Source organism: Parasteatoda tepidariorum, chromosome 9 (assembly GCF_982258835.1).
Source record: "Parasteatoda tepidariorum strain Cologne lab strain chromosome 9, Ptep-v5.0, whole genome shotgun sequence".
In the NCBI taxonomy this organism is placed as follows: Eukaryota; Metazoa; Arthropoda; class Arachnida; order Araneae; family Theridiidae; genus Parasteatoda; species Parasteatoda tepidariorum.
This window is the reverse complement of record NC_141763.1, coordinates 77,094,256-77,166,344: the sequence shown is the minus strand read 5'-3', so window position 1 is coordinate 77,166,344 and position 72,089 is coordinate 77,094,256. Positions and strand designations below refer to the sequence as shown.

The window sequence follows — 72,089 nt, the reverse complement described above, 5'->3', positions numbered from 1 at the left end:
TTTTGAAAGATAGGATTGCCAGTTTTATTTAAATTTATATCAAACGAATACTTTGTTTCTTCCTTTGATGTACAAGTCCTTGAAATAAAAGTTAAATTCTTATCTCAATGAGAATTTCACTGTTTCTTTAGAATTCAAAATTACAGTTTTAACTTAAAAGCATCCTTGTTATCGAAAAAAACCTACCAACGAAATTTAACAAGGGGGAATTTAAAAGATACACATTTTTCTCACATTATATGTGTGAAAAATTCCAAAAACTTTATTTATTTCTGTATTTAAATTAACAAAAAAGAGATACTTTTATATAGACTGATTTTATTGTTTACTGTTTTCAATCAGTCGAATAGTCTTTGGAAAATGGAAGTTTAAAGTTGCATATTATTTTTAGTAGAAGTCATATTTTCAAATTGCTGTTTCTCTGAGATGAAAGTAATCTAAGCGATAGAAAAATATACTCGAAACTCTGAACTGAGAATTATTAGAGGTCGTTTTATTGCAAACTTTGCTATTCAGCATCGAAAATTACGTAGATTAGCTAACTGCGAAAACTGTTATATTTCCATATTTAATCAGAATTCAACCATTACTAAACTAAAAAAACTGTTTTTTTAAAAATAAACTAAATATTTATTGAAAATTTCTTTTGGATGAAGTTATATTCGAAAAATTATTTATGCAAATAGTTCTGGAGCTATGGTAAAACTAATAAAGAGTTAAAATAACGTTAAGCGGTCCAGGCTTGTGACTTTTATGTTTATAAAACTAGTACGAGGGTTGTTATTTATATTTCTGGCCTGATAATGAAAAAACAAATATGCAAGATCGAAATTGATTTTATTGTTTTTTAAAATATTCTCCATGATGATCAATACACTTTTGCATGCGTTTGAACCAATTTTCAAAGCACTTTTTCCAGTCCGATTGAGGTAACTCCAAAACATGCGTTTTGAATGCATCAACCGCTTCTTCGGGGGTCGAAAATCGTTGTCCACGTAATTTATTTTTGATGTGTGGGAATAAGAAGAAGTCATTGGGTGCCAAATCAGGGCTGTACGGCGGATGACCCATCAGTTCGATCTTTCGCTCCGTCAGAAATGCCTCTGTTTGAGTCGATGTGTGAGAGCTCGCATTGTCATGATGAAGAATGATTCGCCTGTTCTTCTGTTTCTTTCGAATTTCTCCGATGACTTCTGGCAAACAAATGGTCGTGTACCATTCAGAATTGACCGTCCTGCGTTGCTCTAATGCCACTGTTGCCACATGACCGTTAATGCCGCAGAAACAAGCAATCATTTGTTTCGATGTGCTTCTTCCTCGAACAACTTTTGTTGGTTTTGCCTCGTCTTGGAAGACCCATACAGTTGATTGCTGTTTTGTTTCCGGCTCATATGCATAGATCCATGATTCGTCACCTGTGTAGATGTTATACACAGCCTTTGATGTACCTTGAACGTATTTTTCCAACATTTCCTTGCACCAATCGACACGAGCCTTTTTTTGAGCGTTTGTCAGATTATGCGGGATCCAACGCGAACAAATTTTTTTTACTCTCAAATGCTCATGCGATATTTTATTGATGCTAGTCATGCTAATGTCCAAAGACGCCTCTATCTCACGGTATGTCACATGACGATCTTGCTTTATCAGTTCACGCACAGCATCGATCTTTTCTGGCACAACAACGGATTTTGGACGACCTGCACGGCACTCGTCCTGGATCGAACATCGACCACGATTAAATTCGTTATACCAATTTTTTACAGTGCTGTAGGATGGCGCTTTATCGCTGAATAAGGAATTAAGTTCATCGAAGCACTCTTGTCTTGACAATCCACGTCGAAAGTTATGAAAAATAATGGCACGAAAATGTTCACGATTCAATTCCATTTTTTGAAAGAGAAGAACTTTTCAATTTACTGTCAACAACACAAATGAAGCTATAATGGTAAATCGTCTGCTGAATTTATGTTTAAAAATATCAAACTTTCGATTAAAATCGTCTGCGGTCGCCGAGCAACACTTACTATTGCCAAGGCCAGAAATATAAATAGCAACCCTCGTAGAGCCCCATTTTAAATTTACGTCTTCTTCTCATTTTCGAGGTTCCTAAATCTGAATAAATAAAAAACTATAAAAAGTTTTTATATTTACATCGCACATCACAATGGCTCGGGCATAGATGTAACAAACACCTATAAACTGAAGATATTTTTTTGGAAATCACGTATTTCTAATATTGATAAAAACTTACTATTTTAAAGCGTGTCTCTATCTCCTAATGAAGATTCATCAAAAGTAAATAAAATAAATTTTGAGTTATCTTTTAAACCATGGAAAAATTTAGGTAAATCCTGAATACCACAAGTGAATGATACTATAGTTTATCTTTCTTTTGGTGAGTTAAACCTCTAATTTATATTATTGTAAATTTAATTGTATGAAACTGCAGCGGAATGTATAAGAAAATTTTTTACAAAGTGCCATGAATGTGTTGTATGGTAATATTAGTGTTCATCCTATTAACATAGTATTGAAACTAGACACCTATATAGCTATAATAGGTAACTCATTACACAGAACATATAATGACAGTACCCGTAGTATTTAATACTTCACTTAATTAAGCATTAATAATAGTCAACAATAGCTTGGCGATTTTTTTACTGACTCAGAAATATGCAGCATATACAGATGTTAGTTTGCCGAAAATAAATGTAAAAATATAATAGTATCATTACTAATTATTTTCGAGAATTGCAATTAATCAATTTTGGTGATAGGTGCAAATTGAAATAAAAAAAGGTTTCGTAATAAAATGCTAAATTAATGAAGAAAGGGTACTTATTCGGCAAGAAGAATTTTAAAAAAAAATCGCCATATTATTATTGGCTCCAAAAATGCTTATTTCTGTCAATAGATTCCCACAATAGAGTCTACTGGCATTACGTTAGTTGGGGTTTTATAATCGAAATAAATAAGGTATAAGGTAAATTGAAATGAAGAAGGTAAATAAAGTATAAGTATAAATTGAAATTAAAAAAAATTTGTATTACAAAGCTAAATTGATGAAGAAAAGATACTTATCCGCATATGAGAACCGTAAAAATTGCCATCATTGTTATTGACGCCAATAATGCTTAGTTAATTTTAAAAATATGTAAAATTGAAGTTAAAAAATAAGTATTGTTTCAAAAAGCTAAATTAATGGGGAAAAGGAGTTATCTAAAAAAACCGTTAAAATTCGTTTTATTATTATTGGCGCCAGTGATGCTAATGAATTTTATTTATAGGTACTGTAGCCATAATGTTAATTGTTGTTTTTATAGGTACTAATTATAGAAACAATGGTACCAACATACATTCTACTGTGGAAATCAATTTAATAAGGCTGATCAGAAAAAAGAAGTACCGATGAAATTATTTGACTATCAGGAGTTGACCTCGAACATCCGCATTATGCCAAATGATACTGATTATAGTTATTTTTATTCTGATGTGATAAACTTCTAAATTTATATTTTGTTGATCTAATTATGTAAATTCCCCAAGTAAGGCAACAAATAACAATAAATAAAAAAATTGAATGTTTTTTATTTTAATTAATGGAGTCGGTGTCTTTCAACTTTTTGCAAGATTTCGCAGTTTTTATCAATTCCTAATTATTGATTATTAATTTTTTTTTTACCTCGAACGAAGAACGGACATTCAGCTAGTTTTAAATATATATGATATTTATAATTAAACCTAGTCTACTCAGTGATAAGTGTAGTGAAAGTATAATTTTAACATAGAAATCGCACCAAATTTGGTACGGAGACAAAAGGTACTAGGGTAGAAAAATTTCGACATAAAAACAGTTCCAAAACTCATCAATAGAATAAATTGTGACTTCAGTGGCGGAACTTATCGAAAAATTTTACACGGACTTGGCTTAAAATATTGGAATGCTCGCTAAAATATGAAAACTCAAAATAATATGCTCGTAAACTAACTATGACAGGCAAAAAAATGTCAAGACAAGCAGGAACTTAGTTGACTATGATATCACCATCACCATTCACCAATTTTAAGTTGTCAACCACTTTACCTAATAATAATTTTTATTCGAAATTTTAATCATGTTTTATATTTTATTCATTTGTCTTATTTTCATTTACTTAGCACTTTACCCTTCTATAACACTAGTCACGCTTCACATTCGTTTTTTACTACCAATGCATTTTTTTAGAATTAAACTTTTTTTGTGGAATCGTCTCTTTCACAATTCCAAGTTTGGATTATCCAATTCAAATTCTTCTATTCCTTTTCCAATTTTCTTTATCTGTTATAATGAATAGTATCAGAAGTAGGCTTATTTTAATTATCATTGTGCACACCTTTAGCATCTTTATAAAGAGTAAAGTCTAAAAGCTATGCACCATGTTGGGTTTAAATAATGTCAAATTTAGAAACAAATAAATCCCATCAAGGAATATTTCTGAGTTTTAGCAATATTTAAATAAAAACTGTTTATTTGTCTTATTAGACTATGATGTGTTTGATTTCCATTAAAAAGTACCGCTAATATTTAAAAATAAATAAATAAATAAGCGAATAAATGAAAATAGTTTTTACCTTTTTCTTTAATAATATATTTTAAAGCAGATATTTATTTATAATTCCTCAACAAGATGATATGATAACATATTGTTAGTATTATCTCATTTCAAACTCGCCATAAATCTAAAGAGACAATTACTCCAGGTGAAGTAGAATAGGTACGTAGGAGAAAAATTAATATCTTTGAAATCTGCAAATACAGTTCCCCTGACTTTTCATTTAGTGTAGAAGATTGAATACCAGTTAAATGTCGTGGCCATTTTAATTACCAGTTTCATCAATCATGAATGTTAACAAACAAAAAATTTCAATTTTGAATTTGCATGTTGTGTTCTGCGTCTTTTGGGACTCTTAATGCTTTTTACGAATTGCACTCGAAATCCTTTTTAGAAAAATAATTAAGATTGTCTATTTAATTTAAATTAATGAAAACGATATATATATATATGGGTCATTCTCACGAAAACTGTCATTTTTCAATTCATAAAATCCCAAAAAAGTAAAATGAATAAAAAGCTCTGAAACTTTTTATATTAATAGAAATATGTAATGGCATTATAAAGAAAGTATATATCCTATAAAATATACTTCATATTTAAATTAATTATTTTTTTAAATAATTAATTTATAATTAATTAAATTATAATAATTAATTAATTTATAATAATTATTAATTAATTTAATGAATAAATTAATTAATTTAATGAATAAATTAATTAATTTAATAAATTAATTTATTAATTTTTTAATTTATTTTTCTAATTAATTAATAAGTAAATTAATTATTTTCACTATTTAAAAAGTGTGGGAATAACACTAATAGTGAGGGAATGATATTTTATTTTAATACATGTTTTTATCTAAGTTACATCTACCTAAAGTTTGAAAATGATAACATACTAAGTATATCTAATATTTATTATAATTTACTCTTATATGTTTAATAGTTTTACAGGTTTGGGAAATAAAATTGGCTGGCACGATTGAACAAAAATAATATACTCATCTTGAATCATTCCCTCACTTCAGCGTCATTCCCTCACTTTATACACTAGTGAGGGAATGACGAATTCAATAAAATTTAAAAGTAACAGTTAGGCCTAATTAATTTCTGAAGTCAATCACATACAATTATATTCATACAAGAAAGCAACATATAATTATCCACTTTCTCGATGAAGTTGTATTTTATTTTACTCTAAAAAATGACATGAGAGAATGACAAATGTAAAAAATTTTACCTGGTTTGATTCATTCAAATTTATTCCACAGCAAGGCTTCTTTAAGTTGAAGATGGAAACAGACTGCAATTTTGTTCTATGATGCCAGTTGTTAACTTCTGAAGTTCTTATTAAAATATTTTTATTCTAAGAAGATTGCAGGTGATAAGAACATTGTTGTGAGGGAATGACGCGAAACACTGGGGACAAAGTTTAAAATAGTGCTGTGTTAATATTTTTATCAGAAATTAAATTTAAGATTGATTTTCTGAATTCTATATTTCAGTATTCTGAAATAAAAAACACGAATTTGCAAAAAAAAAATTTATTTCAGAAACAATTTTTTTCTTTTTTTAAATCAGCAGTGGGGACAAGTGAGGGAATGACATATTGGTATATTTTAATTACCTAAAATAAGGAAGATTTTACAGCGGCCTAGGCTTATAGGCCCATTCGCCGAATACAGTGGAACAACAATTTTTAATTTGACAGCAATTATATAGAAATAAAATGTTAAAAATTTTACAGTAACAGCGATGGCAACAAGCCTCGAAAACATTGAAACACATCAGAAAGAAGGTCAACGGACCCTTATAATTTAACATATCGTTCAACAATTTAACATAAAAACAAATTAAAACAATATTGATCGTGCTTGGTGTTGTACCGTTCAGGCCAACAGACCCTTATACTAATTACCTAAAATAAATAAAAAATAAAAATTGATAATTTTATTTTTATTCTTTTGTTAGCTTGCACTCTGAAGGACACTTTACCTGAATTTTTTTTTCGTAAGCTGTAAAACAAACATAAAATATACTGGGGACATGAAAATGACTGTTTTTAAGAGAATGACCCATATATACTTTAAAAAAATTCATTATAATGATTTTGTTTAATTTAGCTAAATATGGAAAACTGCTTAATGAATTTCCTTGTTAATATATATCGAAATAGAATGATTCCATTTAATAGTATGAGTACAAATAAGTATTGTCTTACCTCACACTCTCTAGAAATTCGCGAATGTAGTTGTTATTAATGGAAACGGAAGAGTGCAATTATTATTTTTGAATTTTGCGGTCACCGTTCCCAAAACATTTCTTTCAGTGTGGCTGATAGAAGATCAGTTAATTGTTATGATCATTTTAATTTATAATAATTAAGTAATTTAATTTTAATCAAGAATGTTCAGGTACACAGTAAGAAACTTTAATTAGCATTTGCGTCTGGTGGTCTTCTGAGTCTTTCGGGGGTTCTTAATATTTCATGAAACTTCAGTTAAAGTTGTTTTTAGAGATAAAATTGTTTCCTGGATTTGAACTACTAGAGAATTAATTGTTAAGGAACTCAGTTTTTCTGAATAATGTAATTTTTAATGCATGTAATGATAAAACTACATTTAGAAAACTGTGTTTAAAATGATTATTTCATAATTTTTTTATTATTACTACTTATCAAAATAGATAAAGATTCATCGCACATTAGCATAAAATACAAGTATTTCCTCATTTAAAATTCTCTCAGAATCTACAATTACGCCTAACTCTAAAATAGAGACGGAGGAATACAGATTTTGAAAGCAGCAAATAAACCGTTCACAAAACATATTATTTACTGTAGAATAAAGATCAGTGTGATGCTATTATAAGCATTACATATTTATCATAACATTTAAAAAAAATTTATTTCATAAATTTAATTATTTTAGTCATTCCTAATCCAATTTTAATTAAATTAAACCAACTATTTAAATTTTCTTACATTTTATAAAATGCAAATATAAACATTTTATTCCCTTCTTAACAATGAAACGACTAACTTTTTAACTCAAAACAAATCTATAACTCATTAATTCACTGTAGCGACTAAATTGAATTTCAAAATCTATTTTTTAACTTTTCATTCCTACATGCCACTTTATTTCTCTTACCACAAAATAGTTTCAGTTACAGGGTTGTATTAATTCTCACGATCTTTTTGGTGATTAAGCTGTAGCCATATTATTTAAAATTGAATATTGAAAATGGGGGTTGGCATAGTTTTTGGCTATTTTATTTTTTAGATAAATCGCCAACTACGGTTCTCTTCCTCTACTCTCTGTAATGTCAGTTCGGAACATTTTTCAATTACTTATACTTATTTAAAATTCTTGGCGTGAGAAGAGGGGGGCTTCGCTCTTCAGTCCGAAGATTATTAATTTACCAAAATATTTTATCATGTTTGAAAAGTCATCTCTTCATCTCTGTTATAGGCGATGCTGCTTATTATTTTATTGGCGTGTAAAATGGCCATTTTTGTTTAACTTTAATATTACTCGATAAAAAGTAAAATTTTTGTTTAAAATAGCGTATGCAGCAATGATTGTAGGACGCAAAATGTACCAGACATTATTACCAATGCCTTCATAAAACCGGAATAAATGCCCCATTGATCAAACTATCATAATCAGTTATCGCGTGGCCTATTTTAATTACCAGTTACATTAATTAAGAATGTTAGCAAACAAAGGAATACAAATAGACACTGCAATTTAACATTTTCAAATTGTCTTCTGGGCTTTCCGGGGGCTCTTAAAATTTTCTATGACATGCATTCAAAATTTCTTTTTGTAGATAAAATAGTTTCCTAGATTTTTAGTTTTGAAAAATTAATTATTAAAGGATTCAATTTCACTGAAAATAATTAAATCGATGAATAATGCTCTTTTAATTTCATATGATTAAGCTAAGTAGTTTTTTTTAAATAATGTGTTTTAAATGATTGTTTAATCGATTAATCTTTTTTTTTCATACATTTCAACACATTCCAAATACACCCACATAAAATACAAAATCAAAACGTAATCATTATCTCATTTAAAACTTCCTCAGAATCTGCAAATGCGCCTAACTCTTGAATATACGAGAAGGATTGAAATTAATATTTCTTAAATCAACAAATACCGTTCTCAAAACTTCTCTTTACTGTGGAAGATTGAAGATCAGTTAGATGGCCCGGTCATTTTAATTACTAGTTACATTAATCAAGAATGTTAAGAAAGGGACAAAATAAGACAATGCAATTTAACATTTTCAAATTGCCTTCTAGGAGGTTCTTGATACTTTCTATGATATACATTCTAAATTTCTTTTAAATTTCTTTTTCTTATAAAATTGTTTTCAAGATTTTCCGTATTAAAAAGTTAATCGTTAAGGAATTCAATTTCACTGAAAAGAATGAAATTGATATATAATGTACTTTTTTAATACATCTAATGATTAAGAGGATGCCATATCGAGGAAGAAAATTTTTTAGCAAACTCTTCTACATTACTAATTTAAAATTTAAGAGAAAGAAAAAGTAAGTTTAGGCAAACTTAGAGTTTGTCATGAAGTTTCAATTGCTGAAAAAATATTAAAATGCAAACAAATTATTAGAAGAAAACTTCTCTTTTGCGTAATACGAGGGTTGCTATTTATATTTCTGGCCTAATAATGAAAAAACAAATATGTATGATCGAAATTGGTTTTATTGCTTTTCAAAATATTCTCCATGATGATCAATACACTTTTGCATGCGTTTGAACCAATTTTCAAACTACTTTTCCCAGTCCGATTGAGGTAACTCCAAAACATGCGTTTTGAATGCATCAACCGCTTCTTCGGGGGTCGAAAATCGTTGTCCACGGAATTTATTTTTGATGTGTGGGAATAAGAAGAAGTCATGGGGTGCCAAATCAGGGCTGTACGGCGGATGACCCATCAGTTCGATTTTTCGTTCCGTCAGAAACGCCTTTGTTTGAGTCGATGTGTGAGAGCTCGCATTGCATGATGAAGAATGATTTGCCTGTTCTTCTGCTTTTTTCGAATTTCTCCGATGACTTCTGGCAAACAAATGGTCGTGTACCATTCAGAATTGACCGTTCTGCGTTGCTCTAACGCCACTGTTGCCACATGACCGTTAATGCCGAAGAAACAGGCAATCATTTGTTTCGATGTGCTTCTCCCTCGAACAACTTTTGTTGGTTTTACCTCGTCTTGGAAGACCCATACAGTTGATTGCTGTTTTGTTTTCGGCTCATATGCATAGATCCATGATTCGTCACCTATGTAGATGTTATACACAGCCTTTGATGTACCTTGAACGTATTTTTCCAACATTTCCTTGCACCAATCGACACGAGCCTTTTTTTTGAGCGTTTGTCAGATTATGCGGGATCCAACGCGAACAAATTTTTTTTACGCTCAAATGTTCATGCAATATTTTACTGATGCTAGTCATACTAATGTCCAAAGACGCCTCTATCTCACGGTATGTCACATGACGATCTTGCTTTATCAGTTCACACACAGCATCGATCTTTTCTGACACAACACTGGATTTTGGACGACCTGCACGGGATTCGTCCTGGATCGAACATCGACCACGATTAAATTCGTTGTACCAATTTTTTACTGTGCTGTAGGATGTCGCTTTATCGCTGAATAAAGAATTAAGTTCATCGAAGCACTCTTGTCTTGACAATCCACGTCGAAAGTTATGAAAAATAATGGCACGAAAATGTTCACGATTCAATTCAATTTCTTGAAAGAGAAGAACTTTTCAATTTACTGTCAACAACACAAATGAAGCTATAATGACAAATCGTCTGCTTAATTTATGTTCAAAAATATCAAACCTTCGATTAAAATCGTCTGCGGTCGCCTAGCAACACTTACTGTTGCCAAGGCCAGAAATATAAATAGCAACCCTCGTACTAATAGTTATCATCTCATGGTTTATTTTCTTTTGTCTATTTTAAAATTTTCTTTTCAGTATTTGAAAATTCATGGCTTGCTCTAGTTTCCTACACTTTCGACGAAAATTTTCTTCCGCGGTATAGCGTACTCTTAAGCTAATTTTTTTTTTAAATTTATTTAAAATGAATGTTTGATTGAATGTCTTTCATTAGTACATTTCAAAATAAATACATATTCCAAATAGATCCGCATAAAATACATGTTCAAAATGAAATTATTATTTCATTTAAAATTCCCTCAAAATCTACAATTGCACTTAACTTTCGAAAAGGTACGTAGGAGTACAATTAATATCTTTGAAATCTGCAAATACTGTTCCCCTGACTTCTCATTTAGTGTAGAAGATTGAAGATACCTCGGCCATTTTAATTAGCTGTTACATTAGTCAAGAATTTTAACAAACAAAGAGACACAATAAGTCACCTCAATTTAAGATTTTCCAATTGTCTTCCTAGCTTTCCGGGGGCTCTTAATACTTTCTACGAAATTTCTTTTTAAAGACAATATTATTTCCTAGATTCTCCTCATTAAAGAATTAATTGTTAAGGGATTCAACTTCGCTTAAAAGAATTATATTGATGAATATTATATTTTTTAATGCATCTAATAACTAAGCTAAATATTTTTCATAAAAATGTGTTTAAAAATTATTGTTCAATTTAATCAGTCTTTTATTAATAAATTTCAAAATAGATACCGATTCTAAGTACAACCGCATAAAATGCAAGTTCAAAATGCAATCATTATCTCATTTAAAACTCCCTCAGAATCTACAAATGCACCTAACTTTAGAATAGATGAAGAGGAGTACAATTAATATCTTTGAAATCAGCAAATACCGTTCCCAAAAGTACTCATTTACTGTGGAAGATTGAAGATCAGTTAGATGGCGTTGCCATTTTAATTACCAGTTGCATTAATCAAGAATGTTAACAAACAAAGAGACACAATAAGACACTTCAATTTAACATTTGCATATTGACTTTTGAGCTCTCTAGGAAGATTCTTTCTGTGAAGGTTCTTTTGACAATAAATTGCTCTCTAGCTTTGCAGAATTAGAGAATTAATATTTAGGGAATTTAATTTTACAGAAAAGACCGAAATCGATAAATAGTACTTTTTGCAAATAACTTAATTTTTAAGTTTGTCCCAGAAATGTGTATAAAAATGTCTTCCTGTGACTAAGCCATTATTATTAATTTTGCGATATACTTTATAATTTTTCTGAAAATAAAAAAAAATTACAATAAAATGATGAAAAAAGATTTCATTTTGAAGTTTATTTTAATAATAGATTTAAACAAATACGATGGAATCTTGACAAAACTAAAATAATTTTTCAATAGGATCTTTTGTGATAATTGGGTTAAATAGAAAACTATCAGTCATCAGAAACTCATTAAAATACGAAATGTAATAAATGGCAATTAAAATGAAAACATTGAAAAATATAATGGTCATTAAAGTTGTCTGGAATACAACTCAAGAACAAATTATTTCTTATACTGATTGCAGAAGTCCACTGTCTCAGATAAATGACTGGATGCCTTCATTTTTATAACACGAGCCACTAGCAGAGCATGAATAGGCCAACCTTCTATACCATTTCCTAATAAGGAGAGTAGTGTTCTACTTACGAGTATGTTTATTCAAAAATGGACTGTTCTTTTCTGCAATAAAATGTGCCCAAAAATATACCACCCTGAATAACTTTTTATTTAATAATCGGATCTTCACTTTCTAAGACACAATCTTAATTTGAGGAAGTGACCTCAAATATGCTAATTATTTAATGTTACTTTATTAATTATATTTTATGATAATATTTTAAATTACTAAATCAGACACAAAAACGTACTTTTTCATACGACAGTACTTAAAAATAAGACTTCTCAGTACTAGACGATTTCTCAGGTACTATTCGACCGAGTTTGTTCAAATTTCGTAGTTTGCAATGTAAAGTTGCATTTTTTTAAAAATGATGTAAAGAAATTGTATACCTTACAATTTGAAAAAAATTCGACTAATATTAAATAAATTGATTAAAAACAATTAATATTATAAAAGCTCATTTTTGCATGGAATTGTCTTTGAATAAACGAATTTTATATATGTGTGACAAAGATTTTCAATTGGTTCAAAAAGTTCACGCGATATGGCGAAATACGCAAGAAATAGAATTAACATTAAGGTTCAAAGCTTTGAACAGCTATCCTTACCAAACTGTTGTGACCATATTTCCCAGCTTGTGGCTACCCAAAATACGAAATCTGTTGAATAGTTACAATCTCATAAATCAAATTTTAAATATCTTACTTTTATGAAATTCAATTTCCGGCTACCTCCTATATTTCGGGAATCAGAAATCGGAATCCGTCAAAGAAAATGTAATAAAGAAAAGGTAACGGACTCAGAGAAAATACATTTATGTGATTGATTTCGTAACTTAAAATATCGTCTGCACTTATTAATTAGCCTATTTGAGGCCCACCTCTTCAAACCCTTACGATTGATTCCTTGATTGTGAAGACCTACTAATTACGTCAAAAATTATTCAGGATGGTCCGTTTATTTTTTTGCGCAATATATACATAAGTTTTTAACCAAAAGCGTTAAATAAATTACGAAAATATGTTTAAATTTGTAATCTTAACTTTAAAAAATCCACATTTCTTGACCGAATCATTAATGTAACTAATAATTTTGTAATACTTAACGCTTTTTTTAACAATAAATAATGCAAACATGTTAAAGAGCAGAATTTCATAGTTTTTAAAGTTTTCGAAGAAATAATAAAGTAGTATTTTAAAATCATACCATCATATTAAATCATATCGTACCATCATATCATTTCCATTATATTAAATATAAATAAAAAAAATATTTTTCTCCGAGTTAATCAATAATTTATTTTGTTATACATACTATTACTTTTAAGGGCTTGTTTTATTTTTTTTAAATGTTTTTTCATTATTTAATATCCAATTAGTCATAGGAAACGTTGAAATCATTGGAAAAAGAAATATTTTGTTATAAGTGCTGATATATTTAAGACTTTGTTTGCTTGTTTATTTTAAATAATTTTCAAATGCTCCTTTATTACTTAAATTTCAATTAACTACTGGGAACTACGAAATTACTTAAATTATATTACCAAATATGCACGAAATAATAAGATATCATCCATTTAATTAAGGACATTTTGTAAAGTTTGTTGGATTGTTTTGAAAAGGAGAATAATACATTCTAATGAGATGCAGATTAAATTTTATAAAGAAATTCAGAACATCAACCAACACCACTTTCACATGTGCCAAGAGATATAATTGACTCTTTGGTTGCCTCGGATATTTAGGAAATCTAATTGCCAAGTATCTGAATGCTAATTAAATTTATGTCGTGAAGTTTCATCTTATTGTTCTTTTAAAAAAATGTCAGACTTATTGTCTTTGAAAATTTTGAGACAAAGATTTATAGAAGATGATTGAATATGTATAGTTATCTCATTTACTTAACAAAAGGACGTCAAACTAGTGAAGATAATTGTAATTTAAGAGTTATTTTGTGGCATACTTTAAGGGTTATTTGTAATTATATTAATTAGTTACAATTAAAAGATTTTAATTACTCTTAAATGATTAGTTTAATGTTTTATTGAATAATAAAATTGCACTTAATATTTCTCTGTATCCTAACAATTTTAAAAAATTTAAATTTCGGAATTTTAATTGTATGCTTTTTAAATTCCATTTCAAAAGACTTTAAAATTTAATTTTCTTAAGAGATTTTATAAGCTGTATGTCATTCGCAAGATTTGTGATTAACACACTTTTTTATTTTTGCTCGTGTATCTTTGGAATTGATACAAAAGTTCTGATTTTTTTTCATAACATTAAAAAAATAATAAATAAATAAATAAACCTAGTCTATCAAGAAATAGTGACGTCGTACCTACAATTTTAAAGGCTTAATTTAGTTTCTCATTTAAAGTTTATTTGAATAGATTTTAATTTAGAGGCACAATATTAAAAACTCATTTCATATTTATAAAATGGGACTGTCAGAATATCCAATAATTCTTAATTATTGAAATTTAAAGGCGAAAATAATTCCATAAAAATTGAATATGAAGAAAAATGAAACAGTTTTTAACAATTATTATATAAAAAAAAATACAGTTTGTAGCGTTTAATTTAAACAACTTATTATACGAACTTTAAAGCATTCTTTTATAAATTTCAAAGATTTGACTTTAAAGCTTCGAACATACTTATCAAAAAAAGTCCTTTAAAAAGTGTTAAACATTTTGTATCTGAAATCTTGTTCGTTTAGATTTTAAATCAGTTAGAGTTGGTTGTTAAAAATAACGAGCACAATGGAGTTTTTTTAGCAAATTAGTAAATGCATTCAAGCATATTTCGTGAGGAAAACATAAAAATACACTGTAAAAATTCCCGAAAAATTACGGTATAAATTAATTTGCCAACATGCATCATACGTAGAATCCATTTTAGCGTGAAATCTATTTTTTACCGTAAAATATAATACCGTAATTTTTTCAATGATATTTATTTAATTAGAGTTATTCAATGTTTTAACGGTAATTATAATGACGGTGTATCAGATTTCGGTTCCATAACAAGTTCAAGTTAAATTAGATTTTACGGTAAAAAGTACCGGCAACCTGAAAGCAGATACATTTTATCGGAATTTGATCTGGAACTTTTTACAGTGTAAAGAGTAATAATATCTAACATTATTCATTTCCACAAAATAATTTTTTAAAACTGTTTATAGCTGAAAAAATTATAGTTAATGTTAAAAAGATTAAATATAAAAAAATTGATCATATAAAATTTGATTCATATAAAATTTGACTCATATAAAATTCGAATCTCATGCTACATGATGTAGCATGAAATTCGGTATAGTGTTCTACAAATAACGGTGATTCGTTGAATATTGAATGGAATTTAAAAAATAATTTTCATTGTTTTGCAGAAATGAATTATGTTAGATATTATTAAATAATTTATAGATAAAAAAATTAAGTTAATGCAAAAAAGATTAAATAGGAAAAAAAATGAACATTAAAAATAATTAAAAACATGATGTAGTATGAGATTCTGTTTAGTGTTCAGCAAATAACCGTGATTTGTTGAATATTGAGTGAATATGAAAGTAATTTTCAATAAATAGATTTTTACGAAAATTTAAGTAATAGACAATATCAGTTTCATCGTGACAGAAATTAAAATTAATTCTTCTTGACTTTCAAAGCAATCAAGTGAGAATCCCATCATTTTATGAATTTTACGAACAACTTAATAGGTTCCGGCTGGGTTGCCTCATAAACAAGTTTGTCAACTAAACTTAAATGAATATTATCGATATCTTTAAAATAGATACCTTGTTTTATGATAGAGTATAAAGTGGAAAACTGGTACAATCTCCGAAAAAAAAGTTCAACATTGAAATACATTGAACTGCAGCACTTTTCAAATTTATTGCAAGATTACGTATTAATTTAATTAAGCTGAACCGTAATATTGGATAATAGAGTTCAAGAAGTAAGCCATTATAGTTAAATTGAGCATGGCATTAAGACTGGAGAAAATTAGTGCAATATTAAGGTTCAATACATTCCAGAATTATAAAATTATTGAATATTATTGCGACGTGTCTCATAATATTTTAAATTATTTTGTATTTGTTAGAAACGATCGCAGTTTTATTAAAGCTACACGGTAAAAAAAAATCTGGTTAATTTATCGAACTGCATAGTAATGACGTTTCTGGTTGAAAAGGGAAAAGAAAAAAACATGCTTCTAGTAATAAAAACCAAAGGATATGGCATATAAGCCATTTATTTGGTAATTTTTCCATTCATATCGTAACAGTTAGCTGAAACTCTTGTTTTCAAACTCACTGTTTTTATTACCATTCATTTAGTAAAAAAATACAAAAACCGGAAGTAAAATTTAACCGAATATATTATTTTTTATACCATACTTCATACCTCATATATGTGATAAAATTATCATATTTGTCGTTGTTGCTTCTAATGCCACTTGCCAATACCAGCAAGCCCGCTTAGTTAAACCAAGCGAATTTAAGGCTGAGAGTGCGTTTCTTGTTTTTCAATGGTGCCATTTATGGCCAAGAATACGACTTCAGCCACGCACACGTCGCAGCCCGTTTAAAGGGCGAACCCATTCATTCATCCACAAATCGTAATTTTGACCTGGACTAGAGAACGATAACTATTACATTTACTAAATTTTGTCACTTATAACAAAAACCTATTTTATTGTTAATATTACCAAAATCCTTGACAAAGCGCTTCGGTAAAAATTACAGCACTTTTTGGTGTTCCTATAGAACCAAAAACATAGTAAATTTTCTGGTAGTTAGAGTCTAATATTTTGACATATTACTTTTTCTTTTCTTTAGAGTGCATAATTTTAAATCAAACTTTCTTCAACTTTTATTTAAATACAAAAACTTAATTCGTTTTTTAAAAAACAAGTAACCTTAATTTTCGAATCCACTAACTAAATTTAAATCTCAGTGCAGAATAAACTTTAAACAACTTGCTTGTACTTTAGACAAAAGTTTAAAGCTATAAACATGGATAAAGATTTGAGTATAGTAAAGTAATTGAAAGGAAATAACCCCTATTTCCAGATTCCTTTTTAGACTGAACGTTGAAAATATTTTCTTTAACCTCCAGTACTAAAGATTTCTTTTCTCAGTCGAATAAAAAGAAGGAAAATAACTTCGAAAATTGCTGAACATTATTCTCTATCAAGCTAATATTTATTTTTTCTCTTTTTAAAACCATCAACAGTAAATTTTCGTTTTCTATTCATGACCCCTATAAAAAGAAACGCTTGGCTTACTTTCTATTTCGATTTCTATTCAGTTTAAAATTGGATTTTGGTACGCTGAATACGCAGAAATAGCAACCTCGCACGGGTCCAATAACGTCAATATCTAGGGAAGGATTGTTAAGTAAATATTACAAACGGGTTACGTAAATTACTGTTTGCGAATTCGGAATTTATTTCTTTATAGAAGATACAAGACATATTTGATTACTTGAAATGAAATCAAGTAATTTCAAATCCAAAAAAAAAAAAGTTTGAAATGGAATTGTGTATCACATCGGAATAAATGAATATTTCAGATAAGTCTGCATCACAAATTTAGAAATTTGAATAAAATGTTTAAAAAAACCTTCACTTTCGTAATGCTTAGAAATTCTTCGCAGCTTATCATGATATAATGCAGAAGTTGCCAAATGGTGTTTCGTGGAACCCTAGAGTTCCATGGAAGAGTTAAAGGGTCTCTGAGATTTTTTTAAACAGTTCTATCATTTTTGAAATCTGTAATTATATTATATCCAGTCAATAAGACATAATTTACTTATTATTTCGATTGCCTTTATGCAATTACATATATATATATATATATATATATATATATATATATATATATATATATTACATCTTTATATATTTGCTCTTCCTTATCTGTGAAGCCTCCATAACGCTACACTTCAGCAGGACAATGCACGACCGCATGTTGACGCCCGCAATGTCCTGATCTTCCTTGACTCAGAACATGTTCGCCTGTTGCCCTGGCCAGCACGTTCTCCTGATCTCTCACCAATTGAAAACGTCTGGTCAAAGGGTGCCGAACGACTGGCACGCCACCACTGGTCAGTCACTACGGTCGATGAATTGTTGCATAATGTTGAAGCTGCATGGAATACTGTACCTGTCCACGCTATTCAATCTCTGTTCGACTCGATGCACAGGAGAATAACTGCTGTTATTGCTGCCAGGGGAGGCTGTTCTGAGTACTGATTCCTGAGGATCTATACATTGAAATATCCTGAAAATTAAATTATTTGTTCTTCCAACTATAATGCATGTACCCAACAAATATCATTCTTTTATTTACATTCCTTCCTGGTTAAGCAATTTTAATGACCAGTAGTGTGTATATAAATACATAAAAGTTTTTTAGCAACAACTGTGAAAACCATAATAAGAACGCTCCTTTATAAAAAATTACAATTGTAATATTTCATAATAATCATTGCGCTTTTCAAACCAGACAAAAAAAACTGAATTCTTTAATCAAGAAGTATGTTTCCTTATTTATCTTTTTTCAAACAGTAACAGTTATTTTAAAAGCCATATAGGAACAAATTTATAGCTAAACTAGATTCATTTCCAAGACTTTCAGCTGCCGAATATAAAAAATTATTTAAAATTATTAATGATAAAACGATGAAAAAATGTCATTCATCTCTTTAAATATAAAAAAAAAATCTAAAATTCAAAATAAAATAGTCTTTTAATGATTAAATTGTGCACAATTGACTTTATTTACTTTAATTGTAAAGTCAGAGTTCCGCTGGTGAAATCTTGATTCTTTAGGGTTCCGTACCTGAAAAATTTTGAAACCGCTGAATTTAAGAATCAAGTTTGATTTCAAATAACAAGGATTTTTTTTCCTATTCAGTGTTTTTTTTCCTGCTACACATGTAAACAATATTGGGTAATAATACTCCTTTATATGAGAAAGTTAATGATCTAAGATTTTCAATACATTTTTTAACTATGACCAATGATAAATTACTTAAAACTTTAGTGGTTTCTCTTAGATTTATTTAATGCAGATTTTATTCGAATATCTCTTATTAATCCTAATTAAACTATTGATCATTTTCAACATGAAATCACGCATTGTCTTATTTCTATTTTAATTTCGGAATGGATTTTCGAAACACAATTTCATAACAAAAAATAATAAATTCAATAATTTCTCAATCTAAATTTAAGAATGAATTAATTTTAAGAGCAAATAATAATTTATAGGATTGGAAAAAAATAATTGTGATTAGAGAAGTCATTTGGAAACAATATTTTTTGATGCCGGACTCTTAGCCTAATAGAATTTACGCATATCATGTTTCAAATGAAAGCATTTTTGGTGAATAAAAGTACAAATTATATATTCAATATTATTTGTACAATATTATATATTATAAATTATATATTAAAAATTATATATTATAAATTATATATTATAAATTATATATTATAAATTATATATTATAAATTATATATTATAAATTATATATTACAAATTGTATATTATAAATTATATATTATAAATCATATATTATAAATTATATATTATAAAGTATATATTATAAATTATATATTATAAAAAAGCTTTTTTTACTTTGTTCCGACTTCGAAGAATCATTGGATGATTTTAAACTAATACTCAATTAATATAATATTTTTTAGTAAAAACAAGGGCTTAGTAATCTAAGAATTTATTTCTTTATTTTTGATCAGTAATTAATTATCTAGAATTAAACATTGTTATCCGAATAAATTAAATTATTTTACAGTTATACATCGTACATGTATCGATAAAATTACGTTAAAGTGTATATCGTTACATAAAGCTCTTATCATTAGGTCAAAAACTATTCATTGTTAGAATTGCGAAGTATTTATCTCAATATATAAATATATATAGTCTAACTATGTATATCTAAACTATGTGAAAGTGCATTTCGTTTCATCAAACTCTTACCATTAGGTTATGGTTAGAATTTTAAAGGTTTATCCCAAAGAATCAACTTATTTTAAAATCAGCAGGAATTGTGCATGTACCTTAAACTATTTGTCAAAAACTATTTGTAGTTAGAGAATTGATAAGTTTTTATCCCAATAAATCAATTCATTTTAGAGACAGCAAGAATTGCGTATTGTACCCCAAAAACTTTGTGAAAGTACATCTCATTAGGTAAGACTCTTATCACTAGGTCAAAACCTATCCATGGTTAGAATTGTAGAGTTTTTATTACAATAAATCAATTTATTTTAGAGTCAATCATTATGCATGTACCTCTAAAACTATTTAAAAGTGTAGTGTATCTCGTTACGCAAAACTCTAATCATTAGGACAAAAACCATTTATTTTTCGAATTGTAAAGTTTTTATCCCAAAAAATCATTTTATTCTAGATTCTAATTATGTATTTATAGAACTGCATAAAAGTTTATCGCGTTACGTAAAGCTTTGATCAGTAGGTTATAAGCTGTTTATGGTGTAACGTTTCTTCTTTTGCGTCGTATACCTCAAATAATTTATCATGAAGCTGTCAAGAAAGGAGCGATCAAATTAGAAACCCTTAATGAAATTTCATATTTTGAAAATTATTAATATTTCCTAAATAAAGTCTTCTTTCAACCATATGTTTCTAAAAAGGCTTCAAACGCTTCTTTTATCTCGTAAGATAATTTTCTAGAAAAATCTATTGTTATTTAACAGGGACATTTCTTATATCTTTAAAATAATGTGGTGTTTTAGAATTTAAACTTAGACAGGTTTAATGTTCTATTGAAAAATACTATCATAACTTCAATTAAAAATGCATATTTTTGTGCGTTTTATCACTTCTTAGGAGCATCTGATATTAGAGACTTTTTAAAATTAACAATTTTCATACTTAATTTGTACGCCATTTTGTTCGTGGATTTCTTTTTAATTATCATTAGATTAATCAATTTATAATTGATCACTTTCATTATAATTAGATTGGCTGCTTCTTTTAAATCATTAGATTTTAATTACCCTTACATAAGTTTGTAATTATAAAAATATGTCTTGTTAAAATTATAAAATTCTTTGATGTTCAAAATTCGAAATAACATTCACAAAAATGAAATGGTAGCTGCTGGAAGCTATTTGCATTCACAGCGAGATAACGCTATAAGATTTATATATATATATATATATATATATATATATATATATATATATATATATATATATATATATATATATATATATATATATATAATAAATAAATACAAGAAAAAACGAAGAAAGTTAAGAAAAACAATAAGTTTCGGCAAATCCGTGTTAAAATTATCTATTAAAATTTTTTTCTTTGATAATTTAAATAATTTTTCTATGTGCTAATCCATATCGCGCAAATCCGCGGCTAAAATTATTTGCAAAACAGACAATTTATGTTTCTCTTTTCTATTTTATATGTTTTCTTAAATAAACATCTATCTTCTAAAACTATTTATGATCAATTTCTAAAATTATCCAGTATAATATTACCTTGCGCACATCCATTTCGGGCCCATCCTTGGTAACTAACAAATCAAAGCTCAGAATAACAAATCACTTCAGCAGTGCAGTAAGAACGACACTTTAAAACCCTCTTGTTACACTCAATTTGCGCTTTTGTTTTCATATTTTGTAATCTGGCAATCTTTCTACGAAAACATTTTTAAATCATTCTTGAAAAATTTTCTGTCCATGTAAGTTGATCTGATTTTGCTACTCGCTTTATAGTCCCCTTTTTAATATTTTTTCTTTTTATTTTATTTTATTTTCTGTTTTTACATGTTATTTTTACTTTTTGTGATCTATTTTATTCGTTGTTATTCTTATAAAAAAAATTTCTGAGTGCTCCTCACACTATTCTATTAATATATTTTGCTTTGGCTTTATTGATACAATATCAGAAAGCACTCTGTTTTGCGGATATTATCGTGTGGGCTGAAGAAAAGATTATATCTTTTTTTTCGTTTTTTTCCGGTTTTTTAAATAAAATTTTATAATTTTTTTTCTTTTTTTTGAACTGTTGTTTGTTAATTTTTTACTTATTATTCCCCCTCCCCCTTTTTTTTCATCTGTCTATAATTTTTATTTGTTTTATTCTTCATTTTGAATATATATATATATATATATATATATATATATATATATATATATATATATATATATATATATATATATATATATATATATATATATATATATATATATATATATATATATATATATATATATTTATATATATATATATATATATATATATATATATATATTTATATATATATATATATATATATATATAGTTCCAATTTCAACGGCACAAAGGGTTTCTTTAGAACTTTTAATCGAAGGAAATATATATCATTGCGGCGGCCGCTGTATTAAGCTCTTTTACTCATGATATATTTAGGTGCACAACTATGGTGGTCAGATAAACCTACAACAAACCCGGATGTCCTTGGTTCGAATCCTGCCGGCAGCCAACAAACATCTCTTTCACACCTTTGTCTCTTCAAGTTACTTTTGATACTGCATTTGGCTCTAAAAAAATGCACGTGCCGTTTCAAAGTTGGATTTTTAAATTCGCCTAATATTTCCTTTGGAGTTTCGTAGCTACATTTTTTACAGCGCATATATGCTTTTTTTTTATAAGTTCTTAAGATATAAAAAGTTTGTAAGGGAAAGTAACTTGTGAAACTGTTAATGACAGTTGAATTTATTTGAATTTTAATTAAGAAAATGGAACAAATAGCATCTGTAATAAGGTTTTCAACTTAGTTACCAACTTAGCACCAGCTTCAGCAACCATTTTTGTTTCATTATCTTCATTTTTGAAACTTCAAACATAACTTAATCACCTCCCAATGAGTTGAATCGGGTTCGAATCCGGGAGTTTCTCGAGATCTTCCTCTCCATGTAATGCAAATGCGGGTTAGTTCCATCAAAAAGTTCTCCACGAAGGCAAATTTCTCCCAATACTTTCCTTGTCATCTGGATTGGGTTCAAAATTACAAGGCTACGGATTTCAACATTAGTTGTCGTAAACCTTAAAATTGGGTCGGTGAAGAGGTTGTTCAACGACGGTTATACGGGATAGTCAGGTTGATAGGGCATTGGATTCGTGTTAGTGGAAACGGTAGTTCGAATCCAAATGGCCGAAGAATCCCCGTGCATTAAATGGGGACTGGTGCATGTTAAATCTGTCGGGGTAACAAAGTCCTCCAAGTTTCCAATACAAATCAATGTCTCTGGGGGTACTGATCCAAGGTTTCCTTGAATAGAGTTCAAAATTGCAAGGCTACGAAGTTGAACAATGGTAGTCGTAAACTCAAATTTAGGTTAGCTGTTCGATGACTGTCTTAAAATTGAAATCTGTGTCTCTTAAAAAAAGCTTGTAATTAAACAAAGTATTTGTGATTATTATAGCAATGAATATCGGTTTAAATTTTGTTCCTAAGTATTATTTCATTTTTGTTTTGTATTTTTGTTTCTGAAATACGTATGACGATCCAAGTTTATAATAAAAAGCTTTTTTAATTTCAGGTACCTTTAAAATATTCAATTATATTTCATAGATTCATTTAAATTATTTTCCTAATCTCTATGATTTAACATCGATACATTCTAAGCTTATTATTCATTAATTGTTCACTCTCTTATTAAACACGGATACTTGTGTCAAACTACTATTTTATTCACTGCAAACTTAACTATTAAAATTAAAACTTTACACTTCTTACAATTTACAACCAAAATTAAAATGGTCGAATAATGGAAATAAATGTAATCAGAAATGCCTGACATTCAGAAGTCACCAGTTAGACAGATTGACAGTGAGTTTTAATTAGATGACGGTCTGCATGATAATCGTGATGTCCCTCCAACTTTCTAGTGACAATGTCACATTCTTTGCCATCATGACATCAAGCAAGGTGACTCTACGCCATTGCTTTGAAGTTAAAGCTGTGCATATTTCAATTACTATATTTTCTAGATGCTTAATTTTATTAATGTATCTATTAACTAATGCAATTTATCAAAGCAGACGTTGTTCCATAAATAATATCAATTTGCAAAAATTAAATAGAATGTATTACTGTGCCTTAAACAGATTTTTATCGGGGGGAAAATATATATTTGTTATTCCTGAAAAAAAATCATCTAGTATTTCGATTTTACTTCTTGAAAGAGCGAAAAAAATTATGTATACCAGATGTTTCCTAAAAAGTCGACTGGCCTGTGTAAGGGTCAGAAAACTGACCTTGCATCAGAAAGGTTCTGGGTTAGAATCCTGGGAATGGATGTTCTTTCGTTCTCTGTATTATCTGCCCTTATTGTAGGAGCAACGTTGGCTCACTCAATATGGTGCCCCTGATAAAGTGGCATACAAATCTGTCCTTCTGATGCCCGTATTGATGAAAGGTCTTTCTCCAGGTGGGCAATGGAAAAAATGTTTCTTAAAAATTTATTTTTTGTTAAAATTATCCTTCTTACAGTGTCATTACTGACAACATACGAAAAAGTTTTCCCATATAATTTTACTAGATTTGCCAGTTTTAATCTTCGAATCAGTTAAAACTGACTATTTTCCATTTTATACTCAGCTAATTAAAGAGTTACAATTGACAATACACGGCCTTTTGATTTTGTAACTCAGAAAAATTAACTATTATCCGAACTTATAACCAAAACTTAATGTTATTTGCCTCGACTCTGTTCTAAATCTAAACAAACATTGATTGTGTAGAATGATTTTTCCCTTCATGTTCACAAACAAGCAGAGTTAGTTAAGTATCAGAATCGATCAAACATCTTTCCTGGCTTCTAAGATGAACAGAAGTTTAGGTGATTATTTACATGGAAAATGAAGCAATTAAGAGGTCCCGTCCATCACACGTCGTCCATTTACTATATGATAGTGCAGTAGAATGATACTTTATAAGTTCAAATATACTTAATTCCGCTTCGTTAGGACCACTGACCACCTGAAAACTTTATTCTAAGAAGCTATCGTGCAAAGGTGTTACCACTTAGTGAAGTTAAGTAAATAAATGTTTTTTTCGTCACAATTTAGGTCCTGCAATTTGTGTAATTGATAACCTGAATACGACATCATACATAGACATTACTAACCAACTGCAATCCTCAATACTGTTGATTTATTTCAGTCCCAAAGGATAATTCAGCCCAGAAATGCTGGATAATGTGTCTTTCTGGCATTGTAAAGAATCGATTTGAAGTTCTGCATTAACAACCACAATCTTCAGATCAAACTTTTATTGGGTGTTTGTGAAAAGAAAGCATTTATATCACACATAAGCATTTAATAAAATAATAAGCATTTAATAAATTAATAAGTAAATACAAGCATTTGTATCACACTTTTGAAAAAAAGCGTTAGTCTAATTCCACAAATACCACACCAGCGTCTCATAAAGTTCACATCAAGAAGGTTCATTCTTGTGTTCAGAGCAAAAATAAATGTGTCTAAATATAATATCAAATCTTGCTCATAATAAAATGACAGCTCGGTGTATGAATTCGTTTGTATTACACTATATTTCTCAATGTGTCCGTTCTTTTGTAAGCGAAAAAAATGCATCTTGAATCTTTTTGTCCAATTTGATTTTTTCAGCTAAGGTAGAATTGAAACTAATAATAACAAAATTTTATTCCTTTGTAAGCATTTATTTCTGTGTATCTTTCAAACTATTTAATTTAATGCTTTATACGTGATTTTCTATTTTATTTGAATATTTTTAAGTTGTAATCTGTATAAATGTATTTTAATAATATATTCTAGTCATTTTACTACATATTTCTCAAATATAAAATTATAATATCACAGAAAAATTATATTTTTTTATTATATAATTTTAACTATGTATTAATACATTATAAAGTATATTGATAAAATTTTGAATTCATTGTTTTCTATCTCCATCATAAGGATAATGTTTCCTTTCATTAAATTCTTTGAAATTATTTTATTAACAGGTCAAATATTCTTAAGTCAACCAAGTTTTGGTTCTAAACATAATTACAGGTTAGAATTTTTTTAGAGAAAATAAAACGAATATTTTTTTACCAAGGATTTTTTTCAATAATCAGTAACAAAAAAGTTTTTTTTTTAAGACAGTAAGTTTTATAACTTCTTAACTAACAATACACCCAATTAGCCTATTGAAAGAACAACCAATGTCAAAACTAAAAACATATTGAGTATTTATTTTTCATAAATCTATAAGAATTATTAATGTAACTATTAAGCGTTTATGACATCATTAGTCCTTCAATCCCAGAAAAATAAGTTCTTACTTTCACTTGAACATAAATTTTGGAACTATTTTTATCCGATTATGTAATCTTTAACATGATATTGGTTTTGGTACATTAAGCCGCAATTGTATACAACCTATCGAAAGACCCTCTCTCCCCTTGCAAAAAAGGAAACACAGCTTCTAAGCTAGCTCTTAAAACTTAAGATCTATTTTCCGTCGATAAGCGAAAGAAGAGTAAATGGAATTGAGCTGTTGGGAAATGTTCGACACATCTTGTCACTTTCGCTTACATAAAAATATCCCAGGTAATGCGCGAGAGCATAGAGAAATCCCACCCCAAAACGCTGACAGCGCCTCCACATCGAAAGCAAGGAACATGAATGGGAGAAGACATCTCATTTTACAATTTCACCGTCCACAACAGGTTAAACTAGTAGTAACTTCTTAGAAACTGAGCAGTTGCCGCTTTATATCATCGCTATTGCTAACGTAATCAAAATTACGGAGGCAAACAATTATTTCATAATTTTAAAAATTTCTGAAATACATTTCAAAATAGAATTTTTTTTTCGAAATTTATATATTTGGTATCGCATAAAGAATTAGAGCAAAAATATTCTGATTGGTGAGTATATATTAGTTACATATTTTTATTTGTGTTAACATATTCAACTTTAACATTAGATTTATTACAATAAATAATGCATTTCTTTTTTTACAGTTAGAGCCATTTTTATCAGTCTATTAAAGAATATTTCTACGAAGTTTTAGGTCATGTTACAGTTTTTATAGGAAATATTTTAAAACTAATTTTTTTAATTTTTCTACCCCGAACAAATCAATTAAACTCATTTGAAATTTAAATATGGTTTCGATATATTGTGTCTTATTATAAAATAATATTTTTAAAAAATAAGCTAAGTTTTTTATTCTTTTTCAGCAAACGATTTTTTAAATAACGCAATTTTATAATCGATTCCTAATTATCGATTTTAATCTTTTATTCTTTAATATAAGATTTACTGATATACTTCTACAGAGATTATACAGATTATACTGATTAAAGGGGTTAAACCAATATATTGATACAGAGATTTGTGTAAGTTATTTTATAATTTGTGTTAAATCTAAAAAAAATCTATTATTTTGCTCAAACTTATTGTGACTTGCTTATTTTATACTCTTTACCGTAATTCTAAAGCTGAAACAAATGTCTATAAGCATAATATTTACTATATGTAAGATGATAGGAAAAACTTGAAATATTTTGTGTTGTGGTTTTAATTTATAACTTAATTTTCTGTTAAACTTATCTGTCCTTTTCAACTATTAAAATAAATTCATAAGCAGCATTTTTTAAGAATCATTGAGACAAAATGTCGTAATTCTTTTTCGCCCCTTTAAATTTTAATTTTTAAGAACTTCAAAAGAAAAAATAAATTATTAATAAGTAATTAAAATGTACATATGCATATATCATTTTGTATTTTATCAATTGAAATTATAAATTATGCTTATTTTATTTGGTTATACATAACATATACCACATTATAATTCTAGAATAACATATTAGTCTTAAAATTTCTTGAAATAGAAAGAACAGCTGTTAGACAAAATACAAAATTTTTAACGGAATATTGTATTTTAATCATCTATTCTCTTGAAATGAAAAATGAGTGCAAGACAAATTGTAAATTATTTTGTAGATTAAAATCATATTCATCTCTGAGTTATACTTTTACCTTTGAAATGAAGAACGAATAATGAACAAAATACAAACTAATTTACTAAATTTATCTATCGTAATCATTTCCGAGTCATTTATATTCTCTAGAAATGAGGAATTAATGTAACACAAGGTAAGAAGTTTTTATTGAATTAATGAAAAAAAAAGTATGGTTAAAAATATCAGAATGTGGTAAAGTTTATTTTGTATTTCTGACTCGAAAAGAACATGAAAAAGCTCAGTAATACTTACCGAAGCGCTTTGGTAATGGCTTTAGTAAAAGTAACAATAAAATATGGTTTTATAATATGTGATAAAATTTGATGAATGCTGTAAAATTTAATAATTTTATCATGATACATTAGAACGCGGAGGAAAAGTTTTAAGTTTGGTATTTTTTACTCAATATGCTGTAATAAGAACTTTAAAACAAAGTTTCCAGTAAACCGCTACCATTAAAGCGGAAAAATTACCAAATGAATGACTGAAATACAATATCTATCGTGTTTTTTTTTAAACCAGAATTATGTTTTTTTTAACGGAAATGCTAATACTATACAGTACTGTAACTTTACCGGAAATTTTTGCAACTATAATAAGGTGATAAATTGAACCAAGCTTCATTTCAAGTTGAACCATGGTATCGGCCAACAAAATTTATCGTAGTTTAGGTTTCACGATAATACGGTGCAACCTGCAACTGCGCAATTGTTGCAGTAAATTTGCACAATTTTGTAGTTCAATGATCTCAAAATTTCTAACAATGTATAGGTAGGTACAAAGCAATATTGACTTACTATTTCAAATTAATAAGAGCAGTTTCCATTAATTTTAAAACATTTGAATAGTATATTAGAAAAAAAGATTTATAAACTGTTTTTCTATGTTTATGTCGTCAATGTTTTCGAATAAAAAGTCATTCTTAAGCTTACTCGTTTACTACATACTATTACGATTAAAATAGATGCCACAAAGTACCTATTCTGGTAGAATAGCTCCCGAATTTCAGAAAAAAATGAATATAAATCAAAATTAAAAGTTTCCTAAACTAAAAAATATGCTTCATCAAGTAGCTACCTTGTCTTTTCAAATAGGTTCAAAATTACAAAGCTACGGTGTTGATCTTTGATTTAAAAAAAAAATTATAAATTGACTTTTCTAAACTAAATTTTTATAAAAGTTATTAATGTCAACTCACAATCGTTTTTTAGACATTTCGCCTATGATTAAAATCAGATGTATTTGGTAAATAATCATTTCCAATCACAGCATTTGCATTGCGTGTTTAAAAAATTATTCGGCTTTGTTCTTTTATAATAAATTTTAAACATTATGAATCGAAGCTAAATTGCGAACTATCTTGTGCTCTTTCAGTAACTTGATCTCCAAAAGCTTATATTTAAAATATACGAAGTAAATTAAGTTAAACTCGTGTAGTATAATGAGAGGGATTACAATAGTTAATTTTAAGTAGCAATTTTAATAGTTCCTCTTAAGTAGACTAAATAGTGACTACAACAACAAAACTATCGTTTGCTTAGAACTAAAATCCCATTATAATGGACGGCAGCATTGCAGTAAAAACTCTTACAATAAATAAAGAACTCGCCAAAACAGCCAAGTTTTCCTCCTTAGTTTCTGATAAATCTATTTTATATTAGACTCGACAGTTGCGAAATGGGACATTTCGCCAACATTCATCTTCGAAACTGTAATCGCATCTAAATGTAAAACATTTTGCGAAGTTAAAAAAAAAAGACTTCTGTTTTGGTGAAGAAGTTAGAAATTGGTTAATTATAGTAGTGTTAAATTAGTAAATATATTTAAAAAATGTTTCATGAAATAGTTAAAAAATATTGAACAAAATTAAACTCGAAAAATCGAGAACGTAATAAGCTAAATCTTTAATTAATAGTTATTGTATAAATTGATTTAAATTAACCTTTAATCATGAAATAAATAAACACTCTTAAGTAATACCATAGTAAACAGATTCTTTAAACTTTTTTTTTAATTTAATAGGTTATAATATTTCTTTTACATTACGGTATATTTTAGTACTATTTTTAAATATATGTGTAAACATACACTTTTAAAATTACAAATAATCATTTAAAAGTATTTACAGAATGCTTAGTCCATCAAATAAGTAAAACTCACTCAGAGAAAAAAAATATAGTGAAAACTACCAGAATATGGTAACATTTCTGGGTCTATAGAAATATCAAAGAGAGCGAAAATTTTTACGGACACTCTTTCATAATAGTTGTGGTAAAATTAACAACAAAATATGATTTTATAATGAGTGATAAAATCTGAAAAATGTGGTAAAATCCGGTAGCTTTATCATAATACCTTGGAGCATAACGTAAAAACCATTTAATCAGTCGAATTTACTTTTCAGTTTTGTATTTACACTAGATTATGTGTTAATGAGATCTGTAATTTTAAATACCAGAATTTCCGGGAAACCGTTTCCAAGTGAACAGAAAAATTACCAAATAAATGGTTCAAATACTATATATTTTGGTTTTATTGAGCAGAATTATTTTTTTAACCAGAAATATTATTACTAAACAGTGCTGTAATTTTACCAGAATTTTCTTCTCCGTGCTTTTCTAGTCTTTCCCAGAAAATTATATAGGGATAAATAAAATAATAAGTAAAGTAAAGCATTCCCACGACAGCCCGTAGAGGGCCAGGGGGGTCATGGAAGATAAGGCTCCACAATTTCATGAACAACGGCATGATTGTGGCAAAGCGGTCAGTACTGCGCACAGGCCCTCTTTACTTCCCAGAGCAGTTGGTTCCCATCGAAATGAGGCTGGGTGGGCTTTAGGCTGCGGCTGGGGATCGAACCCTTGCTCTTCACAATGACAACCTCGTGCCTAACCTTTGAGTCTTCGCTGCTCAAAATAATATCAAAAATTAAATTTTTACAAACAGCATTAAATGTTATACTTCTTTTTTATTTTCCTTTGACCCTGTAAGATAAGCTAAGAAATATTTAAATGTATCGACAGCCAGTATTTAGGAGGAGAAAAAACATATATTTAACGACGTGTTTTCGATTTGGTAAGCAGGCTTTCAACAATGGAAGGGAAAATGTCAAATAAAAAAAAACAGGGAAGGATTCGTGTGACATTTTATTTAACAGTGTCCTGTCAGAAATGTCGGTTCGGAAGAGAGCTATGTTGAAACTTTTTGAATGAAATTCTGCCTTGACAAATTTGGTTTTCAAAATAGTTTTAAATGTATACTTTAAAAATTTTCTAATGTTCCTGTCTTATATTTTTATTTCATTGTCTTTTTTATGAAAGACAACGAAATAACTTATTTTCTACGACCTATACAATTTATAGTACTTATGGATCTTAAAATAATCAGAGTTGCAAAATACTTTAACAACGTCTAAAAAATAAATATTTTCACATTTAAAATTTCGGTTTTTTAAGTTGCTTTTAAGTTTAAATCGTAACTTTATTTTTTATTTATTCAATTAAAAATTGCCGAAGGAAATATCTTGTTTAATATTACCGTGTACAATTTTAATTGTGTAAGCTAATATTTAACAAGGGTTTAAGCTACCATATTAAGAATAAATTATCCGACAATTGGGTATACTATAGCCTACGTCACAGGTTGTGTTATTCCTACTAAATTTAACCCATGAACGGCATTTTCTGCGAGCCTAACTTCAAGTCACAAATAAACAAACGAAATGTTTGATCGTTTAAATAGCTGCTCGCCAGATTTTATTGCATTATAATGAAAAGTAATTGATATTCGATTTTTGATTAATAATTGATTTATGTGGATAGTGGCATTTATGTGGATAGTGGCATAGAATTTAGCATTGCGTCATGGTAAATGTTATTCCTACTAAGTAGAAGTAGTTGTGTTTTTTTTATATTATACCCAATTGTGAAAGAAAAACAGCATGAATGAATGTACATTAAAAAAATCCTATAGCTTCTTAAATTTAAAAAGTTAATTTAATTAATTGTTGAAAATGGAAAATCATAAATAACGCTTTACTTCAAGCAAAGGACGACTTTGAAGGTCTTTTTTTCAATAGTGAATTTTTATCTTTGGGTTGAAAATAAATTTAGTCAATAATTTTTTCAAATAAATCTCCTGTATGATTTTTTTAGCTTCCAACAATAATTTCAATACCTGTAGTAGCTTAAATTTTAAGCACGTAGTATAGTAACATCTAGTACTACACTTTTTTATAGATTTTTATAAAATATTATTTTTGCTATGAATAAAATATTAGTTTTTTTTATAGAAACAAGAGTTGTGCAAAAAACAATCCTAACACCATATATATATTACAAAAATAGAACGGCATAGTATAAACAAATCTTCGCAGAAAATTCCTATTTAAAGCACAAAAAAACTAAGACTTAAGAATCGAAACAAGGATATGTCTTTTCCGTATTTCTTAAATTAAGAGAGCATGCTGGCTAATTAAAGTAATGGATTGGCGGAGTAGATAATGTCATTAAGGAGCCAAAGTATTTCATTTGGCGCTGATAAAAGTTAGCTTAATACCTTTTGATCCTTCCGTAATGCAATAATCCAGCAGTCTCTAAAGAACACTCTTCCGGCTGTCAATGCATAAAAGTTTTTTTTTTTTTATCTTGGAATTCTGAAGCCAATTTTTTCTTCTTCTTTCATTTACTCTCTTTTATTTTGTTACAAAAAGAAGAATGTTCAACTAAATCGTTCTAAATCATTTTTAGTTTTTAAAACTTCGGTTTTGTTGGCAAAATCAATACTGAGTTAAGCTTTAGTTTCAGAATTTTTCACGTGATAAATAATTCATTATTTTGCCATTTAATACATTGCTGGACAAAAGTAGCATTTCCGTCTGACAGTTACTAATGCATAGAATTTACTTAAAATAACATTGTTCCAAAGGCTCAGGAAGCAATAGGTATTAGATACCTTTGTTACAACTAAATCAACAATTGATTGTTAAATTCTTTTATTCTCAAATACAAGTTATTAAATTTTAAAAATATTTAAAAAGTGAAGAACTAGATATTCTATTAATTTCTTGAGTAAAAGAAAATATAAAGAATAATTGCAATAACTAATGAATTATCTTGCTGATAAATTATATTAGGCTTTCAAAAATATAAATGTAATACATGCCATTCGTTTGGACAAATTTGTGACAATTAAAACATTAAACAAATATTTCAGTGCTTTATTGTTACATTAAACTATTTTAATTAAAAAAACATTTAAACTATGAAGAACTATATATTTCATAAATTAGCACTGCAAACGCATTTGTAGACAAATATTAGCAATTCTTTTTTAAAGTTTAATTAAGCTGCACTAATGTAGAAATGTTGAAATAAATATAAAGCAAAAATGTGCAATTACAAAAGAAGTATATCATTTATATGCCAGAACTATTTTAAAAACCATTATTATGATAACAACATACTTTAATTAAAAAAATAAATATTAAAATAATAATAATAATATATATATATATATATATATATATATATATATATATATATATATATATATATATATATATATATATATATATATATATATATATATATATATATATATATATATATATATATATATATATATATATATATATATATATATATATATATATATATATATAAAAGGTAAATTATAATAATTTTGCTTGCATGCTTTAAAATATAAGATTTACCCAGAATAATCTTGGTGCAGTAATCGATGGATTCTTTTTTTAAAGAAATAAATCGTCTAGTTATAAACGTTCTTGTTAAATTTTTCACATCAGTTTAATATATAAATTTTTATTTATTTTAAAATTATTATTACATAAAATAACTAAGTATATTACAAACAAATATATTATCAGAAAAACAGTGTTAATAAGTAAAATATAAGACTTATTTAAAAATGCATTTTTTATCGAGATTACAAGCTTAAAAATTAATAGTTAAAATGAAAGCTACGAAATCTTTTATTCTTACATTAAACAATTTTCATCTGAAAGGAATATAGAATAAAAATCGAGAAATATTTCGCGGAAGAAAATGCTTCTGATAAAGAAGAAAATTTTTTGCTAAAATGGTGTTATTTATTTTAAGTGCCGTAATTAAAACGATTACAATGAAAAATTTAATAGCTATGGCAACAATATATCCTATTAGAGCTTATCTTTCTTTTTCTTTTTTTGAAAAAATTACTCTTTTTAGCTTTCACAAACATACATAATTAAAAAATTTCGAGTAAGAAAAATTTTAAGATTTAATTAAATAAATGTAAATGATAATATTGATTTATCTCTTATACTGCTGCAGCATATTTATGAAAAATATCAAAATGTTTTAAAATTTAAAAAAAAATAAGTAAATTTTGAAACTATTTCTATTTAGTTTTTTATTCGTTAGTAAGAAGAAAAAAAGTTTTAAAATGCAATAAAATGAGTGTTTAAATATAATACTGCGCAAAATTATAATTTATTCAAAGATTACATATATTTATATCATTAACAGCTGTATCATTAACAGCTACACCATTCAGCGTAATCGATTAAATGTCAGTTCAGTGCCTTCTAATAATCGACAATGTCTTTATCATATAAATAATATAGCTGTTACGGACTTATTGACATCAGACATCGAGAAATGGGACCCTTTTCTGCCAGATCGCACTGTTCCGTCTGTAATTGATGGCGCATTCTATTATTGATCTAGAAAATCCTCTAACGATATATTATCTCGCCAATCATGTTTTAACATTCCTTCTGTATTCAGATTTCCTTATGAAAAAGAATAATATTAACAATATTTTATGAGACTAATATGCATAGCTTTGTAACGTAAAAAGAGCTTTCTTTTCATTTTCTGAAAGTTTTTATTTTTATTTTTAAATAACAATATTATGTTCATTTTAATTTCTATTGAATATACATTGAAAATTTTAAAAAAGAATTCGTGATTTTAGGAAATATGTATCGCAAATTATTTAACGTAATTAAGCTTGTATAAATTTTTATTTTATTTTTTAATGGCAAGATTAAAAAACAACTACGAAAGCAAATACAAGGAACCATATAAACTGTAAAGATTTTCTCGATCAAATTACGGTAAAAAGTACCGACACTCACGGTGCCTGTACATTTTACCGTAAAATTCATTTTTATCGGCACATCTTACGAAACAAAGTATTTGATGTACCATAATTTTTTAAATAATAATTACCTTAAAATCAGTGATTCACTCTAATTAAATGAATATTATGAAAATTGCGATATAATATTTTTCAGTAAAAGTGGATTTTACGACAAAATTGATTTTATAGGTGAGGCATTTAGTTCCAGTACTTTATAGTGGATTTTTTTACAGGTTAGAGAACAAACATAGAGAGAAAAAAAACCGTAAAGGACGAGAGAAGCATCTTTGGCGATAATTCTAATCCGGGTGGCCCTTGCCTCCCAATAACGGTCCACGAGAGAACGTTTGATTGTGGCTAGACAGAGAATCAGATGGTAACAATGATCACATTCAAATGAAGCCGATCGGGTTGTGTAGAAGTCAGGGAACTGGCTTTGCATCAGAAAGGTTCTGGGTTCGAATCCCGGTTAAGGCTCGGATGTTCTTTCATTCTGTGTACCGTCAATCTTTACTGTGGGAGCAACGTTGGCATAGTATGGTGTCCCTGAAAGAATGGCCATCAAATCCTCCTTAATACGCATGAACTGACGAAATGTATACCCTGGTGAGTGTTGGGGAAAAAAACGTTTAAGTAAATAAAAAGAAATGAAAAAAATCTAAAAAATTTATTAATTACTAAAGAAATTGTGTTTACATAATTTACCCTAGCTTAAAAATGAGCTTAAACTTCAATAAGCAGACACTTCATTTTTGAAAAATGATCTGAAAATCAGACTGAGTCTCTTTGGTTTAGAGCATAGATTTGGTGAATGGTCCCAGATTTGTATACCCTTAAAAAAAAGTACGATCAAAATTACAGGAATTGGGTATAATTTATCGTGTTCCAAACAGCAAAAAGATTAATAATTTTTGTCAAAGCGTTTTGGTAATGATTTTGGTAAATTTAACAATAAAATATGGTTTCAGAATAAAAGATGAAATTTAATAATGAGCTGAAATTTGGTAATTTTATGAGGATATTTTAGAGCATGCCATAAAAACCATTTATTCGATTAAATTTACATTACAAGGTAACGATAACTGTAATTTTAAGGATCAGAATTTCTGGTAAACCATCACCATATGGACGGTAACTGTACCAAATGAATGGTTTAAATATCGCACATTTTGGTTTTATTAACCTAAATTTTGTTTAAAAAAAGAAATGTCATTAACATGCAGTATAATAATTTTACCAAATTTTTTTCCTTTGTGCATAACATTATTAAAAGTAGGGGTAAAGAGATTCTGATGGACCAAACATACCACTGAAAAAATTATTGGTAAGCCTTGAAAAGCTTTAATAAAATAAATAAATAGAATAGAAAAATTCGAGCAAAACCATTACTTTAAAAGCAGTGGGGTTTTTTTTAGGTAGTAATCTCCTTTTCGAATTCCTGCGGGGGGAAAAAGAAATTCTGAATCTCCTTAGCTCGTTTAGATAAAATAAAATAACATTTTCCTGCAAACTCCAAACATTTCCTGCAAACTTAAATTCTATTCAGGCACTTTTCAGATTCACGTGACATACTTTTTTTTGCCGACAACAGTTTATAAAATGCCTACTCGTGTACGCATTTCAGAAAATAAGAAAAAAAACTGTCAATTTCATTATTTTCTCTAGAATGAACTCTCTCTAAAAGCAAGCTGACTTCCTGTCGAAAAACCAGATAATATTTTGAGGTAAAGTTAAGCTAACCAGCGTCCTCAGAAAACTCAAATGTTACGAGTGAAATTTATAAACGGATATTTAAAAACATACTGCTTTGCTTTTTGAATTTAATATTCTTTGAAGAAAAATCCCTCGTAGAGATTGTCCATTAGAAATAATTTTTTTTAAATAACTGGAAACGAAAAGAGGTGAAATTTGGAGTGCTCTTTCAGAAATTATGCATCGAGTTTTTTTTTTCGTGCTTTTTTTAAGTATTTAGAAGATGTTGAAGTAGAAAATTTAGTTAGAGTTTAAAGCTTTAGGTTAAAATAAAATCAAAGTAAATTTTATTCATTTAATTAGAGTACATAAATTAGAACAAATTCGCGTACTAAAAATAATTGTTATTGATCAATTAAAACATTTACATGTGAATAATAAGTTATACACCGCAATTCGGATGTTCTGAAAATCCTTGTGAAAGATAAAATAGAAGGAAATTTGTTTTTGGATTTGTAAACGTGACTGGAACTATTAATAGATATTTTAAAGAGAAATATGATTATTTTGAGCTTAAAATTTCTCATCGCCAATTTTTATGAAAATTAAAAATATTAAAAATTATTATTTTTGTAATATCTCGTGCTATTTTTGCGATTACACATGGTGTGATAGGTAGAACGAGAAACTATCCATTACATCTAACTTTAAGATATTTTTAACACTCAATAACACACTGGTTTAGCATTGAATGACTCTGATGAATAAATCAAGAAGCTTGAAGTGTTAAGGAAGCAAGAAAATCAAGTTCATTAACTAAGTTTGCGAGGCTTTAAATAAAAAAATAATTCAAATAATTAACTAAGCAATACTAAAAACATATTCTTAAAGCATATATCACTCAAGATAAAAATAAAATTCAATTCAATACATACAATAAGTTCAGTGAGCATACTACAGTCCACATGCAATAAATCCAGAAAAATAAACTGGATTAAGTTTGCTGGGTTTTTTTTTATTGATACCTTTTTATACCTATATATCATTTTGCTTTCAAAAATATTGCGTCATTAAAATTTACTTAAATTTTTACGCCTCAAACTTCGATTACAATCTTGTTTTTGTTCTCAATTTCTTTACCTGATGAAATGAAATCAGGTTCATTTTTTACACGATTAAATTGTTTCTTAAAATAATTCTTATTCAATAATTATTGCTATTTTTAAATCACAAATAAAGTGTTCTACAAAACTCAGCATCTCTAGTAGATTACACAACTTATGCTGAAAATAAAGCTCAAAAAGCTAATATTTTAATACATCTGATAATTCTTTCTTTTAATATCGATACGATTCTTAACTTTAGGATGTTATTTAATATATCTTAGGGGCACTATGTCACAAACGTTAAATTTTCAGGTGAACTGGTTCCCTATTCCAACTACGCAGTTAAAATTTCGGAGTACTCAGAATTCCAGTATTTTTTACAGTAAAATCCATTCTTATAATAAAATTTTAAGGAACAAAAAATCTGATATACTTTGTACAGTAATATTTACTGTAAAATTATTGAATAACTGTAACTAAATTAATATTACTGTAAAAATTACCGTATGTACGTAATATGTGATAATGTGTGACATGGGATACAATATTTACTGTATAACTATTGAACAACTGTACTTAAATAAATATTACTGTAAAAATTACGGTACGAAATTTAAAGTTAAATTTTATACCGTAATTTTCACATTAATATTAATTTAATTAGAGTTTTTCAATAATTTTAATAATATGAAATTATGAACCTTAATTTTATGAAAATGAGTATTAATGAATCTATCCACTGTATATAAATCTGTATTATCATAGATATTGCTCATATACCATAGATATTATTGTTTGTACAGTAATGTCATAGATATTACTATATCAAATTTTTTTGTTCCTTAAAATTTTACGAAAATTAATATTAAGGAATCTATCTATTGTAAATCTACAATATCTACTGCAAAATTATTGAATAACTGTAATTAAATGAATGTTAAAATAAAAATTACGGTATAAAATTTATCATTGAAAATGGATTTTATGGATGCTACACTGGAGGTGCCAATAATTTTTACCTCAATTTGAAACAGAATATTTTACAGTGTACCTAAATTTGTTATTTTAAGCTTGAAACCTAGTGACTTGCACTTCTAGAAAAAGAAGTAAAATTGTGAAAGACACAGTAAAAGCTCGTAAAAATATGACATACCGTCTTTTACGTCTGATTCATATTATTTAGGAGGTAAATCATTCTAAGCATCCAGATAATTGGCTAGAATAGCTAAAATTGATCGATTAATTCGTAATGCAAAGATAGGGATTATGAATGGATAGGAGACAGATAGCATAGAATGTAAGTGACAATAAGTATTATACTGTTAGTCATTGCATAGAACGGAACAATGTATCCATTCCGTAAATTAAGCGTATAAGAATAAAAGTTAGATAAACAATTCCAGATTTCTGATATTATATGTACTATAGATGCACTATAGAAAATGATGAATATGCTTTTTTTTATTCCATAGGAAGTAAACAATTTTTATTGAAAAAGAAACATTTCTTAATCAGTATCCACTGAAAAAAAAAAAATGGTCAAAACTAAAAGAATATGGTAAAATTTGCCTTCTTGGCTCAGTGGCAACACCAAAAAGCGCGGTATTTTTTAACGAAAGCGCAATGGCAATGATTTTCATTAAAAATATAAAATATGGTTTTATAATATGTGATAAATTTGGTAAAACATGGTAATATCTTTTCATGCTACCTTAACACGTGTCAGAAAACCATTTTCTTGGTTTAATTTACATTTCAGACCTATACTATGGTAATAACAATAAATTTGGTAACCAGAATCATATGAATAGAAAAATTACCAAATGAATGGTTTAATACCATATATTTAAGTTTGACTAACCAGAATTATGGGAGATTTTTTTACCTGAAATGCCATTACCATACAGTATAATTACAGTATAATATATATATATATATTCTATATATATATATATATATATATATATATATATATATATATATATATATAATATAAGTTAAAAATGAAGAATAAAACAAAGAAAAATTATAGACATATGAAAAAAAGGGGGTGGGAAATAAGTAAAAAAATAACAAACATATTATTTAAAAAAAAAAAAAATATGAAATTTTAATTAAAAAACCGGAAAGAAAGTCGAAAAAAAAAAGATATAATCTTTTCTTCAGCCCACACGATTATATCCGCAAAACAGAGTGCTTTCTGATATTGTATCAATAAAGCCAAAGCAAAATATATTAATACAATAGTGTGAGAAGCACTCAAAAAATTTTTTTATAAAATAACTACATAAAAATAGATCATAAAAAGTAAAAATAACATGTAAAAACAGATAATAAAATAAAATAAAAAGAAAAAACATTCAAAAAACAAAAGAAAAAACAAGCGAGTAGCAAAATCATAACAACTTACATGGACTGATATTTTTCAAAAATGATTTAAAAATGTTTTCGCAGAAAGATTGCCAGATTACAAAATATGAAAACAAAAGATGAAAGCAAAAGGGCGATTCTTTCGTTACGTGTGTTACTTTTACACGACATATTTCAACTTTAACACTTATTATAATAAACTTGTTAGATATTTTTTATGTTTTTCTTAATTTGTTGTTAAATCTATATGTGTTGTAAGTTTTCAAAACGAAGATTGAAGGCTCAAATTAATTTGATGTTGAAAAAAAAATTTCTGAAATTTTGTTACGTGTGTTACCCTTTATAATGCTAGATATTTGAAACTTTGAATATATTCATTTAATTCTGTGAAGTATAAAGGCAAAAAATTAAGATATTTTCTTTTATAGAGAGATACAATATCGAAGCTGTGTTTAGTGATTTTTAAAAATTTCTTGCAACAGTAAAAACTTCTTTATTTTGGTGAAATTGGTGCGTTACGTGTGTTAACTGAACGTTACGTGTGTTACCCTCTGTGAATATTTCAACTGAGAAGTCATAAATGTTGCACTAAAACATTTATTTATTTTAATTTAGCAGAAGAAAAACAATTTATTTTAGCAAATAAAATAGTTAATGATCTGGAAAGATGGTTGTAGCCCTACTTTATACTGGTTTAGAGAGTAAAACATAGCAAATCTTAGGCACATCTATTCCTTCAAAATAATTTCTGTTTGGAAACAAAAATATGCATATTTTCCAATTATTTTATGCAAATATTGCATTTTAAGTTTACAAGCATGTGCATTTGCGTCAATAATGTTCCCGAGATAGAGCATATGTCGTTTTAATTTCAGTTATAGGCGCATTTCTGATCAGGAGGGAACAGAAATTGACTTACTGACTATTTGTGTGCCACAATGTGCATCTATGCATCTTATTCAAGTATCTAACGATACTTATGCATAGATTTTATGCTTTGTATTACCGTTGCCATGTATTGATCTTTTCAATTAATATCTTTATTTCCTTTTGGCTAATATACAATACTGTTGTATTAGGCATGAGTTGATTGGTTAGCTTTGCAAGCAACACTGGATAGCAAATAAATTTTTTTGTATAACAACACAATGATATAAATAACTTTGCTTTTTGCTTCGCTTTCAAGATTTTGTGCTACACACCTATCCCATAGAAGGAACTTCCGCTTGTGATATCGTAAAATATTTCCAAATTAATTTCTTTTTTTATATTTTGATTGACAAAATATGAAATAATTCAACCATATATTTATTTTCAAATTCTTAACTTGACTTATTACTATAGAAGGTTTCTGTTAGCTCATCTTCAGAAGTAGAATCGTTTTTAAACAGTCTTAAAATAAAAGTGCAGACATTGTTTCACCTTTGTCTTTGCCTTAGGAAAATATTGTAAAGGACTCTATTTTAAACTCTTTAGGAGAGTATCGTCTAAGACAACAGCTGCTGTGAATAACGGAACTGTGGCTGGATAACATAATGCTGATTGAAATTCGTTTTGATATTCAAAAGAATATGACATTGCAAAGTCAACTTGAATTTCCCTGGTTTTAATGCTAGATATGTTTGTTTGGAAAGTATCACCTCGGATTCTTTTAACTCTTACGTATTATTGAAAGTTAGTCCAATTTTCAAGAGTTATTTCAAAACATTCTTCTTGCACATTTGCCATTGTATATTTTTTATTGTGAGCTATTGTCATCTTTTTCTCATCGTTACAAACTACAATAAATGATGGTTAGAAACCTATAACATGAAATTTTTGTAAGTATCAGAAGCACCCTTCCAACAATTAGATCCAAAATTTCTTTTACTTTACATACATAAATACTTCTACCGTCACTATGTATTGTCGTAAACTTAATTTTAGCCTTCCAGTTAAAGAATAAAAATTTCATGATATTTGTTTTGATTCTAAGTTTTACAGTAGCAATAAATTTTTTAGTCATAAAGCACTAAATATGGAAAATTAAGCAATGTTTAGGATGCAACTGACAAAAATCAGTATAAGCCTCTCTTAGAAACATTGTTAGATGGTTCTTTCGTTTTATTGCCCGTTTTTCCCCGTAATAATCCAGAGAACCAGCTCTTGTTTCAATACAAGCATAGTATAAACAATCTAACTTTTGAAGAAAATCCATTTATTAATAATTAAGTTCATCTGAAATACTTAGTGGTGAACCTTTTACATCATTATCAATCTGTTTTGAAAGTTCAAGTCTAACTTTCATTATTTCCTTATTTTCTTTCCTTTGAAGTGCAGAATCTTATGCTCTTTTCTTTTCTTCTTCATCTTCTTATTCTTTTAAATCCAGATAAGGACACTATTTTAAGCTTATCCATTTTATAATAATCTAGCAAATGCAGTCGAAATATTCTACTTAAACATAAACGTATAACAAATAGAAGTTTGGGAAAACAATTTCCAAAAGTTTCAAAATTATCGTCTTATTATGCTATTTTTTTATTAATGCTTATACCGACTACCAACCTGATTTTACAAAATACCACAATCTTACAATTCCGTATTTGTGGCATTGAAGTTGCGCGGCGGTTATAAAAAATGTCCGAACATGATTTGAATCTTTTATTGAAAATAAATAAATAATTAAAGTGTATAAGTACCTCTAACACACATAACAGTAACGCGCGTAACTTTTCGTTACGTGTGTTACCTTGAATAAAATTAATTATAAAAATTTAACTACTGGCAGTTTTAATTCGAGAATTTTTTCCGTTGCATATCTTGCCTTCTTAATTTATAAAACAAAAAATCTTTAAATTTTCTTTTTTACTAAAGTTTTTACAGAAAAAAATGCAAAATTATGTTACGTGTGTTACTGGGAAATTAGACTATCTTGATTAATCGACTTTCAAACAAGCAAAAAAATTTAGGCCAAATTAAAAAAATACATTAAACAATGATAAAAGAGTAAAATAGTTATATTTATTACTAAAAACTATTTTATTGCTCTTTAATATTTTAAGAACTCCATTGGAATATAACATAACAAAGAAGAGAACTCCTGTTAAAATTCATAGTGTTCCACCTTTTGTTAGAATTCACATAAATATTTTTTGTAATTCAAAAAACTATCTTAACTTTTAAAAAATGTACATCTTCTAGATTCCGAAATTGTGTCATTTTTGATTTTAAGATAATTTTGAAAATTTAGTCACTCAGGACCACTTTTCGTGGAATCGCCCAAAAGCGCAAATTGAGTGTAACAAGAGGGTTTTAAAGTGTCGTTCTTACTGCACTGCTGAAGTGATTTGTTATTCTGAGTTTTGATTTGTTAGTTACCAAGGATGGTCCCGAAATGGATGTGCGCAAGGTAATATTATACTGGATAATTTTAAAAATTGATCATAAATAGTTTTAGAAGATAGATGTTTATTTAAGAAAAAATATAAAAGAGAAACATAAATTGCCTGCTTTGCAAATAATTTTAGCCGCGGATTTGCACGATATGGATTAGCACATAGAAAAATTATTTAAATTATCAATGAAAGAATTTTAATAGATAATTTTAACACGGATTTGCCCGAAATGGATTTGCACATGGAAAAATTAACAAAGAAAAAATTTTAGCAGATAATTTTAACCACGGATTTGCCCGAAATGGATTTGCACATGGAAAAACTGTATAGATTAACAAGGGAAATTATTTAGCAAAGGAATTTTTAGTAAATAATTCTAACCACGGATTTTTCCGAAATGGATTTGCACATGGAAAAATTAACAAAGAAAAAATTTTAGCAGATAATTTTAACCACGGATTTGCCCGAAATGGATTTGCACATGGAAAATTGTATAAATTAATAAAGAAATTTTTAGCAAACAATTTTATCCACGGATTTGCCCGAAATGGATTTGCACATGGAAAAACTGTATAGATTAACAAAGGAAATTATTTAGTAAAGGAATTTTTGGTAAATAATTCTAACCACGGATTTGCCCGAAATGGATTTGCACATGGAAAAATTATATAAATTAACAAAGAAATTATTTAGTAAATAATTTTGGCAATGAATTTTGGCCTGAAATGGATTTGCACATGGGAAAATCATAAAAATTAACAACAAAAATGTTTAGAAAATATATCCACCAAAATATACGATTAATTCAATGATTTTATATAAAATTTTATTACATTAGTTGGGTATCCATTGTTTTTTTTTTCGGCTTTTTTTCCGGTTTTTTAATTAAAATTTCATTTTTTTTTTTTAAATAATATGTTGTTTGTTATTTTTTTACTTATTATTTCCCACCCCCTTTTTTTCATATGTCTATAATTTTTCTTTGTTTTATTCTTCATTTTGAACTTATCTAATGAGTGCTGTTTACTTGCAGCTTAAGCGGAATAAATGATACTTATTGTTTATACTTATTGATATATATATATATATATATATATATATATATATATATATATATATATATATATATATATATATATACAGAGAGAGAGAGAGAGAGAGAGAGAGCATAAATGTACTTGCACCATAAGTGCCAGTACTTTTTATCGAATTTTGATCCGAAATTTCTTACAGTGTAGCTATCGAGTTGGCATTGAATTGATATTATTGCGATTTCTATCATTCGGAAAATGAGTATTTTTAGCAGACACTCTCAGAAAAATCGGTTTCATTTTGAACCATATTATTGATACTTTAGAGCCATAAAACTCTGCAAATTTGCTGTTTTACTAAGTTGTTAAATGGAACCATATTTCCGTGCAAGTTGAACCATAATATTAAGAAGTCAAGTTTAAAAAAAAAACTAAGTTCATTTTAACAACATATTAAGGTCGAAAAAATTGAATAATTTCTAAAATTTAATACGTTTCACTCCAAACTATGTATACTCCAAAGAATATAAGAAATATAATGTTATTTATTCATTTAGAAGAAGAAGTAGTTTTTATATAAAAAGTAAATCACTGATAAATCATTTAAGTAAAGGAGAAATCATAGAACAATTAATCAGGGATTAAAGAGCGGCAATCGCTTGTTACTGGATACCTATATAGACGGCACAGTAAGTAAATTGTGACATTTGTTGATTCAGAATCGATCCAATTAAATCTAATTTAAATCATACTGTTAAGCATAATCATTTCACTTCTCGAGTTGAAAATACCTAATTCCAATCATCTCTAGATATTCGCTTTACACATCAAATACATATTTAACATTTATTCGAAATGGTTCTAAATAGTTTTTGAAATGTATTCTAAAAAATATTGTCCAAATTGTAAAATAATATGTAAATCATGCATGCATATTTTAATATAAATTCAGTTATAAATATATATTTATTTTACATTCTTATTTAATACACATTTTGTTTCGAATATTCTGATATTTTTGTTAAACTAATGCATAATCTTTTTTATTAAATCCTCTTTCTACTTGCAGACATTTTTCATGCTTATTTATTTTCAAATATTTTGAATTTTAATAAAATAACATTCCTTCTACTGAAGTAAGTAAAAATTTAAATAAATCTCTTTATTAATTCTAATTTTTCATTCATTTTTCTGCAATGTTAATTCTCTTTTGATACCAAAGTAAATAAATTTTCAACATTTATCAATTAAAGTATTACTAAATTCAAAAAGAGAAGGGCTTTTATTTTTCTAAATTTAGTTCAAACTAATAGCAAATATTCGTTCCGAAACAAGGCAAAAAGAACACAATTGCAGAGGCTTTTGAATTCCAAACGAATCTTTAATTTTCAAATTTAGAAAAAAACACGATAATTACAGCATTAAGTCATCAATTTTTTTTATATAAAATGCACGTTTTCCGCAAGCTTTGTTCTTTCTGTGTCTCACCAAATGCGGCTACTTTTGCTTTCAGATCTTTTCTAGTTTCCTTCAAACTTAAAATAGGCATCTAATTTACTTCAAGTTACCTCTAATTAGCATCTTTATTAAAATCCTTTACTTTGAATGCAAATTATATCTTTTTTGGCAATTAATCGTGCGTCTCTCTTTTTAATTAAACGCTTAGCACTCCTTCTGTAAAAATGTAACAATTTGATGAGACTTTATAACTGAAAGAGTACAACATATTTTTAATTTCTTACTAATTAGAGGAGTTTCAGAATCTCAAAACAACCGTGAAATAAAATAGAGTGAAGTTTTTAATATCTTCTTTTATATTAACGTTCCTTTTTTAATTTTATTCTTCAGATAAAGTTTAATTAAGTAATACTAGAGTTCATTCTACGGGAGTATCATTATGCCGATTTTAATGCATGCTACTAAACTTGGATTCAAACAAAAAGGAATAAACTACTCGCTGACACCTGTGACAGATTTATTTTTTTAATATCATGTGGGTGGGAAGACTTAATTGAAAAACGGAGTAGATGAAATTTCTAAGTGGCATATTAGTGAATTCGGGTAAACTAGACTAAAGGTTGGCAGTCATATTATGCCTTCCTTTTATTTCTTGCTTAACTCCTTAACGATGGGTTAATTTTCAAGAAAACAGTCATAAAAGGGTCTATTTTGCCAAATACAGGTATTTGATTAGTGCTAGTATCTAGTTTAAAATAAACTAACTATTTAAACTAACTATTTACCTTAAAAATATCTGGCACTGCTATATGGTGTGTAAAATGAGAAATAAAATGTTTTCCGGGCAAAAGCAATGATTAGTTTTATTCATATTGGCGCTACTGAACACTCCAGCCCGTCAATATCACGGGGGCGAGAAATAGCGAGCGAGCACTCTCCCCGTCATTTTCACGGGAGCGCGAAGGAAGGGGTTAAAAGCTTCGGTGGTAAAATCTATACACTCACGCTCTCAAAAATAAATCTCTGGGTTTCGACTATTCAATATACCTTGAGCAGTATTACTTTAATTTTGAGACTCATTTCGTCACGAAATCACATGATTTGTGAGTAGACATTAACTCTGAAATATGTGTCGAAAATGTTTCCTCAACTCTAAACCTCATCGCTGTGCATTGTGGGAGATTGTTAACTAGAATGTCGAACTGGAATGAAGACTATTCGATCGAAAATAAAGTAGCGAACAAAGACTGTATGGTGGTCAAAGAGTTAACCTCGTACTAGGAAGATCCTGGGTTTAAATTTCGCTTTCGGCATGTATGTAATTTATCTCTCTGTTCTATATATCCTTCCTGTGCCTATGATAAAGTGATTATTAGAAAAATTAGAAAATCTAGTAGGCAAAACGAGGGGATTTTTCTTTTTTTTGGAAAAAAAACTGAATGACGAAATATTTCTTCAATTTTGTTGATATCCATTTCTTGGAAGAAGTGACGATAACTATTTCATTAATTTGACGAAATATGCTTTTCATTGTGCTAGATTGTCATCTAGAATGACGAAACTAGATTATAGACTAGACAATTGAAAATAAAGTGACGAATTAAGTTGACCACTGTATGGTGGTCAAGGATTTGACCTCGTATCAGGAAGTTTTGGGGGTTCGAATCCCGTTTCACGCATAGATGCAATTTATCTTTCTGTTATTTGTTGGACTGTGCCACCTATATGGTGCTCACGTTAAAATGATTCTTAGAAAAGTTAAATACGGTAGGCGACACAAGGTACTTTTAAAAAAAAAAGACGAAATATTTCGCTAATTTTGATGAAATTCGTTTCCTTGAGGAAGTGCCGATCGTCATTTCGTCACTTTGAAGAAAACTTTTGCTCGGAGCATATACCGGAAGACTGTTTCTTTAAAAACGAAAAAAGTTTCGTGATATTTGAGTATCCATTTTTTACAGTGCATTTGAATTGCTCTCGTCTCGTTCGTACTCTTAACGTTTTAATTTGCTGCCACTAAAAAGAAATTTCTAAGATTTATTATCGACTATATATATATTGCTAAATGCAGTTAGAAACTTTCTTTAACTGCGAAAATACTCTATCAACAAAATTTAATGACTTTAATTACCAAAGTATAGTTAAATAAAAAAATATGATTTTTTCTGAAGAAATCATTTTTAAAAATATCACATTCTTTTCCAAGCTTTTAAATTATGAATTTAATATTAAATACTCAACTCTTAAAAAATAATGAAATAAAATATTCTGAACGTTCAAGGTGAACCGGTAAAAATCTTGCTCCTTTCTCAGAATCTTTTTTTTAAGCTCTACTTAAAATTGAAGTAAGAATCTACACATTCAAGGGTTTTAAATCATTTAAGTGAAACTTCTTTATAATCGATAAATCTTCTACTAAAAGGTCGAAATAAAAGTAACCGCGTTTCGTAAGACAACCGTAACTAATAGTCTATTTGTGTTCAATTCAGAAACAAAATAGGAAATGAATCGCGAATTACTTGTGACAAAACATTCAACATTTTTATTTGCTTTATTGAGAAATAACTGAAAATGCTACAAAGCAAAAAATAAAAATCATGAAATAAGCCAGATTTAAGTGAATAATACAAAAGATATAAAATTATTACATTAAATATAATTTTCGGATAAAATAACAATAGAAATCTGCTAACGTGTATCTTTTGCCTTTCAGATGGGTTGAAAATCAGATCTACACGATTTCTAAGCATGGTTCGTAAAGTTATTTTCTGGTTGCTCATAGCCCTGCTCGAGGTTTCATCGTAAGTATTTAATATCAATCCACTAACGACAGAACATTGGTATAATGGTTTTGGTGTAAATGGGAGAAGAACATTGGTAAAAGTTTTGTATCTAATTAATGAGAGATAGATTAATCTGGTGAACACACTGTTAGAGTTTTCATTCTGAAATGACGGTGAAATAACCGGCAGCTGTCTGTCCATCCGATTAGCCATAAAGTTTAGGAACATTTTTTTTATATTTACGGTTTTGAAACCGTAAATACTGTCCGTCCATCCGATTAACAACTAAGTTTAGGATTAGGAACATTTTTTTATATTTACGGTTTTGAAACCGTAAATACTGTCTGTCCGTCCGATTAGCCATAAAGTTTAAGATTAGGAACATTTTTTTTATATTTACGGTTTTGAAACCGTAAATACTGTCGTGTTCATCCGATTAACCATAAAGTTTAGGATTAGGAACTTTTTTTACATTTACGGTTTTGAAACCGTAAATACTGTCTGTCCATCCGATTAACCAGAAAGTTTAGGATTAGGAACATTTTTTTATATTTACGGTTTTGAAACCGTTTACAATTGGTACGGTTAAAAAACCGTAAATATAAAACTATACAGTTTTAACATTTTCAACTAGAATGGTTTCTAAGCCATTAAAACAAAATTTAAACAGACTTTTTGGGAGCTGTGCTGTTCATGCTTGAAAGATAGTTTCGTGTTTTAACAGTCGAGGGTCACCCAGTGCAAGCAGCTGGAAATTCTAAATGTTTTGAAGGAATAGAAGAAATATAGTGGTGTCAACCCTAAGATTCGAACTCCTGTTCTGTCGGTCATGAGATTGACCGACAGACGCTTTCAACTGCAGCGTGTGCCAAGCTGTTCAGAACAAAATGGATTATAGAATTCTGGCGGATAGAATTCCGGTTGTTAAGCCTAATTAGGCATAAACAATCACGCAAATTAGGTATTAACAATAATATTTTTCGCACTTAACAGTTTGAATATCATCTTCTTTTTATTGTTATTTGATTGTTTTGGTTGATTATGGTAAAATAGCAATTAAATAAATTGCTATTTAACCATTTTAAACGACAAATGTTTCTAATCTCTCCTAAATGTTTCTAATAATCTCGATGCTGATAGGACAGTGGTTATCGAATGGTGCTCTGCGGAACCCCTGAGTTTCTGGGAATCGAGAGCAATGGTCTTTTCATTAACTAATTAATATTTTTGAAATTCGTAATTAAATGTGTATCTAATTTCTTATCCATTACTTATTAGAATTTATATTAAAGGAAGTTATTTATCTGAAATACTTCCTAACAAAGAAAAGACCAATTAAAAACATTGTTTCTTCGTGTAACAATATATTGAAGAACATGTATTTATGGAAAATTGCATTAGTTTTCATCATAGAATAAAAATAACGTAATTTAAGTATCTTTCTCTGATTCCTTCTCAACGTGTATTTCCATACTTTTTAATTTTTATTTCAACGGAAACCATACTTCAACTCAATCGTTTTCATTTTGTGCATACACTAAAATCAAATTAAGAATTTAATATCAGCCGTGCCAGAGGTGCTAATTCAACTGTCTAACGCGCAATACAATAACTATTGAATATTTATAAAATAATTAATAAAATTTCAACCATTGAATATTTATAAAATAATTAATAAAATTTCAACCATTGAATATTTATAAAGTAATTAATAAAATTTCAACTATTGATTATTTATAAAATAATTAATAAAATTTCAACTATTGAATATTTATAAAATAATTAATAAAATTTCAACCATTGAATATTTATAAAATAATTAATAAAATTTAAACTATTGAATATTTAGAAAATAATTAATAAAATTTCAACCATTGAATATTTTCGAAACAATTAATAAAATTTCAACCATTGAATATTTTCAAAATAAATTTTTCCTTGATTAATATGCTCAAAATCGCTAATGAAATTATTTTTAAATAAATTTTATTGGTTCTGCCAAAAGAATGCCCTCCATTTAAAAATCATTAGCCAAAAAATTGGGTACTCCATATGATAATTAACTGTTTTTCAAAAAATCACAAATGAATAGTCTTATTCTTTTAATTATCACTGTACTCATATGAGCAGACCGGCAGAAGAGCATAGAAATCAAATGCTATAAGATAATTAATACAACTGAGAGATATTAAAACATTTTAAAAAATAATTATCCATATCACACTACTAAAAATATAACACATTTTGTAACGGTAAGCGTTTGTTTCTCTAGATGTAGAGCAGAGTGGAAAACACCAACAAACTCACGTAATTTTTCGATTGTAAATAATGCACTGCTGGTGTACAATGTACAGCGCACAAAACACCCAGAATAGCATCGGATCTAATGATCAGATCTCCACATTCTAGGACTAAATCTCAATGGTTCAAGTAATTGGCATCAAATGTGCTAACTAATTAGTGCAGACGATATTTTAAGTTCCAAAATCAGACCAAAAAAACGTACTTTCTCTGAATAAACATGCCATTTTTTTGACGGATTTGGATTTCTGACCCCCAAAATACAGAGGGTAGCAGTAATCCGGGAAATATGGTCCCCATGGTTCTGTCAGGAGAGCGATCTTAAGTTTGGTCCCCTTGCTGCTAATTTTACTTTTTGTGTGTTTCCCCTTACCTGGAGAACTGTTTAAGCGAATTGAACAATTTTTGCACACAGTTATGAAATTCGTTTATCCTAAGATAATTCCGTGTTAAAATTAACTTTAAATAAATATTTATTATTTTCATTATTTTATTTAATAATAGCTGAAAAAAATTGGAATTATAAAGTATACTATTTTTTTATACATCCTTTTAAAGAAGGGAATTTTAAATGACGAAATACAAATTTTGTTCTGTGCAAAATTGGTCGAATAGTTCCTGAGAAATCGAATTTCAAATGCACGACTTTTTTAGATCCTTTTCTTCTTGTGCGCCATGTACGCCACAAATAATGTTTTTGGAAGCAAAATTAATTTATAAATGGTGGGAAATGTGTGTGAGCTCAGTACAAGCATTCTCCATTGTTAATCTTTAAACTTGACTAGGGAAGAATACTGCTAAGATTTTGCTGAAATATAACATGAGAAAGAGAAGGACATTTATCATATGTGAGGCTGGCGAAATCACCGTACCTCAATCCTTTTGGGTATGTATTGGGTACTCCATAAAAACCCTGTGTACTCATTTTGAATGAATCCGATTTTCTGTAACAATTATCAATGAACAGCCCCATTTAAAATCATAAAAGCTCAATTGTACAGAGTGACTATATTCAATAACAGTCGTGTTTCACTTCGTAGAAGTGTAGTGGTGTGTTCTGTATTAACCAATGTAGCTCCCATTTGCGTAACTTTGCTTTAAAGTGATTTTTTTTTGTTGCAAATACAGGGTTATTTATAATTCCCTCCGTCTGTAAACGCCATTTTTCTTTACTGCAACTGACTTCAGTGGTACATGTTACTGCCATCTACCGGCAACTGCTTAAATTAAAACTTGAATACTTTCGGAATAATTTTATATGTTCTTTTTTGCCATATTCGTCTTCGATTTTTTACTATAACGCTTCGAAACCCCGGAGGGAATTATGAATAACCCTGTATTATTTTTTTAATGTATGTTGCATTTGTGTACTGAATTTCATCTAATGGTTTATTTTTGAGAAATTATTTATCGATAAAGAGAAATTGATTTTTTATGTCAACAACATCATCTTGAGTTGTATAACACTTTCTAAGATGAATTACAAAAGAGAAAAGAATAAATGGATTTTAGATGAAAATAAATCAATGGTCAATTTATGACAACTTAAGCTTACAATCATATGTCATATACGATTTATGGCCTTAACTTTTCGAATCAACTTTTCGACAAGCACCGAGCTACAATAGATTTAGGTTCATGTCAAAATCACCACGTTATAAATATGGCTTGTGTTCTTAATCTTATTCTTTGAGACTTTAGGAAAAGAATAGTAATAAATAGTTTTTGGTAAAACTTAACTGAGACCGATAAGGAATGAAAAATCTTTTGTATCGTTCGTATATATATGAATGTAATTCATAGTTTATTTACTAAGAAGATTGAATTCTACTATCACAGTTTCGATATTAACAAATAAAAATGCATCATTCATTTTCTGTTCGTCGGTAAAATATGTTCACAGCTATTCTGCCGACTTGTGGCAACAGCACCATTTTATAGAACCAATCCGAATATACTTTTTTTTTCTGTAGGATAATATTATTGAACCGATTTCTGGATTGGGTATGATAGCGTTAATGTTATTCAATCGGTCTGAACTGCCAAATTAATTTTAACAACTTAACCTTAACAAAACATCAGTGTTGGGTAAACGGGGCAAATGTATCTCGTGGATCGTAATCTTAAAAACTCATCAGTGTAGAATATCTCAATTCTGAAACAGCGCTTTCTAATTCCTCAAACATGGAAAAGCGTAATCACGCAATAATCATGATCTCCCAAAAAGGGAAAAGGTTACATGAACAGAACACACTCTGTTATTGGTCGAAACTAGCTTGTATTTAGCTCCGGCTATTTAAACAAAGATTCTGAAAGGAAATTGGTTGCAAGAATATCCTTAATTTAATCAAACGTCATTCAAGCGGGAAAATTTAGAGATTTTGATATGCTCCAAAGATGACACCATTCTGACGATAGGGAATTTTTGAGATTTTCTTAATGCGTCTGAAGTTAATGGGCAATAATTCGTAGATAAAGTACGCATTAAGATAGTCCCAAAAACTTCCCAGCGGCAGAGTGGCGCTATCCTTTCAGCGAATCAAAATCTCTTAATTTTATCAATTGAATGACGTTTCATTAAGATAAGATTATCCTTGCAACCACCTCCCTTTTTCAGAACCCCTCTTCAAATATCAAGAGCCCCCAAAAATTAGCAGCTTTTTCATATTTTCATGGCTAGATACATCTGTGCCAAATCCTAACATCTCTGCTATGGAAACCCATCAATGTAATGGATGCAAAACTCCAGCGAACACTGTTTTCAATACTTAATATAACTTAATAAAATGTATATTCCATATTTGTTGAATACATATTACCTAATTAATAAATATTTACAGAAATTTAAAAATACTTATTTTGGGCACAATGAAAAATTTCTTTCGAGCCGAACTTGAGAATAAAATTTCTCGGATTTGACCTTTACTTAAAGATTGCCGTAATTTACTTCCTCAAATAATTTGATTTTATTTATTAAAATCGAATTTTCAACTTTAATAATGAGAGGTGGATGGCGTATGTAAATTTATTAAACTTAAATTTATGTATAAATTCAGGGTCTGTCACATGCGTTTCGGAAATAGGGTTTAATTATCGTTAGTTGATTAAATATTCTGAGTTAATATTTATTCATTAAAAGTTGAACTGAATATTAATCATTGAAATGCTATGTTACTAAAATTTTACACAATGCATTAGGGCCCTTCAAAATTCGAATTTATGGGCGACCAAGCTGATTGTCAGTGATATAGAATATTGATCAAATGGCGTATAGTTTAATTACGATGCATGTAATATGTCGTATTTTTCAAGGACTAATTCTTTTCATTAAAGATAATAATAAGTTAACCATTCCTTACTTTTTTTTAAAAAAAATTTCGTAGTTAGTAAAATATTGTTTCAAATCTAAATTTATGTTTTACATTTTAATTTAATGGTTAAGAAAACAACTTTCATCTAATATACCTCGATCTCTATATCTTATATTTGCAAGCATTAAATTTTATTTTCATCTTTGAGAATGAAAATTTATTTGTTTAGAAAAATCTGACTAACGACTAATTGTTTGTTTAATGTTTAAATTTAATAAAAAGCATTGAACTTTAAATAATTTTATAAATTAAACCTAATTAAACTTGAAAAAGTCTCAACGATTTCAAAAAATTATAATTATCATAAGCATAATAAAATATTGCACATTTTGTTAGTTTTAAACTTTTTGTTACTTTCTCATGAAAAATTACAAATATTTTTCAAACTGAATTTTTTGATTCACTTGAAAATTTACTTTTTGTTCTAGAATTCTGTTTAACTTAATCCTAATGATTTAAAGAGCATGTCATTTGCTTTCAAACTTTTCCTATTTATTTCAGTTTGAAGAGCTTAGATTTTAAAACCATTCTGCCTGATAATCCACAAGAATATGATAACCTACAACCTCCCAAAGAAAAAGGTATGTATCGCAACTACTCAAAAATCGATTAAAAGCTGAACCATAATACAGTAAACTCTCTCTTAACTGGCTTTTCGGTTTAACCGGTACGGTGAATTACGGATTTCAAGAGATGAACTCATAATGTTCTGTCAAGCGTAATTCTTCTCCGGGTAATTTAGTTCACGATTTACTCACTATTCAAATAAATTGGAAAGCCACCGCATGCAATATCTTTACTTGATTTACTTTTTACCAACTACATTCTTTTTTTCCGTTCTCCAGTTTCTTCGTTCCGTAAGACACATGAAGGAGCGTGAGTTTTTGTTCCTTACTTCAGACAGATTTATTTAAACTGAATTAACTTTATTATTTAATTTATTTAAATTTATTTATTGTCAGTTTTTCTTCAAAAATATGAGTATTCAATAAGATACAGTGAAAAAATAAGTTTAATTTCTATTTCTAATCATAATTTCTACTCAAATCTATTTAAGACAGTAAAAAGAGAGTCTGCTGTGTTCATACTTTGAACCATAATATTTTGCGAATTTTCTGATTTTTAAATAATATGCTAATTTAAACCACAGTATTATTTTAGAAGCTGTAAAAAAATCAGAGATTGCATGATGTTGCATCGACACTTTACAATGGTAGTATCAGAGCAGTGGTGGCTCAGGGAATAGCGTGTTCACCTTCCAATGTTCGAATCTCAGTGATGGCTTGTCGATACAAATCCGCTTCCGACTTGCACCGACCACAGTGCTAACGTGAAATATCCTCAGTGGTAGATGGATCATGGGTTAGAGTTCCTTTGCCGACAGGCTAACCGTCGGAGGTTCTCGTGATCTTCCTCTCCATGTAACGCAAATGCGTGTTATTTCCATCAAAAAGTCCTTCGCGAAGTCAATTTTCTCCCAATACTTGATCCAGGAGTTTCCTTGTCTTCTGGATTGGGTTCAAAATTACAAGGCTATGGAGTTGAATATTAGTAGTCGTAATCCCAAAAATTGGGTCGACTGTTCAATGACGGTTATAAAATAAGAAAAAGGTAGTATCAAATTTGAAAATTGTTATGGTTCAATATGCACAACCATTTTCAACAGTGCGCATGCATATACTATGCAGCCCGCAGAAACGTATCTACAGAGTGTAAATTTGACGTGCTGAAAGGGTCATTTTCATTTGTTACCTAAGAAAGATTTTGTTTTCAGAATTCTGATTTGTTCGAAAGTTATTACAATTTTAAATACTTTTCCGCTCTCTCTCTCTCTCTCTCTCTCTCTCGAGATCTTCATTTTATAAGCTCATACTTGAGTAAATGTCGAAAGTAACTAAAAGAACTAGTATGTGTGAGAGAGACAGAGGGAGAGAGATTAGATGCTGTCTAATAAATCTCAGCATTTATAGTGAATTTTTTTTAAAGTATAAACAAACTTTAGTTCAAGAACAAAAAACTGTTTCAAATTTGAATTGCTTAAAAATTCGATAAGTTTAGCGTAATATATCGATAACGAGTAAAATTACTTTTGTATGCATTAATTTTCGAAATTAGATAAGTATAGATTAATTTTTAAAATTAAATAATCATTCCTTTCGTAACAATTGATACATTAACAAAATCTTTTTGCATAATATTACAGTAATTATGTAATTTTTTTATCAAATTGTTATTTGTTTTTGTGAGTAAAATTGACTTTTAAGAAAAAAATAATGATGATGAATGAGAAGCAATTTAAGGGTTTTATGAGTAACGCAAGCAGGGGCGGAGATTCAAGTATTTTTAGAAAATTAAAAATATTTCGGAGACATAAATAGAGTTTTTAGGATGTTGCCAGTGACGATAAGTCTGCAAACCTCACTGAGAAAACTACATGAACAATTCCATTTTATTAGATTCTAATCCATACACAGCATACATAATGAAAGGTCTTATTAAGATTTACATGTATTATCATCTGAACGGAGTAATTTAAATATATTCACCCCTTATAAATTGGTTGTAAGGGAGAAAATCAATTCTTATTTGGGAGATAGTTCTGCTCAGTATTTCTAAATTTTAAGCCCTATTGTCGAATGTTTATTATAATTTTCTTAAAAGTAGATAACGTTTTTGTTAACTTAATATTAATTAATTCTTGGTTTTTATTATTTACTTATTTGACTTCCTCAGAAAAATTTATACAGAGTAAAAACTATTCTAAATAGTTTCTTTTAAAAAACAACACTGGGTAACAAACTTTTTGCTGCATTTACTCAAATCTTGCCAAATACGAGTGAAATGATTTCAAATCTGAAACTAGTTTTGCTCCTGAAGATGCAAATTTTTTAAATGAAATTTTTAGTCTATTTTTTGTCAAAATGTGTAAATTTAAAAACATTACTCATAACAGAAGGTAGCGTCTATGTTGCGACGTACTCCTAGAGGAGTTAAGGCACATCATCAAGAATAAAATTTGCATAATAACTCATGGCCAAAGAGGTTGTGCTCTGCTGGGGGCACTTTCCTTATTATAATCTGTTCAAAGGCACACGGAGAAACAGTTGAAACAGTTGAAGAAACACCCCTGGAAGCGTATGACGACGTTTCCGGGATTTCTATTCAATTTTAACACTGATCACTCTAACTTCTCTAGAAGTTTGTCGCAACATTTATGCGATCCCTTGTTTTATATAAAGTTTTTAAGTTTGAAGATTTCGGCAAAAAATAGGCTAAAAATGTAATTTTAAAATAAAACTGTAGCTTGGAGAGCGAAACCGATTGAAAATTTGGAATCATCGATACTAAAGTATTTAAAGATCTGTTAAAAAATCTTATGCAATAAAAATACCGAAAAATTTAATATATAATGCAGAAGAGTTTAACATTGCTTACAAACATTATAATCTTTCTCATTTAAAATTGATAAATATAACTCTTAAAAATTAAAATAATTTTTATCAAATAAAATATGAAATTTCTTATTTAAGTTTTGAATTAAATATCATTTAACTCGGAGTTATATGTTCAATATCTTAAGATAAGTTTACATTATATTTGTCTGAGAAATTTTATACTTTCAAATTGAAATTTTTAATTAAATATCATATAACTGATATTAATATTATTATTATAAAGTTATACAACTCATTTTCTGCATTTTTACAGAATCATCTCCCACTGTAGTAGAATTTCACATCACTGTTTTAAGCATTGACTCCATAGACGAAGGCTCAATGGTGAGTATGATCATGTGAAATACTTTATGTACTTTTTATTACTTATGAACATAATAAAAAATTTATAAAATTAATTAATGCAATAGCTGACAAGTAATTTCAACGTTGCAATAATTAATCTATAATTTCGCATAATAATTAATGATTGCAAAAAAAATTTAATTAATAACATTTAATATAATTAATATATAACATTATCAATAATATTTAATGTAATTAATAATTAATAACATGATGTAATACAAGAGCTAACAAGGAGTTTTAACCTTAATTGATACAATAATTGATCTTTAATTTTTCATATTAATTAAAGTAGTAAAAAACAATGTGATAAATTAATACAAAAGCTAAAATTGTGGCAAATACAACATTAATAATTTAATTATTTTTCTGAAATCCTTAAAAGGGAATAATTATTGAATATTATATTAATATCAAACACATTTTAAGCATAAATCTATCGAACATATGCAGTTTCCCTTTATCAACTATTTCGTACAACAGAAAATAAAAGTATTCTGAAACTAAAAATAGTTTCTTTATAATTAGTATTTTTAAATAATGTATTTCATTCTATTATATTTCAATTCAATAAAACAATAAAATCATTTACAAAAAAAATTAATATTAATGATCATTTTAATTCCTTTTAAAATTTAATGATTTTATTTCTATACATTTTTCTCCCCATATCTTAAAATCTCTCCATATCTTAAAATTAAGGATATAAAAATACTAGTATAAACTTTTAATTGATTCTACGAAAATTAATTTTTCTATAAAATCATACTTTTCCAATGAGATCCTTTTTTTCTTTAAATTTTTAGACATATGTAGCTGATGTATTCATGTCTCAAAGCTGGAAAGATAATCGATTGCATTTGCCAGAGAACATGACTGCCAAATATCGTCTTCTGCCTACCACGTGGCTGAAAGATATTTGGCGACCAGATGCCTTTTTCAAAAATGCAAAGCGTGTCATTTTTCAAGATATGACTGTTCCAAATCACTATATTTGGCTCTACAGGGACAAGAAAATTCTTTATATGGTGAAGTAAGCAAAATTAAAATACAAAATACTTTTTTAATTTTTTACATTGAGAAAAAAGGGTCTGGTAAATTTACCGTACTGTATAATATTGTCATTTTTAATAAAAAAAATAATTTTATAAAAAGCATTAATTTTGGCACTAAAAACCTAGAAACAAAAATAATAATTTTTTTCAATTCATATGCTAGCGCTTTACCGGCATTTCTGGTGTTCAAAATTATATGTCGCAGTGGACGCACTTTTAGAGTGCTAAATACAAGACTGAAAAGTCAATTTAACCAAATAAATGGTTTTTAACAAAGTATCATAATAAAATTTCCAAATTCTATCGCGTATTGTAAACCATATTTAATTGTTAGTTTTATCATTGGTATAAATTATCAAGTTTTTTAGTGTCCCCATGGATCCAAAAATATGGTGAATTGTATCACCTCTGATAGTTTTGACCAAACTTTTTTTTCAGTGTGTCTTTATGTGTTTTTTAAATGACGAATTAAACGTCATACCTAAGACATTTCCTTAAATTTATTTAATTAAAATATTTTTCAATTAAAAAAAATTTAATTTTCAAAAATATATATATTTTTTAATTTGCAAACTATTTTAGATTTCTTAATGATTTACTTTATTCTAAAAAAAAAAACAGTTCAACGCTGTACCATTATTTAAGGAATCTTGAATCATAAAACCACTGGCTCAGAAATTCCCATTCGAATTTCTGCAGAAATTCGTTTATTACCTTGTCTGCATGTGCTCAATCATTATAGTGGTAATTTTATATAAAAGTTTTCCAAAACGTTTCAATTTGAGTGCCTTTTCGAGCATTTATTAACTTTCCAAATACCACTGATACTGACATTAGCTTCATGGATCTAGAAATTCGAGAAAAAACAATTTTTTGCAATAAAGCGACGTAATGAACGACATAAATGGACTTAACATTCCTTGGTCATCATCCTTTGCTCTTATAAAGAGAACTGCCACCTAGTGAGTAAAATGGGCTTGAATTTTTTTTTTACTTCACTGGCAACTACATTTGAGTCTCTCTTCTTCTTTTCTATAAGTAGCATAGTTTTACATAATGGCATCGGCGTAATTTATTGAATATACTGTATTGAATATAATACGAATATAACTATTGACTATGGATTATCTTTTTAAACTCATTTGTTTCCTTTTTTTTTCTTCAGATTAACACTTGAATTATCATGTGCGATGAAATTCCAGTCATATCCCCATGACACTCAAACATGTGGTCTTAAAATTGAGAGCTGTAAGTTTTTAATATTTGTTTGTAGTCGTTTTTAAGAAACTTGTGCAAATGTAACTGATACTAGTAACACTTCTTAAATAACTGTTATTATGATTTAGACATCGGTTACAAATTGAATAGAACAATGGAATTTTTTAAACTCTAACTGTAGGGCAAAAAATAACTACGTTTTATTCACCTAAACTTTGCATTGCGTCAAAATTTATTGTCCAACATCATTCATTAAATAGCATAACTCCTTGTTTTTTTGTTGGAAACCTTTCCTAAATTCTTAAAATACTTTTCTAGAGTAAAAATAAGTCGATAAACTTTTATTAATTTCATAAAACCCTATAAGAATACAAAAAATTTAAAGATATTCAGTGCTTAGAAACATACCACGTAAATATAGAAACATATTCTGTGATTAGAAACATATTATATAGTTATCTGTATTCATTCATAGTTCATTAATTCCTTCTCGCGAATCTTGAAATAAGGTGATATCTAAAAAGATATCTATATGTATCTATATTACAGTTTAAAGATATCTATATTTTTTTTTTTTTTTTTTTTTTTGCCTTTTACGAATATTTTATTTTGCTTAATTCTTCAAGCGTGAGAATTTCAAAACTGAAATTATATTTGCTCCTAAATGGAATCCTTGAAACTACATGTTTACATAACTTTTAAGGAGGTAAAAAAAACACTATCAGGATTAAAATTGTAAAGGAGGCCATGCTCGAAAGTGCCGTAGTACGCAGAGGTGCTTCTTTATCATGATCATTTCAGAAGCACCTGAAAAATAGTTCATAATAGGGAAGCGCCACTTGCGGTGTACGATGAAATACCCAGGCATGAGTTCCATTGCAGTTTTAATTCTGATAATGTACCCTAATGTTCGTCGCTACACTTATGCGATCTTCTATTATATATAAGGTTTTCAAATTACATTTTGTAAACTAATAGACTAAAATGTCATTTAAGAAGGAAAAAAACTGTAGCTTGGAAAGAAAAACTGATTACTGATTTGAAATCAGCGACACGAAAGTATCTAATATCTGTTAAAAAAAACTCAAACAACAGAAAACAAAAATTAAAAAAGTAAAGAAATATTTCTCCAGTGTAATATAAGATTCTCTAATCAAAAGAATTTTTACTAAGTGGTCATTCACACATTTCATTCAAAATTGTACTCGGGGCCGGGATAGCCTGGTCGGTTGGGCGCTGGGCCCATGTCCGAGAGTTCGTGGGTTCGAACCCCGCCGGCCGAAGACTCCCCGTGTAGTTGGTGACTTATGCACGTTAAAATTCTCTCGAGTCGCAAAGTCCTCCATGTTCCCATAACAAATCAATACCTCTGGGAGGTACTGGATTGGAGATCGATCGTTCTCTGATCCAGATCAAAATTACGATCTGTGGATGAATGAATGGATGCATGAATGGGTCCGCCTTAGAAAACAGGTGTGGCGTATGTGGCAGAAGTCGAATTCTTGGCCATAGATGGCGCCAGTGAAAAACAAGAGGCTTGCCCGTGTTGCAAGTGGCATTAGGACTAACCCAACCAACCCAACCAAAATTGTACTCTAACACATAGTATTCTAAAAATATCAATCTATTCCATAAAATTGTATTGTATCTGATTATATTATATTTTGCAGTATCATATACAACGGATGATCTTGTGTTCAAGTGGGAGGAGCAAACTCCTCTAGTAGTGGATGACGACATAGAGCTTCCACAACACATACTCACTAATACAAGACTTGGTGATTGCACAAAGTCGTATTCAACAGGTTAGTGACAAAAACTGTGACAGCAAATCAATCTATATAAAAATCGAATGAATGACGTCAGATAATCTAATGAAATCGTTCACAATGCGAAAGTCTTAACGCTTCAAATGCATAAACCAGTCAATAAGAATTGAAAACATTATTAACCCCTTAACGATTGGTTATTTTCAAGAAAATGGTCATAAAAGTACCTATTTCTTATACACGTATATTATACGCGCATTTAATTAGTACTGACATCTAGTTTAAAGTAAACTAACTATCTACAATTACCTTAAAAATATCCTGGTACTGCCATCTGGTGTGTAAAATAAGAAGTAAAATGTTTTCCGGGCAAAAGAAATAAATTAGTTTTATTCTTATTGGCACGTTACTACTGAACGCTCCAGCCCGGAAATATCACGGGAGCGAGAAACAGAGGGCGAAACCTCCCTCCGTCATTTTCACGGGAGCGACAAGGAAGGGGTTAAATCGGAAATTATTGTTACTTTAGTGAATCTTTTCAAGTACGAACTATAACGTAAAAGCATAATGGCCTAAGAGCCTGTCATTGTTGCCGAGGCATTTTTATTAACAGGAAAATCACGTGATAGGATTTGTTACAATAAGAACGGAAATTTTTTTAATGATTTAATGCATGTTGACTTTGTTCTCGACAGTGTTTCGTGTTCTCAACGGTAGAGAGCAGTACTTGTAGAAGTTGTTCCAATTGCTGGTACAAGATTCCCTCGTATTGATTTCCACTTGATTTTCTTTTTACAACATTTAATTTTATAAACTAGTTATTTGATGTCGGTGGTGAAAAATTCGTTTACAAATGACTTCAATTGTTTTGCTTTTGGCCGTCGAAGATCTTCTTTTGGTCGCAAAATATACGTCGAAGCACTAAATTGTTATCTGAAATTATGATGCTTTAATTCACGCAAGACCTAACAAGCCAAATTCAATGGAGTAATGCATTAAAGAGGAAAGATTGGGAAAATAAGAGATAGTGACGTTCTTCTATGACGTCAAAGGCGAGCAGCAAAACCTCCCGTAGAATTTATTTTTTTAAAGACAGATAATGAATATTTTAGTTTTAGTACCAGAATTTTTTTTTTACCAGAAATTTAACTATTATGCAAATTATCATACATAATTTTAGTACAGTTTTTTTTATCCGTGTGATAAATATAATATTGAAAACAAAAATTGTCAACAAAAAAAAATAATCCGTGTTCTAATAACACGAAGAAAAAAATTTAAAAATTACTAAAATAATATGATGCTAAAAATTTGGTGGAGAGTGTGTAATAATTTTCGCTCAAAAAATAATTATTTCTACCCTTGTAAAGTGAGCGAAAACAAAATTCCAGGGAAAAAAGCGGAAATTTGTAGATAACAAGTTAATTAAATTAATTAAAGTTTACAAGAAAAATTATGAATCAATAAAGGTAAAAAAAATGCAAAAGAGCCTTTTTTATGAATTATTTTAATAATTATTTTATTAATATTCAGCACTTATATTGGTAACTATCAGACGACAATCATTTAGTTGAAGCCTAAGTTTAACTGTCGTAAAACTTTTGAAAATATTAAAATTAAATGCTTTCTATGATGCTGTCCCTTAAATTGAGTTTTGCAGACCGGAATTTTCAAACGTTAAAATCTAACAATTGTTTCCAATTCTCTAATTGAAAAATGCTGAAACCTTTTCGTATTTTTGTTGTAAAAAACAATAATTGAAGAATCAAAAGACCAATCAATTAATGTGCAAGTTTCTAAATATAGACAAGTAATATCCCTATTCCAGCTTTCAACTTCAATAATATTAAAAAATGATTAGACTCAATGCCTGAAACCTTTTTTTTTCATGCTTTATTAATGGAATGTCTTTGTATTCTAAAAAGCCATCTTCGTTTTTTCTTTTAAGAAAATCCTACTTTTAAGAATTAATGAACGAGATGGAAAAACAATTAAAATTGGCTACGATTTCTATAAGACAAACATTAATTTTTTTATCTCCTTTTTCGCTCAAAAGAGTCATTTATCTTTATAAATTCAATAAAGATAAAAAAAGATATTATTTTGAGGAAAATATTGAAATACCGAAAATTAATGTAAAAGCAGCTCAAAAAATTTTTTGTCATTTAAAAGCTGATATTTCAACACTTCATAATTCTTCTAAATTATTGATTTCTAAATTAGTATTTAAGCTTTAAAATCAATAGTCTAAGAAAGAAGATTTTTTTTCCGAAACTCTATTGTCCTACTTATTAATATTCAATATTATTTTTTTCGCAATTTTAGATATTTTAACCAATGAGGACTGACGCATCAGACCGTACTAACTTTTAATAAAGTTTGGAATTTCGAATAATTCAAAAATTTATTTTTATTAAGTGAAGACCGTAAAAAAAAAATTTTTAAATAATCGTAAATAACGTACTGTAAACTACTTTTATGAATTAATGAAATTGTTAGAATTATAATTAATTGTGGAAGCATAAAGTTTATCACTAATGCTGTAGTTTTAACACTAGTAAGATGGCGGGGTTATTTTGGCTCTGTAAATTTTTATTGCTCTGGGGTTTAAAAAATAACTTAGGTATTTCTCCCTTTTCATAACTTACGACCACTGATGTAACCTTGTAATTTTGAACCCAATCCAGAAGACAAGGGAACTCCTGGATCAAGTATTGGGGAAAATTTGCCTTCGTGGAAGACTTTTTGATGGAACTAACATGCATTTGCGCTACATGGAGAGGAAAACCACGAACAGCTCCCACGGTTAGGTCCCATGGAGAGGCAAATCCTCTCACTCCAGCCCATAATTCGGCTACCACTGAGGATTTTTTTACGTCAGCACTGGGGTTGGTGTAAGCTGAATGCGGAATTCAAAACAAACAACCATTGTTGGGATTCGAACCCCGTTAACCTCATCGAGAGGTGAGTGCTCTATCCACTGAGCCATTACAGCTCATTTTATAATTTAATCCAATTTAAGTGCCTATTTAATCATTCATGTGTTAACCTTATAAGAACATATAGAACCGTATGCTTAGAATGATAGGAGGGGCCAGAGTTGCCCCAAGCAATTTTGGTAAGTATTTCATAACCCCAGGTAAGTTTGAGTAAAATGTATCCCAGTTTCATTAAAAAATCAATAGTATTTCAACATGTCTTCTATTATTATTTATAGAGAAAGGTATACTCAATTATTTAAGAAATTAATAGGATGAGTATAATTGAAAGGTCAGTGTTCCGTTTAATCCAAAATTTTCTTCAATAAAGTCAAATAAATACCATGGAGTTTTGATGACCGAGTCTCTGAATTTATCGTTAAATTAATGAAGATTATATTTTAAAATTTTGATGTCTAATTGACTCATACTTAAACTGTCTCGGAAGGACCATTCTGTTCTTTCAGAATTTTAATGTATACAGCAATGTTCAGTATTTCTAGTGTCAAACATTTATTTCCCCAATAATTTTTTGTAATACTCTCAATTAAAGCGGTGTTGGCTCAAGGGATAAGGCGCTCGCCTCCCTATGAAGTGAATCCAAGCATTGCCTGGTAGATACGAATTCCACATCTGGCTTGTACCGACCATAGTGCTGATGAAAAAATATCATCAGTGAAGAAGACGGATCATGGATTAGAGTCTCTCTGCCGTTAGTTCCATCAAAACGTCCTCCATAAAGGCAAATTTCCCCTAATACTTGATGCAAGAGTTCCCTTGTCTTCTGGATTGGGTTCAAAATTACAAGGCTACGGAGTTGAGCATTAGTAGTCGTAAACCCAAAAGTTTCATCGGCTGTTAAAATTATAAAATAATTCTTTTGAATTAAGCAGTTCCACAGCCACCAATTATTGGCCAAGTGGGCATGTAGTTCGAAACTTCTCATTTTTAGAACCAAATTCGATGTCAGTGTGATTAGCATTGGGGCACTGGCTATCTTTACTTCGCAGACAAGCTAGTACCCATTGAGTTGAAGCTGGGTAGGCTTAAAGTCACCGTGGCTGTTTAGTGTCTTTCATTATTTGCTGCGTAAAAATTTTTCATTTATTAAATTATTATTTAACTTTTAACTGAATATTTTTAAATCTAGCAAACAATTTAGTTCGATCCATTATTACAACCTTTTGCTTTTTATAAAGAATTATTTCTTATCGATTTTTCGTTCCATATTTTGACCAATGACAAACCCGAATTATTATCTAGGAATCTTTTAATAAGTGTTAATGGTGGTTAATTTCAATAATTTTCGAGACATTCTTCTTTAGTAAACACATGAGAATACTGCAATAGATAATTAAGCTAAGATATACTTGAATCGAATAAATTAATGAAATTTAAGAATTTAATCAAACAAACTATACGATTACATACCACAGTATACGTTTAGAACAATACGAATAGATTTATTAAACCTGTCCTTCGAAAATACCTTCGAAGATATGTGAAAAAATATTGGTTTTTATTACGAATTCTGATTAAATGAACTAAGAATGTTTTTAAAGTTTTTAACCATGCAAAATAACGAATTTTAACGAATGATAATGCTATTTTTATTATATGATTTCGGAACAGTTAATCAAAAGAGTAAAATTAGGTTTTTAAAATTTTTCCTCGCTGCCCTTTATGCTTAACATGAAAATGCTGTAAAATGTGTTTATGAAAAAACAAAGGTTTTCGAAATTAAAAAGTGTTCACAGTCTCTCGTTCTTTTTTTTTTATTATTATTATTTTTTCTTTTAATTTTGAAAAGTTACTTTAACGCTGCATTGCGTGAGCTCATAAATATAAACAAAACATGAGATAGGTTAATAATTTTCCTTTAAATGGGAAAACTTTGCCAAATTAGTGATTTTTCCACAACAAAAAATATATATTTAAGCAATATGCCTGTTTAAAAATTCAACTATTTCTTTTCAACATACTGTAAAAAATTCCGGATCAAATTACAGTAAAAATATTGGCATTTATTGAGCCAGTACATTTTACCGTAAAATTTTACAAAGCAAATAACTTGATATACCGAAATTTTTACCGTAATACTTACTGTAAAATTACGGAATCCCTATAATTAAATAAATATAACTGCAAAAATTATGGTACAAAATTCGACGGTAAAAATTGATTTTACGGATACTGCATTCGGGATACCAGTGCCTTTTACCGTAATTTGTTCCGGAATATTTTACAATGCAAGGCATGTATTTCAAAATAAAATTTTTATTTCAATCTTAAGTCACTCAAACTGTGGCCTTTTTTGGTATCTAGTGAAAAATAGCTGGGAAGAGCGATTATAAAATATTTTAATTTTATTTCAGGTAATTTTACTTGCATCGAAGTGACCTTTACTTTAAAAAGGCGCCTTGGATATTACTTGTTCCACACCTACATTCCGACCTGCCTCATTGTCATCATGTCTTGGATCTCTTTTTGGATCAAAGTGGATGCCGTACCTGCACGCGTCACACTTTGCGTTACCTCCTTATTGACGTTGTCCACCCAACATGCTCAATCCCAGAAGTCCCTTCCACCCGTTTCCTATATTAAAGCCATCGATATATTTATGTCTTCCTGCACTATATTTGTCTTCCTTTCTCTTATGGAATATGCAGCTGTCAACATCATTGTCACAAGCGGGGAGACAAAGGTTGCCAAGGCCAACAAGAAAATGGCATCCATGTTGCCAGTAAGTACATCTGTCTATTCAAGCACAATAGACAAAACTCTAGGCAACTCTCTGTCTCATTATTAATTTTCACACTTCTCATGAAGTTAGAAAGCTTAAATTTTGGCCACATATTGTACTCTATGAGAGAAATAGACGATCTAAAAAAGTGGCATTTTATTATTTTTTTAATTATCAGCGATATTAGGTCATTTGACAGTAACTCTAAGTTACACGTTTTTACAAAAATAAAAATTTTACATTTTCCATATCAGATATAAGAAGGAAATTTTTTTTAAAAAAAAGTTTCATTGCGATGTTTTGAAATTAATTGACAGTAATTTGGAATAACATGTTCTTACCAAAATAGAAGACTCAAACTTCAGCTATATGTTTGGAATCAAATTAAAATCATAAACTGAAAAAAGTGTTTTTTAGATCTCAGGCAATTATTGTGCTGCTCACAGCTTTGCCGATTCTGGCTCGTGTGGCATTAAAGCGCAAGGAGGAGACTTTATTCAGGTGATCTACTTTGTGAAACCTCGAAGCCGTGTGTTAGTGTAGGCGGATCAGCTGGTTTCCGCAGGCAAGTCGGAGAATATTTATACGCTTTATACTTACACTTAAGTCGTAGATTTAAAGTAATATTGCAGAAAACAGCAGGTTCCAACAAGTAACCGCGAAGCAGTAAATTTGAAGAAGTGAAGAGCAATGAAAACTGCGAATGAACTAGTTCATGTAGGCAGACTAGGTGGTTGCCACTAAGGGCAAGTATATTTATAGTTTAGCTCTATTTGTTGGACAACTGCAATAGAAATCCAATTTACCGACACTTGAATTTATGATATATTCGATTAGCTGACATTTGATTACCTTATTCTCGTCTTGCACGTAAACATATCTAAAAAGATGACTTAGGGCTTTATTCTATAATTTTGAAATAAAATTCATTGTACTTTTATCATAAGCTCACCGGACAAAAAATTAGTCACCCTAGTGCGCAAACACCGATGAATCCTTAGGCTTCGTTAGATGACGCAGTGGTCAAGTGATGTGCTCAACTGCGTGCACACTGCTTCAACCTGATCAAAGACAAGTAGCTATCAGTGAGATATTTATGCTTGAAGCGGAAATTGTGTGTAAATATGGGTAAAAGTAAAGATGTGATAGAGTGGTAAAAAGAGACAATTGTGTTTGGCCGTGCCAATGATCATATGGCTAATAAAGTTGCTGGATTTGTTGGCGTTTTAAAGCTGACTGTTCAACGTGTCTACAAGCAGTGTGGTCACGAAAGACGCCGTCAGAATTGTGGTCGGAAAAAGATCCTGCATGAAAGTGACCGGAGACGCGTTTCACGACTTTTCAATCAAAGTCGCTTCCAAACTGGACAGGAATTACTTCAGTTACTAAATGAAGATCCATCCCAGTCTTTTAGTGGGAAAAAAATTGCGAATGGAGCTGCGTGCAATGAACATATGGAGTCGAACATCTCGTAAGAGGTCATTGCTCGCACTTGCACATAAAGCTGTGCGACTTCAGTGGGCTAGAAGTCACCGAACATGGGCAGTTGCTGTCTGGCGGAATGTAATATGGTCTGAAGAATCACGTTTTTGCATTTATACAAAAGAAGCACACCTGCAAGTGCAACGCAGACCAGATAAAGCATTTCATCCTGACTGTGTGCAAGCATAGGCTCAAGCCGGACGTGGGTCTATCATGATTTGGGGGTGTTTTTCTTATTATGCATTGGGCCATCTCACTGAGGTGGCCACTAACATGAACCATCATGTTTATTTGAACATTCTGGATGATCAGGTGTTGCCTTTCAGTCAACATCTTCATGAAGAGTATGCTGTCAATATATCCCTATTTTTCAAGACAACAACAACAAAGTTAATCGGACTGGAAGAATCTGTGACTGGTTTTATGAACACTCAGACACTCAATTACATCTCGACTGACCTGGAAAATCACCTGACTTAAAACCCATTGAAAATTTGTGCGGCAAGTTGGAGCAACGGGTAAAACGCCAAAATCAGCATTCTCACAATTTGGTGAATTTGCGCGATCAAATCCTCAACGAGGGGCTTAAACTGGATTCGACGTACTTACAAAACCTTGTGGGCTCACTTCCTAACTGAATCCGGGCGGTCATCAAATCTAAAGGTGGTGTTACACGTTATTATATGATCTTTTTCTTGATTTCTCTAAGGGTGACTAATTTTTTGTCCGGTGAGCTTATTAAGAACACAAGAAGTGTTATTTTCTTATCGTCAGTTCTTTTTTTTTTCAATCCATTATAATTTAAAATATATTTAATGCATTTATAGATAATTGCTATAAACTTTATGTTTAGATTACTCACTGCTAAAAATAATTTTGAAAAAATTTAAAACTTATATTTACTTATGTCTATTTTTAGGAGACACACTTACTTCCAAATGGACTCAAACATTCCATTTCATTACCTGAACCAAATGATGGACAAAATACGGCACTTCGGGTGGATAAATTTTCACGATTTCTTTTTCCGTTCGTATTTGTTGCCTTGAATGTTTGGTACTGGTGTAATTTCGTTTATTTCAGTTAAAAAAATACTTTTTACGCAACAAAGCGACACAATTTAAGATTTTCATTCGAGAATCAATTCAGCTTTCAAATCCACAATGCAACATTATTTTTTTTCTTCGTGAAACTTCATTCCATTTAACTTTATTTATTCCAGTTTAGTGAGATAAAGAAGGTATTATGATATTTTCGTTTGAAGTATTAAATATTATAAAAGTAAAGATGTGATGATTAACAATCATTTTTTCAAAATGATGCTTTAGTTGTAATTTTCGAATCCATACTTTTACATTTTCTTTTAAAACAAATATTTTTTTTAACACTTCATTTTTCGTTAATGTAGTTTGGTTAAAAACTTAAATATCATTATGAAAGTATTTTATGAAGTTCATAAAGAGTTTATTTAAAGACATAACCACGTTGAATTTTTGAAGGACGAAGTTCAAAAAACTAAAAGAAAATGTCAATTATGTCTACGAAACTAAGATGGTATGTAATCGATAATAAAAATTTCATGGGCTGCAAAAAAAATATGAAAAAGATAAAAAAGTCGTCATGTTTCTAGCGCTCAAAAGTAGGCGTCCATTCTCAAGACTTGTCATACGACAATGGAAAAACAGAAATATTATGAAACAGATAATGCAATATTATCAATGAAAAGTAATAAAGGTGAAAAACATTACTAAAAACTTCGGTACTCTAAACAGAAAAGAAAAAATAAATACAAGTGAAAATATTTTTAAAAAATGAAAACCGCAGTACTGAGAGAGGCAAATCAGTTCAAAATGCATTTCGACGTGGTATGAAGAGATGATGGGAACTCGTGTCGTTAATAAGAAATTCGATATTCATATGAATAAACCAAGATTTCAGGGCATCAAGATCAGCTGAAGTTCATATGAATGACGATTCCCTTATTAACGGCTTGAGTGTCTCACCACCTGTCCAAAGCGGATGGAAATACATTTGCCTCTCTCGGCCACTGCGATTTTTCTAGTTTTGTATTTCACCTTTATTTTCCATTTTTTATTGGCATCTTAATATTTTCTGTTTCTGACCATTCATG

General features: G+C 28.8%; 1 protein-coding gene across 1 annotated transcript; it reads left to right on the top strand.

Annotated features, from left to right (window-relative positions):
- Positions 1 to 26,947: 26,947 nt before the first annotated feature.
- Positions 26,948 to 71,770, top strand: LOC107437568 (glycine receptor subunit alpha-2). Its single transcript, XM_016049626.4, has 9 exons — positions 26,948 to 27,177; positions 49,172 to 49,259; positions 55,415 to 55,494; positions 58,622 to 58,692; positions 59,520 to 59,746; positions 60,934 to 61,016; positions 62,657 to 62,791; positions 68,109 to 68,476; positions 70,878 to 71,770. The coding sequence occupies exons 2-9, from the start codon at positions 49,207 to 49,209 to the stop codon at positions 71,043 to 71,045; spliced, it is 1,185 nt and encodes a 394-aa protein (XP_015905112.1). The 5' UTR covers positions 26,948 to 27,177; positions 49,172 to 49,206; the 3' UTR covers positions 71,046 to 71,770.
- Positions 71,771 to 72,089: the final 319 nt, after the last annotated feature.

Coding starts and splice junctions, on each gene's coding strand:
- LOC107437568 (XM_016049626.4), top strand. CDS start 49,207: ATGGTTCGTAAAGTTATTTTCTGGTTGCTCATAGCCCTGCTCGAGGTT. Junction 55,495..58,621: donor ACAACCTCCCAAAGAAAAAG/GTATGTATCGCA, acceptor GCATTTTTACAG/AATCATCTCCCACTGTAGTA. Junction 61,017..62,656: donor TGGTCTTAAAATTGAGAGCT/GTAAGTTTTTAA, acceptor TATATTTTGCAG/TATCATATACAACGGATGAT.